Below are 52,174 nucleotides of genomic sequence, written 5' to 3'. Positions count from 1 at the left end.
TCACTATGTAACAATTTGGCTTCGATCTAACACATTGTACGTGATAGGCCAAGGGGCGGGAGGGTGAAAAGAGCTGCTGCAGCACAACTTTTTGAACATTAAAGCAGGGAAACATGTCTCAGCAGAAGCACAAAATACGAATATGAACCTGAAAATAAGCAAAATAGGGCCCTTTAATTCCATTTATAATCCCAGACCTACATTTTCAGTTTCAAAACAAGCCATCACAACACCTTTGTTTATTTAAATGTTTTTAGAAATCGAGAAGAGAGGCAGAGAGCAGTATGACATGCAAAGGTCCCAAGACAAGAATGAAAAACCCAGAGCGTTGAAGAAAATATGGCATGCAATGTAACCAATGGCTGTAATCCCTCGTTTCCTGTTGGAGGTTTTGGAAACATGTAATATGGTGCAGTTTGTTCCCATTAACTCATGATACGTCCCTGAGTTACCCATTCTGTCCAATGCATTTATGTATTGTTTAAATGAGTATTACAGCTTATGTAGCTAACATTTGCAAATGAAAAGCTTTGGTTTTGCATGTGAAAAGAGTCACATGCATTCTAGAGGCTGTACAGAAATCGTTGGATGTTACTGCTTTGTTTTTCAAGGCTAAATTCAACCTGTTGATTCAAGAAGAGAGATTTTATAGGGAAGAGGTCCTGCTTGTTTTGCAGGAAATCTTTAAACAGTGAACCTCATTTATATTACGTACTGCAGCAGCAGATGTTTTCCGAAATGATGGAGAGAGATAGGCAGGCTCAGGCTCCGGACCAAGATTACTTGGTGTGTATAATAATCTGAGAACAGTCCAAGAACGGCCTGTTCCGTCATCTACAGAGCAATTGGATGATTGAACTGTTGGTTTAAAGGAGACGCACGAATGAACTTCAGCCAGAAATGTTCTTTACTCTATGTTCAACTTTACAGACAGCTTTTCTAACAGTATATGTTGCACTTCTGCAACAACATGAAACAGTGTCCTGTACACAAACTCACTTCTGTGGGCCTCACACACTTTCAGAGCATTCAAACAATCTTGGCACATTGATGGCGTTCCTTCACTCTTTCATCTAGCACAGAAGTGCTCAGAGTTGATTATCTTTTGGTTATTGGCTACACCACCCTGAACCTGCCTAACTGTGCATACCACCGGTCATCAGAGGAGACAGGTAGCTGGAAGGCCCTTTCTTTGTGTGTCATTATAACATTGGCAAAACGAAATTCTGTCTTTCTGTGAACTACACTTTATATCTATTCAAACCATGTATCTGAAAATGCTCCAAAACACACTGAACACCACCAGTGACTGCGGATCCCAAAGGCAGCTGATAAACTGAGCAGTATGACATCATGCTTGAAATCCAAAAAACTGAGAAGTACTTTGTTAAGTAAGCATATTGTTAAACGTGACACCCGAAGAAAACCACCTGGGTAGTGGACATTTCCTAATCAAAGCAAGAAACCCAAACATTATCCAGTTGAGAGAGGCTACTCTCACATGCTGTTTACAAACTCCAGCTCTTTAGTTACAATCATCTGGGGGGGAACAGGGAGGCGTGTGGCACAGTGGACAGAGCCTTGGTGTTGGGATCAGGTAGTCACAGGTTCAAACCCCACTGCAGTCAGCATGTCGTTGTGTCCCTGGCAAGACACTTCACCCCAAATTGCTCCTGTGGGGATTGTCCACAGTATTGAGTATGTAAGTCGCTTTGAATAAAAGCATCTAACAAGTAACATGTAATGTAATCTGTGTGTTCGGGATAACACTGGGAGAAATCACTCCGTTCCAGACTTATTATTATTTTCCAAGATAGATTTATACATTAATACATAATGTACATAAAACATTATGATAAAAAGTAATTGTGGCCATATATATGTCAAACTAGTTTAGTAGATTATTTGCGCAGCGATAAACGTAATAATGCCCAATGAGAATTTTGAATCTCAACAAAAGGCGCTGGTGTCTGAAAACTATATTAACAGGAAATAAACGTATCAGGGCTGCTGTGTTTCCAACGCATATCATTCTTTTGAGGGGCCTAAGGCCAGAATGAAGGCTACAGTATATGGAACATAAGTCCATAGGTCATTGTTTTTCACTGCATATTACTTAAATAAAAAGAGAAAACTGAAGACGTTTACCCAGATGGAGTCTCTTAGATGAAAATAGAAGCATAGGTTTACCATGCCCATATGCTTCATGGTATGATGGATGGTAGTGGTGAGGTACAGCTGTGTGTGTGTGTGTGTGTGTGTGTGTGTGGTGTGTGTGTGTGTGTGTGTGTGTGTGTGTGTGTGTGTGTGTGTGTGTGTGTGTGTGTGTGTGTGTGTGTGTGTGTGTGTGTGTGTGTGTGTGTGTGTGTGTGTCATGTGTCCATATTGTTTTGGGTCTGCTGCATGTGTATCACATATGAGGCTCTGTGTTGGTCCTCAGTTAATGTATGATAGACACTCCACAAGCATACAAACTCTCCTCTCACACGCAACACACATTGTTCAAACACACAACATTCGGTGTGGACCCGAAACTCAACATCTCTCACCTATATAAATCTGACGAAACCACCAACACTTCGAACCCTCATTGTTTGGACAGCAAGCTACTAAAAGTCTTATCTGGGTTAAGAAAAAAGACACTACTCTGAGTTAAGTCGCATTATCAGCTGAGAAAATCTCCCAGTTGTTCACAGTGCAGAGACTGTGGGAAAACCCCCGGGAAATGGTGTTGCAAACTTTTCAGCAAATGATAAATGCTGCAGGAATGATAAAAAACAAACCAAATCCTCTGTATCTCTTTAATGTTAGGTTCCAGCATATTGTAAAAACAAACAAAAAACTGGAAGAGAGAGTAAAGGCTAGATTTGGCATTTGTACCAAAAACGTGTTTATTGTTAATTTCCATGGCTAAAGCTAATAGTCTCAAGAACATAAGATTTAGTGAAGATGATGTGTTTCCTGCTGTTTTTCTGAGGCTTAGCTATATGTGAGTCTGTGGTTCTCCTTCTTTATTGAACTGTCTTCAACAATGGATGCTGTCATGAGTCAAAGAACGCGAGCCTTCTGTCTTTTGCAACACAGCATTTTTACCACATTGTATAGAGGTAGAGGAAATACTAGACAGCAGAATCAGCATCTGTGTGTGTGTGTGTGTGTGTGTGTGTGTGTGTGTGTGTGTGTGTGTGTGTGTGTGTGTGTGTGTGTGTGTTTAATGAGAGAGCTGGAGGACTTGCTTGTAAACAGGCCTTTAAATGAAACTAACAGCTTCCTCAATCATCTAGCCAAAACCACATGTACCATACAAGTCTGGCATTGGGGTTGATTTCTCCGCCAAACAACAAACAGCTGGGAGGTCCCATAACTGTACGTTATTCCCCCAGTTAGTCAATAAGCCTGTGTAAAAGTGTATGTTATGGGTAATTTGTTGAACACATTTAAAGATGCTGATTTTATAAAACATTCAGGGCATTGAGGCATCATGTATTTGAATTCTCAAAACTAAAAAACAGAACACTATTTAAATAACTTAGTGACAAACCAGGCAATATATATTTATATTTTTCTTGCATTTCAGTATATGTATGTCTCAATGTGGCGACATATTAGCTCTTCTGGCTAACATTTGCCATCTTTAGCACAACATGCTAGATTTTTTATAACATTAGTGGGCCGATTGGGGCAGACCGACAAGCAGTGAATACAACATTGTTGTATTATCCCACACATTTCATTAAACAATCTGAAAACTGTTACCTATTTACAGATTTAGCAGACACTGGAAAACATTCATTAGCAGTCCGGTTTCTGTCCGCCTGATGAGAAAACTCGATATTCTTTTAGCTCTGTTTTCCTCTCCACCAACTCATGAGGTAAAGAGGGGAACTGCAGCGTCAGTTCATATCTGTCTGCGGGTTCATCACAACAACATAATTATCTCGTCAATTGTGAATATAACAAAAGTATTGGTTAGTAGAGTTTTACTGACAAAGTAAACATACATGTCAGCAATCCTCCCCTAACCAAGGCCTCCTTGGTTTTTCTTCTGGGAAAAAAACAAGTTGAGAAGCAACTTTAGAATTATGACCAATGCTAAAAACACATCATACACAGCTGTGGATACAATTACAGTGAGAGAGAGTTTGTGCTGATTGGACCAGAGGCCTGAGGCCTGTACTACGAAGCCGGATTTTCGCTTAGCCGGCTGACTTCAGGGAAAACTCGGGCTTTCCGGTCCTACGACGCGCTGGTTCTCTTTTTAGCGGGCTAGATCTCCATGGTAACTTATGCTGAGCGGCTAACCTCCTCGGGAGGAGGTTTGGTTGCAGGCTAAGAGATCAACTCAGTGAAAGCACCGCCTGCTGACCAATCAGAGCTCCGTGTGCGGAGTTTAAAGCTATCAAGTCATATTACAGGATAGAGGAAATACAGAAAAACTGCCGTTGCAGGAAAGACGGCCGGCAAAAATCAACTGACTGTGTGAACGTGAAAATTAATAGAATATCCCCTCCCATCTTCACAGCAATCTGACTATTATAACATTAGCGTTAAGAAAGCTTACTTAAATATCTGCCACGACATAAGTAACCGGATCAGAGTAACATTAAGTACAGTCCGCGGCACTGTGAGTGCAGACGTCGATGTGTCCCATTATCATTCATATCATATCACATCATAATGTATCATATATTTCCTTATCTGAGTCAGCTTCTTGAGCCGTATCTGGCCGTGCAACACTCACAGTGTCACATACTGTATGCAGAAGTATTATTTTAAGCAACACATTAAGTTGATGAAACACTCGAGTCAAATGTAATTAAAGTCAGATCCACTCGTGTCTTGGACGGGGCAGCAGTGATATCATAAACCTGTTGATGTACGCATTCAAACGCTTTTTCTTTTACCAGCTGTATTCACCTTGCAGGTGCAGCTATGTGGCTTTTATCCTGGATAAAGTGTTTAAGTCATGGATGTTTAAAGTTTAACTTCTTCATATTTGACTCATATTAAAGTTCACTTTTCATTCAGGAAGTATGACGCTGCGCTGTCAGTATGCTTGTCCATGTTTGTGATTGGTCGAATGCTCCAAATACCACCCCTTTCATGTGAACGCGCACCTAACTAGATAGGACACGGCTGGCTTGAGCGATCCACTTGATAACCAGCGTCGTAGTAGTTTAGCGAGAGCGCGTATGTTTTGGATTGGGCCAACCGGCTAACTCAAACATATCCGGGTTAGGTTGAACCAGCTTCGTAGTACAGGCCTCTGTTCATATCTTACCTGTGTGTTGTGCTACTGAAGAGTCAGAGGGATGGGATATGTGAGCGGTCCTGAGCTTCTCTATGTTGCTGTTATGGCACCACAGGGAGCTTCATTGCAGATTGTTTTGACTTATGGTTTCCAAAGCAGACTTTAGTTCAGAGGAGAGGAATGGCAGTAGCTTTAATGATTTCACCAGTCAGGGTTTTGTTCTGTTTTTTAATGCAATGACAAGTCCCTTGACTATGACGCTTTTTTAGGAATATCTTCAAAAAATAACATAAATTATTGTCTCTTTTACTGTCCAAGTTTTATGAAATAGTAATCATATCATCTGAAGTTTGAAACCACATTACAAGGATTCCACCACAAAAACAAATTAGAGATGAGAATTTGTTGGGAGACACTAATGGAGGTTAACTGATACAGCATGCATACTGCCACATATTTCAAATGTTGTGTGGTTTGGTTTCAAATAGAGGTTTTGTTCATGCTGATTATTATTCGGTAAATATCGGATCTCCTGGCTCTATGGATATGAAAAGTAGGAAAGCAGTCTATCTCTGGTTTAAGTGTGCAAGTACAACTGATTTCAGGCAGTGTGTATTCACACCAAATCAGCTTTTAGGGCAATTAACACATGGTTGTATGGTGGTGTGGGAATGGTAGTTAAATGTGAGTGAACTGCAATAAACTGCATGACAATTTAGCTATTTATGAGGTAGAAGTTGTACCCCTGGGTGCTCTCTGAAAAAGGCCAAAAATTGGCAGAATTTGAGAAAACAGCCCCCCGACCAAAGAGCATGGCATATGCAATACAGTAACAATTATTACTAACTAGTCATTTTTATACTTGGGTAGCGTGATCAGTCATGTTTTGCAGGCCTTTGACACCCTGTGAAAATATGACATATTTTGATTTGGGGCTCACTTCAGTATCGGCGAAGAAATTCAGAGCTGTGGGGAAAATGTTTTCTTGTTAAGTTTGCTGCAAAATGCTACGTTTTCGAGACTGTCCTGCAGCGGGGGATAGCTATAGCCAAGCAAGCAGTTTACTAAGCTAAATTCCAGCTTCATATTTGAAGATATCAAAGTCGTCACTCTACTTATGTAGGCCTTACACTTTTCAAATGAGCAAATAAGCATATTTCTCAAAATGTCAAACTATTGTGGTGTTATGAAGTTTATGGGCTACTTGTATTGCCTCTCAGCAGCAACACGGAACAAGTGATCTTTTCATCATGACTTCATGTACCCAACAGACTGCCGGCTGGTCGTCATTGGAACAAGCTTACAGAGACTTTTATGGTTAATACTCATCCCTCAAAAAGAACCATGTGGTATTAACTCTGTGGGTCCAGACATAGCAGAAGTCTTAGACCATCAAACGCACTTACAGGCTTTACAAGACATGGTGTCACCTGGAAAATATGGGAGTCATTGCACACTGCGCACACACACACACTGCGCATGCACACACACACACACACACACACACACGCACACACACACACACACACACTCACACACACACACACACTCACACACACACACACACACACACACACACACACACACACACACACACACGTATTAATACGTATTTTCCTAGTTATTAGTAAGCTGAGTGAGCACTGCAAGTATTGTGTCCTTTTTTGTGTCTTTATAGTCAGTTTTAGAACGTTTCAAATGATTTCACTCTCGTAAGCTGATACACACTTGTATTATGTTTGATTATTTTATCTAAGACTAAGATTAGTATGTTAAACAAAGTTGTCATTTAATAAATGGTCGATGGACCAAAGATGTCACAAGATGTACAGGATAAGTATAAATAAAAAACCACTTCAAAATGAGTGCAGAGAATCACACATGACTCTTTTTCAATGGCACACAAGATACAAATATTTTTTAACTAAGACACATTGACGATTAGCTTCAGGCATACATTATACAAGTTAACCCAAAAGTGATGGCAACCATCTAAACTGAATTAAAACCAAAATATTTTAAATTGAATAAAAACAAGTATGATGTGAATCATTGCATCAATGTAAAGTTAATTATTGCTGCAGCAAACACACGAAAATGTACATTATGTTTGTTGTGCAAACCAATTTTACATTTTTGGATAGTGGAAATAAGCTTTAAAATCAAAGTTGAATTTAACCATATTTGCAAGAGGTTTTGAAAGATTTTGTAAAGTATGGGTGTGGCTGTTTAACACTCTCTAGCTAACTGAGTCAGATTGTCCTGTGGGACAGCTACTGCATATTGACATTCATACATGTTTCCCTTTCTCCTCACACAGTAACACAGCTCAGTTTAACCACAGCATATTATTCCGCACAGTCAGAAACGAGAGAGTTTGTCACAGTTCCTATTTGGTAATAACACACAGATGTTCGAGCCTGCAGTGCTGAAACAAAACTTTGAAAATATATAATGGGAGAGAGAGAGAAACCCATGGGAATGTTCTTATGGCATTGGTAATGTTTTGCTCATGACATTTGGCAGTATGATAAAATAATGTAACACTGGTTTAGTATACAAGTCCAGGCTTTGGCATCGTTGGAAGGTTTTCCCTTCAGTGCCTGGGTGTGTATCTACATCTTGAAGACACAATTCTTCTCTGGTTTAGCTGTAAGCCTTAGTTGATAAAAAAAGTCACATTTCTTTATAGATGAATCAGGCCAATTTCATACAGTAACTCATTCGGTTGCATGTTGAGAAGGTGGATCAAATGTAAATACTTTCAAGCACTCGCAGGCAGAAAACCCAGTCGGATGGCAGCTGATGGTGGGACATTTTGTTTCCATCCAATCGTAGGATCTTTATCCTGGAGTAGGAAAGAGGTCCCACCTCTCTGCAGAAACTGGTCACGTTGAACTCTGTTGTGAACAGAAAAAAAGACAGGAATTTTCCAACATATACAGAACATATGGTATTATTAGAGACTCATTATTCACCAAAGTGACAACTAAATGTATGCACATAGTAAATCAGTCAAGCGAGCTATGATTTGACATCATATACATGTGTTCATCGTGAATTATACAGATAAAGCACTTCCTGTGAAGATTGCCTTATCATATAAGGTTTATCAGTCTGCTTTTCGTAGAGTCTTCATTTCCTGAGAGTCTAGCAGGTGCCACAGTGAAAACGGAGGATGAGGAAACCACAACGCCTTCTTCTGCTTTCTCGCTTAATTTCAGTTGTAGGGCCTCCCTCGGGGCTCAGGCTGTAAGCTTTGGCAGACAAGGAACTCGGTAGCTGTCTCGCTGCTAGCTAGACGGTGAGGTGAGTTTTTGTGAAAGTGTTTTGCCGTCTGAATGTCCCATTATTACACGGCCCTGGCTGTCTGAAGCTTGACAGGTCCAGAACACTTTCACTTCACGCACGCCAGGTCATTGCTTCAGGATAGGATTGTAGGCCAATGTGGCTAAAAGACTGCCCCAATGTTATTAGAGTCCTATGGCCAAAAAAAAGCCATTGATGGGGAGCAGACAGAGAGAGAGAGAGAGAGAGAGAGAGAGGTGGGGGAGGAAAGAGGAGACGATCAAGAGGGGAACAGCATGTGCTTCTGGCTCGTCTGGCACTCTTCCCTCTGAATCCATCGCAGATGTTTTCATACCACTCTGCTCTCTTCTTCGCTAGCCTACTTTCCCCCCATATAACCAACCAATATTCCCTCTACCCTCCTCCACCCTCTTCTTGCTTTTTGTCTTACAATGTCTCATAGTTCCCTCCCTTGTTTTTATTCTCTCCCTTCTTCCATCTCCGACTCTCCTCAGCCCAACACCAGCCCCTCTTGTTCGAATGCTGTGATGAGGCCCGGCTGTGTTGAGGTGGCTGCGACTGTGCGGGTCACGTTTTCCACATTTTTCCCTCTCCCTCACAGCATGGTTTGGGTGTTTCACCTCAACAGGTGGTCAGCCACATACCTCAGTTATACTTTACTTCACTGTCCCAAGATGTGAGTGCTTTTTCGAATTGTTAAAGGTAGGAATGTGTTTACACCTGTGGGAAATTAGAGTTTCACAGACGTGAAGTCAGTGCCTCTGTTGCAATAACAGTTTGAAAGGTGATTGCATTTTTGAGTGTATTTGCATGTTTTCTTGTGTATGTGTGCACCTCACCTTGTATTTCATTGGCCTCCAGGTAGAGGTACCTCAGGGTGGTGGGGACTGTGGGAACTGTTTTTAGTTTGTTGTAAGAGAGGTCCAGTTCCACCAAGCTGGAGAAATTGAAGACCTTCTGGTGGATGACGCCGCTACGCAGACTACAGTTACTCAGACGAAGGTACTTAAGGTTGAATAATCCCACAAAACTGTCTTCATTCAGCGCAGAGAGCGTGTTATTTGATAGATAGAGCTGCTCGACAGAAGGAGATAGATGTCTGGGGACAGCGGAGAATAAATTACTACTGAGGTCCAGCAGGTTCAGACTGACCAGACCTGTATGAAGAGGGGGAAAACACACAAGCACACAAAGATGACTAATGACTCATTTGAATGAAAGAGAGAAGAAATGTAAGCAAATTATAATTGCCAATATTATTAAGTGTTACATTTCATGGTTTGATTCCATTTAATGTTTGTCTCCGGTGTTCCTTGCAAAACCTCTCTTCTTTTCTGCATGCATAAAGGAAGGAAGCTACCTTACCTTTAAAGTCTCCCTCTGTGATGGTTCGCAGTTTGTTTCCCTGCAGCAGCAGCAGTGTCAGGTTGTGCAGGTTCTTTAAAGCTCCAGGACTGATGCTGCTGATTCGGTTGTGGGCCAGTCGCAGCTGCTTGAGTCCAGCTGGTAGAGCGCTGGGCACTGATCTCAGGTGGTTGTGGTTGGCAAAAAGGTAACACAGCTGGGTCTGGTTCTGCAGCCCGATCTGGTCCAGCGTGTCGCTCTGCAGCTGGTTGTGATCCAGGATGAGCCAGCGTAGATCAGTAACGTTGGCCAGAAAAGAGGAGGACAGGGACGAGATGTTGTTACCCTGAAAAGAACAAAAAATACTTTGATGTAACGCAGTTGAAATAAAATGTTTACAGTAATGTGCAGTGTTGGTCAGCCGCTGTGGGAAGTGTACAATGTGAACAGGAAATGAAACACAATTTCCACTATGTTAGTGGTAGTAGGGACAACACAAGCCCAGTGTTTGTTTTACCTGTAGAAACAAGTATTGAGTCCTGTCCGGCAGGTGGTCAGGGGTGTCTGCCAGGCCTCTGTGGTCGCAGTAGAGTGCAGTGGGCCACTGGAGGGGGCAGTCACACTGCTGAGGGCAGGACTGGGGGTTGTTGGCTCTCAGCCAGGCTGAGTCCAGCCGTCCCTGCAGGCTTATCACACTTGGCTCCCCTAGCAGGCGATTAATCCAGAGAGGAACACCTCCGTAGTCCATGTGAACTTCAATAGTGGCTGAGGCAATGTTAAAAACACACAGTAGCACCAACATGGCACAGCACAGGAGAGCCATGGAAACGTCAGATATTAAAACCTGCAAATAAACATACACAGAAAGTTGCTTTAAAACATAAACACATTTTACACAAGACAACAATGAGCAAAGTATAATGTTGTTTAAAGTTGTATAATTTATTTGTTGTGCCTCTGTAAGAGCTTGGTCAAGTCTTAAAAATGTACCAAAATTATATCGGGTTTTGGCATTTGCACAGGAACAGAAAGCCTGCCGGTCATTGAGTTTGGGGTGGGCTCCAAGTCAAGGAAAGTCTATTAACCCTGGGGTTTTGGAGCTTGACCCATACTCGCTTCTTTTGTTTTTGCCGGTTGCTTGCTGGGTGAAATGACCCGGAAGTATTTAAGTGCCAGCCATGAGAAGAGCTGTTGAATGCTCCCCTTTAATCTCCTTTAATATGCAGGACCCTTTGCTAAAATAGGAGAACATACTGTCCTACAATTGGACTGTCAATACCATTCTTATGAATTTTCATTTACACCCCATTCATTTTACATCTAAATTGGAACAGAGATATCACAGAGGATAAATCCAAATAATAACCAAATAATTTCCTTGTCCTTTAATCTGTCTTTTGCAAGTGCCCCAACTCAGGTTGAAGTACTACATTGGTTAGTTGTGCCTTTAAGAAATTATGCAAACTGTAAGCTTTTGTAGTTAAGATGAACACATATTTCAGTGTGAGCCCATAAAACATATTTTCACAGAAGCCCCTCTTCACGATGTTTTATAGAATTAGATTGAAATGAAAAAGAATTGCATTGTACTGTTCGATGTGAAGCACAAATGGAGATGACTGCTTTTGCACACAGAATTCAAACTGCTGCATATGAGAGGGAAGAAGAATACAATTTTTTCCACTGCATGCACAGCTGTAGATGATTACAGTAATAGCCACAAAGTTGACAGCCACAGAAGCACACACTCACACACACAGACTCTCAGTTACTGTATGACATAGCAGCTAGTGAAACCTGTTTGCATCATCAAAACGTTTGACTTTATCAGCATGTTTGCAATGTTCCACTTTACCTTTCTTACCTTCAGGCAGCAGTCTTTACAGTACATGCTAAAACGGTTTCCCAGAGATAAACACGGTTATGCAATCATGCCAGCGTTAAGTAAACAGACACACAATGTGGATTAGATCATTTCCAGTTCTGCCTGCCTTACAGTAGAGAGGAAATGAAGTGACATGAGAAACCAATAACAGACTAACACTTACCTGTTTGACCAGGAGCTACTGAATGGAGACAAGTTGTCTTGAATTCCCAATGAAGCCCACGGGAGCTGCAGGAAAATATGTGTGTGTGGTAATGCGTCGGCATGTGTGTGTGTGAAGTTACAGTGTTTACCCACTGTCTGATACATTCCTCTTCTTCAAACGCTGCCCATATCCCAGACCCTAACCCTCCTCCATGATATCCCCCTGCCTTCTACCAGCCCTTTGTAATAGCTAAACCTGCAACATTTGGTGGCAATGTGTTTGCTTGTACCCTGAAAATAAATTACATACAAAGAAGAAGGAAAAGAAGGAAAAATATGACCTGATAATTGCAAGGATTGTATTCTGATGGTAAATATGAGAACATTTTGATCAGCATACAAGTATATCTCCCTAAGTGTGTGTGTGTGTGTGTGTGTGTGTGTGTGTGTGTGTGTGTGTGTGTGTGTGTGTGTGTGTGTGTGTGTGTGTGTGTGTGTGTGTGTGTGTGTGTGTGTGTGTGTGTGTGTGTGTGTGAGAGAGATTGGGTCTACAGTATGTGTTCTGCTTGGAGGAATTCAAACCTCAAAGTACCTGGGGAGCCAAGGAGACCATTTTGTGTGTGTAAGTGTGTATCTTTGTATTTCCATCTGTGTGTGTGTGTGTGTGTGTGTGTGTGTGTGTGTGTGTGTGTGTGTGTGTGTGGGTGTGTGTGTGTGAGGAAGAAGAAACTCCTTCCAAGCAGAGGAGAGGAAAACGATTCCAGATTCCTTCCCCCAAAATACGAAGGGAGCACTCGCACTGTGAGAAAAGAAGAACGGTGGATATTTCTCCATTGGAGCATGGAAAGGGCGCCCTCCGGGAAGAACACAGGGAACGACACCCACAATGGAGCTTAATTTATGACACGTATAATGATGCCTGTTTCTTGGGGGGTAAAAAAGAGGTTATGGAGCATTTTCTTTGAACCATAAACAGTGAACATAGCACATGGGTGACTGTAAATGCAGCTTCCACCCTCTCAGTTCGTGCCCTGTGGTATACACTTTATGAATGTGTTGGCCATCAAGAGAAATATGTGTGTGTGTTTGGTTAAAGCGGTACTTTGAGCTTTCTATTCAGATGTGATTTTAGACTTAGGTTTATTATTATCCTCAAACTTGTTTACATTTTGCAGCATTGATTAATATTATCGTTACTGCTAGGCGCATTTATGTGTGAACGACATGAAGATTTGCAGAGTGGTGAGTGGTGTGAATCTGTCGTGTAAAGTAGGCACTTGTAGTTCATGTCCCTCAAAATGATATTTAGTGTAAGCGTCTTTTTATACTTGTGTATTGTACAATACCAGGTTATTTTTGTGGATTTCAGTTTGAACCATAGTGGTGGAGTGATAGACAATCCAATATTGCCATGCCACTTCCATGCTCCAAAACTAAGAGAAAATAAATAAAATAATTTTCCATTCAACTACATGACATGTTACTTGTTAGACGCTTTTATCCAAAGCGACTTACATACTCAATACTGTGGGCAATCCCCACAGGAGCAATTTGGGGTGAAGTGTCTTGCTCAGGGACACAACGACATGCTGACTGCAGTGGGGTTTGAACCTGTGCTCCCCCTGATCCCAACACCAAGGCTCTATCCACTGCGCCACACGCCTCCCAATCTTCAATCTCATACATTGTGTTACCACCCCTTGTTCTGCTGTTCATTGTTGAAGATTTCTTGTCAAGCTGTCTCAGGTTTTTTTTTATTTCTAACTGGTTGGGTGAAGGTTTCTGGAAATGATGTGCACAGTGTGCCAGCAGCAGCTTTTGGCAGATCCTCACCAAGCTACACACCCTGCTCACTTTCTGTCTGGTTTTTACATCAACAGGAGAGGGAAATGGAAAAGGCCTCCTTCCATCCCCTGCTGGCTCACATCCCTCTGCTCCAGAATAACACCGTTCACTGAAACATTACAAGCCCTGCTCACAAATATTCAGCTTACTCACACATTGAGTCAGTGTTAACTTAGATGCATGCTTTTGCTTTATGAATATTGAAATGTTCCTCATAAAAACATCTTGTTATTTTGAGACATTTAGGTAAAAAAAGCTTGAAAAACTTAAAGGTCAGTTTAATTCTGGGTCTGCATAGAACCATGGAAACAACCAAAACAATGGAGTACACATACCCGTGAGAGAGGTTCAAAGAAATATTTAGATATGTCATAAAATATAAAGATAAGACAAATAAGACAATAATTAGCTAGCTAGCACTGACACTGACACTAGATTTGCTTCATGCTCTAACTGAAGCTTCAAAGTTGTCTCCTAACAGCACCAACTGATGCGCACGGATCACTGGATCTGTTATCTAGCTGATTTTTGTCTAGTTTCTGATGAAAAGTAAATTAATCAAAATCAGTGCCTGAACATGGTCACAGCTATGTGCACAGCTCCCATCCAGTGATGTGCCAACATCAACATCAACATCAGACTGTGCATAACTGCACTGTTTGTACAATGACTTTGACCTGCACTCGCATCTGCACACTTACAAGTACATATATCCAACAACCAGAACCCAAAATATGCGTAAATCCTAACAGTTACTGTATAATTGTATTTTTTAATCATTTTTTTGTATTATTTTGTTTACCTTGTGTTAATCTGTAATGTCCTGTTTTTCACTCTCACTCTCTTGCTGCTTTAACTCCTGAATCTCCCCACGGGATCAATAAAGGGCCATATTATCTTATCTTATCTTAAAACATTTTGTTAATTCATTATTCAAGTCAAAATAACAACATTTCTTCCTATGTTTTAAATCAATACAGATGTTATGTAAAAAGAAGATGTTATATTAACTGTCTGTGCTCTAATGCGTTAAAAAATTAATAACAGGAAATGTAATGAGTCAGTGTCTTTTCACAACAGTTACATTTCCCATCGCAGAAATTGCCCTCAGGCGGTTTCCTGTTTGAGAGCTGGCAGAAGCAACTTGTAAGATATTGTAAGGACACGCCTAAAACTGATCCCTGAAAACCACAAATACTATATGGTGAAAATGTTTCATGTAATTGCAAGTCTTACCTTGTTTGGCTATGTGTCTGTAAGCATGTTGAGAAGAACATATTTTTGGGATATTACAGAGTTCAAGAAGACTACTTTCTAGTAAACATGGATTTAAACAATATTAGATTGTAATATGTTTCAATGGTAAATCCCCATTGCAAATGTTTTATGATAAAATAAATGCATTCAACATGTGTACATTCAGGGTAACACTGAACATAAGCATACATTACGTTTATTTCAAAGAAAACTGACATGGTAGCATCAGTTACATGTTTAAAAATCCAGTCAAAAACCGCTGAGAAGCGGGCTGCAAAACACGCTGTTCTAATATAAATCGCTCTGTTTCTTTATACGTTATACAAAAACATAATGCATTTGATTATGTTATGTTGTTATATCGTATTAAATGGTAGGCTTAAAAACTTGATTCTAATTGCTCAATTTGGACATTCAGATGTTTGCTGTTACTTGATAGCAAATTGCTGCTATTGAACCGTTGCTAAAGGAAGGGCAATTCAAACGTGTGAACTTGACGTTGAGCTCTTATATGAAGTTGTTGCCATTGCACAGTTCAGCTGTTCGTACACAGTCGAATTTACAATTTTTTCTCAAAGGAAGCAATATGATAATTTTCTTTTCATTAAAGGTGGGGTAGGTAATTTTGGAGAAACCAGCTCGAGATCGCTAGAATTTGAAAATACACAGCCGGAAGAAATCTGCTACTTCCTTACAGAGCCCCTCCTCTAACACACACGAACGCGCACACGACCAATGAGGGCACGAGATAAATGTGTGCACAGATGGAAGGCTGACAGGCAGGTAAGCCATCCAGTTATTTTAGCCGGGCCGGCTAAAATGATTGGTCGTGCTTTTTACAGTATTACGGCTTCCACAGATGAAATGTTAAGCACTTAAGATATTCATTGCTATCGGGATGTTAAGAGCATTCCATGGAATATAACAAAAAGTGTATCTCGAGCCGGTTTCTCAAACTTACCTACCCCACCTTTAATGATGGATCGTTGCACATTATCCCTTACTTGTAAGGATTTCTCATGGGCATAAAGGTTGCCATGTTTGTTTGTTGTGTTTTAAGTAAAAATAAGATAATACCATAAATAGTTGCCTGGCTGTTACTGACTAATATTAAAGAAATATAGATGCTTACACTGGGTTTTTTCCCCTCCATCTGATGCCTTAATTTGTCCCTGTATTACAGTTCCTGTATTGGACACTAGATGGCACTGTTTTCTCTATAATCAATTTCTCTTTGTTGATCAATTACAACTTCACATTGACACCAGTATGTATATTCTTTTTAGGCATGGGATGTATAAATTCAATTGAATAACTTTTAACAGAATAAAGAAGAAATCTCAGGCTAAACTCTACGCTACATATTTTCCTTTATCTTTATGAATGATAAAGTGAAAGCAGTTTCACTTTATGATAAAATGTGTAAGAACTGCTTTAAGTTGAATGTGTTTTCATGGTAATGTTCACACTGAGTTTCACTTCTACAGCAGATGGTCCCTGGCAGGAATTTGAAGTGGAGACAGTGCAGTTAACATCTCAGACCACCTGCTCACCAGGACACCTCCAAATCAGGCTCAGGATTACAATTTACCAACATACTCTACAACAATCCGCTTCTTTCATCTGCATGAACAAAAGACGAGAAGTTTGACACGGTGTAATCATTGACACGTGTGTGTGTGTGTGTTTGTGTGTGTGTACATCTGCTTTTTATTGCATGGTTTATGCTGCCCCCTGTGCCCTGGGGTGCCTTGGTTTAAGTTGCCTCAACTAAACACATTGTCCAGGGCTTCTAAAGCTGCATCTCTATCATTGCTAGAATCGTATTCTTTAATTTGTCTAGATTTTAAGTGAGAGCATCTTCTCTAAGAATATGTGTTTTCTATGTAACGTTTTTAAATTCAACAGTCTATGTATGCCTTGTATGTAAATGGTAGCTTATACATACCTACCTTTTGGCTTAAAGCAAGGCTTAATAAAGGATGTTGCATTGGTGTGTGGGTGTGTGTGTGTGTGTGTGTGTGTGTGTGTGTGTGTGTGTGTGTGTGTGTGTGTGTGTGTGTGTGTGTGTGTGCGTGTGTGTGTGTGTGTGTGTGTGTGTGTGTGTGTGCGTGTGTGTGTGTGTGTGTGTGTGTGTGCGTATGTGTGTGGGTGACACAATCTATAGTAAATATGAACTGCCACAGATTGCACCATGAGCTGGTAATAATTTACAAGAAAGTACTTTTTATTACTTTTGATTCTAAAACAGATAATTGTAGTCCTAATTTGAATCCCCGAGTCGCATTTAAAACCCTTTGGTAAAGGCAAGGCAAGGCAAGTTTATTTATATAGCACCTTTCAACACAAGGCAATTCAAAGTGCTTTACAAAAATGGAAGACATTAAGAAAATGGCATTTAAAATCAGTCATTAAAAATAAAAGATAATAAAATAAACATTAAAAGAAAAAATACATGGATAAAAGTTACAGTGCAGTTTAAGATGTGAATAGTTCAATTAAAAGCAGCGGCAAAAAGAAAAGTCTTCAGCCTGGATTTAAAAGTAGTAAGAGTTGCAGCGGACCTGCAGGTAAAGACTCTACGTACACTCTCCGCACCACCTGTTGTGAGATAGTAGTAGGTATAGGTTTGCACCTATAATACTTTTTTGGTTTTTCTTCTTCTGTCGCAACACAAAACAGATTTTCAACATTTTCCCACATATTACTTAGAAAAAGCAACACTACATTGTTTTTATTTATCCAAATCTATTCAGCCATCATGCGTCTGTATGGCATCAAGACCAAAGGACATCTGACTGCCATACGTGGCCTACATAATAATAGGATCTTTGGTCCATTTTATGCAAAACAGTAGACCTAAAATAAAAATGAATTTCCTTTCACTAACCTGCTTTCACTCCGTAAATAAACATGCCTTTGATTTGCTGAACAATGCTAGGCAAATAAGAAGTTTAATATAGTTGAATGTTTTTGTTACTATAGCTCTTTTTCTGCAGGTGAGTTATAAGAGCCGTCAGAATGATAATAACTGTGAAAAGGTCACGACCTGAGTTGAAAAGCAAAGCCTCAGTCCTCTGATCGTCTGATCCCTGCTCATGACCCCATCAGACAGAGGATGGACACGGGGGGGGGTCCATCTGGGCTTTTGCTTTGAAGTCCTGGTAAGCAGAGAATCAATTTCTCTCACTCTAAATTATAAATGCTGCTGTTTGTTTTTCACTCTTTCACATGTTTGCATCTGTAGACATGTATCTTTCTGTCACACACACACACACACACACACACACACACACACACACACACACACACACACACACACACACACACACACACACACACACACACACACACACACACACTAACTCAGACTGTCTAACCCTCTCTTATAAACATGCCTTTGACCTTATTTTGCAAGAGGTGGTAACCTCACAAGACACCGGGTTCATCCTGGATCAATTCACTGGTGCTGCTCTAAACAGCTTCTCCGTAAAGAAAAACAATAATGAAGTCACTTACAACTATATAATCACATTTAAAATAAAAAATAACAAACAAAGATTAACTGAACTGAGTAAATGAAGAACAGTTAAATATATTGCTTTATGTATCTGTTTGTCCCTCCTGTTTTGAAATCAAGTGTTCAATCTTCCTTAATCTGATCCTCCACAATCACAATCAAGGCCTTGTGAATTCCTCACACCAGAACTTCTATTAAGCTTTAATGTAATGTTGCCATCTGGTTATTCCTTTCTTCCCTTCTTGATCTATAAAAACTTAAACCATAAAGATGTCGGACACAACGGCTGCAACAACCACCTTAGAAACATGTGTTAGACATTTGCATAGCACACTTTCCTTTTCTGTTTCTTAATTTAGCGGTGACAGGACTGCTCTTCTATCACTCACAGGGATATGTTAAAAGACGTAGGCTTAAAGGAATATTTCAAAATGTTGAGAGGTAGGCTTACTTGGTTTGTTACCAAGAGTAACAGTATTAAAAAAAACAGATGCCATTTCTTCTGTGAAATATAAACAGGCAGAATAAATTGAGTTTATCATTTTTTGTATGGATTAAATAAATGGAATATAACATCAGACCTAGAAATGCTTTATGTGTCCCACAGTGGGGACATTTACAAATATAAATATGTAGGCTAACATGTGTGTGATAATAGAGTAAAACACATGTGATAAAATTATACATGGTAAAAGCAAGAAGCAGCAAATTAAAAGTGAACATATTATTAAGTCTTATTAAGTAACATTACTATAATATATAATCTATTTAACACATAACATTAACAAATAAAGTGTATACTAACACAACATGCCAGTTAGTCAGTTTAATACGTAGCAGTTGGACGTTTTTTTATGTTCAGGCATTGCAAGCCAGCTGTTTTCACAAGTTTTGTTCTCAACTAAGAGGCTGTCCAAAAATGAATTGAAAGGGTAAGTCAAGTCAAGTAAAACTCGTTTTTTGTTTATTAAATCTATTTATATCAAATTACAATTACAAACATACTGTTGTTTAAAAAAAAGAAAATCATGCTTTTCCCCAGATTTAGCTCCTAGCTCATTTCCATCTGTAGTCCCTTGAGGTTCTTCCCACCTCTTTAATTTATGTACAGTCCCTAACTGTCTCCAGGCTCTTGCTCCATATTTAGTGGATGGACATAAGAGTGTTATTGATCCTTTCCTCCAGCTCTTGGAGAGAAATAAAATATTCCAGGTCAGTGTCAACGGCCCGCAGCTCAATTATGCATCAGTCCACCATGACATCACTGAGAAATTACACATTTGGTGCGCTGACTTCACATATTCACAGACCTTTCCTTGTTTATTGCTCTGCAGTGGAAGACACATGCAGAAGATGCAGTAATGGTGGGAAATGGACTACATGTTGATCTCTACAAAAGCCAGAGGGTTTGAACTCAACATAACGAAATACACCCAAAGAAATCACTTGAAACCATCTGTTACAAACATTACAAAAAAACATACCAACTGAACTTTATTTAAAATGTATAAGACCCACAAACATGATCCTCCTGTGTAAACATGCCTGGCAGTCAAACTCTGCTCTTGTGACATGATAAAAAGGAGTTCAATGATAACAAGAAACAGAGAAGGAGATGTAGAGAAGAGAAAAGGGATAACAGTTATTCAAATGGCCACAGAAAAAAATAGAAAGGCAGGAAGAGGCCCGCGTTCAGACCAGACAGACTGTCACACATGTTTTCATTTAACCCTTTACAAGATGTGAGGATATTGCAGAGGAAAGGAGAGAATAACATCCATCCCTGCTAGAAAACTCGCTTGTTTTGGTTGTTGCAATCACCTTTACAAATGAGATTATGACAAAAAAGCACACACCTAATAAGGTGCTGTCACAACCATATTGATAAGATAAGATAAGAAGATTTTTTTGTCTTAAAGAAACATGAAAAGGATATTTTTTATTTGAGAGGAAAACAGACAATAAGAATACATAAAATATAAGGAGTAGTGGGGTTCGGCTGAAAGGGGACTGAATGTGCTAAACACAGATGGGAACGATCCCTCACATCTCTTACATTAGTGGAAAAAGAGGCTCTATAGTCTATACAGTGAGAAGTGGGTGTGCACGGCCATGCCTGAACACACAAAATGGGGTGCAGGGGGAGAAAGACCCAACAGTGGAGAGAAAGAGAGAGGGGTGGAGAGGGGGGATGGCAGAACGTTAAGGAGGGAGAGCAGGGAGGGGAGGAAAGTTTTACAAAGTGCTTGTCAGAGTCCCCCTCAGTCCTGAGCACTTTGAGAAACAGATAGGGGACAAGGAGGGCGAGCCTGGTTTCAGGTATGTGTGTGTGTTTGTGTGTGTTTATATGTGTTTGTATGTGTTTGTACAGTATGTTCATGCATTTATGTGAACGTTTGTCAATCTGTCTATGTGGTATTTATCTATGAGAAAACACTTGATGATGATTGAGTTATTTTTTTGTGTAAGCTTTGTTTTTCTCCTGCCAGTCAAAGGGTCATTATTGATATGTTCCCATCATTTTGGGGCCGTATAGGAACCGTTAACAAAGCTGGCATTCATTGCAAGTTTTTTTCCACTTCTTTTTGAATGCTCGCTCTCTGGATTCCCTGTGGTTTAAGACCCCTAAGAATGTACCACATTTCCAAAACAAAGTCAGTAAGCTGCTTGTACCTCTGTCTGTTCGTTTGCCAGATGTTCTCTTAAGATGTGCGAGCAGTTGGATTTTCGCTAACATTTTGTTGGTACATCCTGTACCTAAACATTATATAAGAGAGGACTTTTCATTTATTAGATACAGAGAGTCAGCAGTCAGTTTGCTGTATTTGTTTAATACAAAAAAAGAAAACAGTCAATATAGTCCCATTACAAGAGAACAAGAATAGAAAATTGTTGATTTGTGTATAAAATCGTATTTTGATTGTATTTACTTTGTCTCTTTCTTTGTCTCTGTTAGATTACTGTGAAGATTTGTCCATTTTTGACCATGTGTGCGGTGATAGTCTTCCTCTTGTCTGCCCTCATTCCCCTCTCTCACTGCCAATCACATGACCCCTTCGCCTGGCTGTACGGCCCGCATAGCCACAGATTTGGCTCCCTCCTGGGAAACACCAATGGAGGGCAGTGCCCAGATGAGTGTGACTGCCCCCCCACCTTCCCAGTCGCCATGTACTGTGACGGGCGGGGCCTGACAGCCATGCCCACAATCCCCTCCCGTGTGAAGTACTTGTACCTGCAGAACAATGCCATCACAGCTGTGCCAGACTCTGCTCTCGTAAACGCAACCAATCTGGTGTGGCTCATGATGCACGGCAACCAGCTGACATCTGGCTCCATTGGCGAGAAGGTAAACCTCCATCTGGTCCCAGTCAGATCCAGACACACACGTGAGCTCAAGGCATGAAAGGGGAATGCTGCTCTAAACGGTTGTCAGGTGGCAGGCAGGTGGCTAACAGAACGTAATTAAGTCAAAAGTAATGCTTTTATTACTGCAAATGTGATTTAATAAAGGGGGAATTTTTAAATAAATGTAGACATGAGGTTACTTGTCTGAAATTAATTAAAATTATACTGCAGTTTTCTTTCTGCTACAGCATACACATGTGTTCAGTTTATGTCCTGTATTCTGCTTTGAGATAAAAGGGAGACATTTATAGGTTTTGGTTTATGATAGCTTTATTAATCCATCATAATAAAGATCGATCTGTTCCTACTCAATGTATAAGGAGAACCTTTTTCTCATACAGCCAATTACATTACACAAAAACGTTGTATCATAGGCAGACAGTTCCACTGTTCCACAACCACTCCCTTTTAGTGATTGACATTTACATTTTCTAAATCGTTCTACTACACAGTGCTATACATAAAAGTTCCACAGTACTTGTTGAGTTTCACAACTGCAATTCTTGTATCTAAAATATGCAGTTCATTGAGTTCACTTTCCTCTTCACATCTCCTTCTCTGAGACAATGTGTATTGTTTAACATCCAAACAGTAGCTACCAGCATTAGCTTCTGACCTAACTAACATGAACCTGAATGCAAATACATTTACAAGATACTGCTTACAATTAAAAACATAAAAAAATGCCACTGAAACTTTTCCTGACTGCAAAAAAAGGGATTAACCCATTGAGATTCTTTCACTTAATTGTCTTCGTCATTTTGCAGGCCTTTATGCAGATGGAGGGACTGGAGCGTTTGTATCTACAGTACAACAATCTGACAGCCTTTCCCTCCAACCTCCCTCGCACCTTGCGAGACCTCAGAATTGACCACAACAAGATTGAAAAGGTATTGTTTAGCATTATTTTTGCTATTGTGCAGAGCCCTTTCTGTTCTTGTTCACTCTTTTGGCCGTTCATCACAGACATTAGGCCTTACAAATTATTTCTACTGTTGCCTAGGTAACAACTGCAGACTTGGAGGGAATGGATAACCTCACCATCCTGTATCTCCATGACAACTCTGTCACAGACTTGGGCTCATCACTGAAGTCACTCAAATCCCTCATGCTGCTGGACATCAGCGACAACAAGTTGACAAAGGTGATTTTGTGTCCTCCTCCGTGTATCTCTTGATTTTCTATGCGATCATAGCTGGAAAAGTTTCAGCACCTTTTCTTTTAAGGTGACCTCCCGAAAAAGTTTATTTTCTGATTGACTTGGGAGAAAAGTAGGGTCAAGGTAGGGTAGTTTTAATTGGTGGTTGGAGATATTCAGATGGGGTGCGGTACACTCTAATGATCCTGCATGTGTCATTGTAAGGGAAGCCAAATTTAAGTTTTCTGTTCTTTTTCCTTTTCTTATACCAACAGTGGATCCCTAAAATCTTATAATATAGTTAGAAATTGTATTTTTAACTTGTTAAATCCCTTTTTTCCTGTCTGAGACAGCCCACAAAGTTGTCGTGTTTCACAGTTGTGGGCACTCCAGGTACCCAGGTGTATGTGCAAGAGCTTTAGAAAAGTGAGTTGTTTAATAACATGCCCTCTTTAACTGATCATCCCAGGTCCCAGATGCACTCCCCGAGCATCTGCACCAGCTCTACATGCAGTCCAACTCCATTGATTCTCTGCCAGATGGCTTCCTGGGCAGTTTCTCTCAGCTACAGTACATCAGGATAGCTCACAATCAGCTGACAGACAAGGGCATCCCTGCCAACGCGTTCAATGTGACCGGGCTGGTGGAACTGGACCTGAGCTACAACAAACTGGAGAGAATCCCCCCTGTGAGCACCACCCTGCAGCATCTGTACCTGCAGGCCAACCAGATCAAAGGTAAAGCACAAACAGGATTCATTATTCATTAGCGCCTTTCGATGAGCACCTGGTCACCGGGTTGTGGAGCTGTTTGCTGATGTTTGCAGGTCACTATCAATCAAACCACTGACACACAGTCCTGATAAAGCAGATTATCTTTACAAAAAAGTAATGATCCTGATTTTCATTCAAATAAATGTCTGTTATGTCACTATGTATAGCTAGATTAAGTTAAACAAAGAATGAGTTTTGGGGCCACAGAAAAAGTTTTCAATATTTAATTATTTGCAATATTCAGGGATGCAAACTTGTCACCTTTCGGCGAAATTCGCCGTTTTGATTCCAAAATAGGTCGTTTGTGTGATTCATGTAGATCTGCAATAAAAATATTTTTGGGGTATGGGGGGGGTCTGGGAGCCGGAGTAATCTGCGGCCGCGAGCTGTTATGTGCCATCATGACACGCATGGTGTTCTTTTTTTATATATTATAATGAAGCGCGAGCACAAGTCTTCCTGCCTGTCAGCTCTGCTCATGGATGTATAATAAGGCTCTGCTGCTCCGGGATGAGGGTCTAGCTTCAGCAGCTACATTACCTACGGTGCGTTCGTTAATATTAACTGTGCGGTCCAGAGTCACTGTGGCACAGACTGGACCGCTGGTTAGAACGGGGTGTTCAGAGCAGAGCTCCCTGTCGGAGCGGCAGAGCGTGATGTGCACTGAAAAGTGTTTCTGTCGCAATATTATTTAATGAATCGTTGAGATAGCTAACTAGCATACATTGTCACTATCTGCTAACGTTAGCTTTAGCCTTCGTTTTCAAATAGTTTCTTTCATAGCCTATAAACGGAGGTGGTATAAGTATCTTGTACTTGAGTAAAAGTAGAAGCACTCAGATCTTGTACTTGAGTAAAAGTTGAAGTACTCAGGTCTTGTACTTGAGTACAAGTAGAAGTACTCAGATCTTGTTCTTGAGTAAAAGTTGAAGTACTCAGGTCTTGTACTTGAGTACAAGTAGAAGTACTCAGATCTTGTTCTTGAGTAAAAGTAGAAGTACCAGAGTGTAGGAATACTCTGTTACAGTAAAAGTCCTGCATTCAAAATGTTCCTCAAGTAAAAGTAGAAAAGTATTATCATCAAAATATAGTTAAAGTAGCGACAGCAAAAGTAGTCATTGTGCAGATTGGTCCATTTCAGAATAATATATATGATATGTTTTATAATGATTGATCATGAAAGTGTTCTCAAAGCTGGTAAAGGTGCAGCTAGTTTGAATGACTTTGTATACTGCAGGGTAGCTTGTGAATTTACTCCAGGTGGAACTAAAGTCTGATTTAACACTTGATTATATTTCACATCATTCATCCACATCTGTAAAGTAACTAAAGGTATTAAATACATGTAGTGGAGGAAAAGTACACCATTTACCTCTGAACTGTAGTGGAGAAGAAGAACAAAGTAGCAAAACATTGAAATACTTAAATAAAGTACAAGTATCTCAAAATTGTACCCAAGTATAGTACTTGTTGAGTTTATGAACTTAGTTACTTTACACCACTGGCTATAAAGATAGAAAGACAGCCTTGCACAGGCATGAAAATACATTTTCAAAATGCTCAACAGTCCTGCCAAAATTATAAACTGACTGCTACACAATTAAAATAAATGCTTAAATATATTTCTATTAGATGTGACTCTTTGGCGTTTCTGTTATTATTAACTGCTGCTTTAGTTGTTCTGACTGCTAAAATCCTCTGTTATTCCTCATTTTAAAGCCGATATTCCGTGGGGTCGGGGGGCTCGGATCCTTGTCACCTTTTTCATACCTGATGAGTTTGCATCCCTGAATATTACAAACTGAAAATGTTCTTCTGCTGCTTTCCCTGGTCGCACACCTTTGTCGTTTGCAGCATTAAATCAGATCACAGCCAGATAACAGAATAATGGAAAAAGCCAGATGACCGATGTTGCATCTAAGATAATTGGGTGCCTTGTCTTGTAGCCCTGACTTATTTATTTTAAGGACAATAGTTTATGATGCTGCCCACATTTGTTGTTACACTAGCAAATACAGTGTGTCCAAGTCTCCAAATTTGCATAGACACAAATACATTCCTCACCATCTCCTCATCTCCCCTTTAGAGTTCACTCTGGGCAGTTTCTGCAGCATTGTGGATGTGACCAACTTCTCCAAACTACGGACGTTGCGACTGGATGGAAACGAGATCAGTCGCGAGGACATCCCGGCAGACTCAGCCCTCTGCTTGCGTCTGGCCAACAACATCGAGGTCTAACTGTGCCTATGAAATAATGTGTGGCCCTTTTCAGCATGCACCAACAGTGAGACACATTATACGTGTGACTTGCCAAAACCAAAAAACAGCGGGGGCGATTGCATAATTGAATAATAACAGCAGGTGCCAGCAGATATTAATCCACTTTTCACAACAGATATTTTACAATTTTTTAAATGTTATCAGTGTCAAGTCTGGTTTTATTTGAATAACATTTAAGTTGATCTTAAATAAAGGGAGATGAGCCCTCTGCATTATGATACAGTGTATAATCCTAGTAACTGAGATATTTTAGGAGCCATATTAGGTTTCTTTTTGCGTATTAAAAATGATCTGACCCTGATCCTCCATTTATGTTGCTGTGAGGATCAATGATCTTTGTAATCTCTTCCTACAAAGCATGCCTTCCGTTGTCTGTCGGATAAGTTGTGTTATGTTTCATGTGTGTATTGTATATTTTTAAATCATTATTGTAGCTGTCGCTAAGAATGACCTACCTGTATCACTTCTCACTCAACTCCCACAGTGATGTCTTATCGCAGATGGGCGCATATTTTGTATCTTTGTTATAAATATTGTAACTGTTTCTGTAAAGAAATCCTCCTGTTTCAGAATAAAGTCACCTTTTTTCTTAGAGACAGTCATCTATGTATGTGAAATATTTCTGTACTGTAATGTAGTGAATCACACATAAAAAGGCCTTATCGATTACCACTATTGTGTTACTGTATGCATTACATTGCTTTTTCAATTAAGTGACACATCTTTAAAAGCCTATTACAGAATTAATAAACATTGAAAACCTTAAAAAGACCACTTTACTTTTTCAACATAGTATTTTAAGTGCACTGTGCTTTACTGTCTTTGTGCGTATGAGTGTGATGTTGGTTTGATTTAGTGATTTTATGGACTAATGATCGATTGAAGAAGAGGAAACAGAGGAGCACTGTCCTACAGTTTGCTCAGGATAGAGACCGCTTTTGTTCATATTGACCTGATGCATCTATCTGTTGAATTAAGGCTTATCTAGTCACTTTCTGGTAGTTAAAAAGACAGGCACTTGCTATCTTAAGGTTTATATCAAGGAAATGAGAACTTTTACGAGACCTTTATAATACATGTATACACAAACAGTATTTTCAAAAGACTAGAGATCTTCATCCGCTCACTGATGGTGTCTTCCTGCTCTACATCCAAGTTGTTTGTGAGTGTGAACAACAATAGTTGAAATGCTATAACTAATGGCATGTTTGTCGAACTAATTACAACCAACAGATATGACAGAGGAATGCTCTTAAGAGGATGTTGGCACAAATATTGTAAGTTAATATGCAATGAACTGCAAGACAACATGAGAAGCTTTTCAAAGACTGATTTGGTTTTTATTGTGAGGTGACTGGAGGACAATAAAGGTTATCAGTTCAACCTGCAGCTGGAGAGGCAGAGCTGTCGCAGCAGGGCTGAACCCTCTGTGTGTCAGCGGTGTGATAGTCAGAGGTCACAGGAAGTCTATATTTATATTTTTCTCCATTATTATGTTTGTAATCTGTGGCCATACAGGTATACGTCATACCAGGGAGTGGTTATTATAGGTTTGGTTTGTGGCCACATGTAACTGACCTGAAATTGCTCACCCTGTCTGTGTAAGTGCCAAAAGGTCAGGGAGAACTGATGATACTGTTTTATACTTTTTCTTGTGGACCAGTGGAGTATTTAGCTGGTAAACATACTGATATTTCCCTCAGGAGTTCAAAAAAAGACAATCGATGTTGACCTACATTTGGTAGTTGACCAGAAACATAATAAATGCTGCACTGTGACTTTTGGATGTGTAAATACACAACTGTTTTGCCTGTTCGACATATCAACCTAAAAGGTATGTTGCTGTTACGTTTACAAGGTGTTCATAGCCAAAAAGCAGTTAACGGAGATGAATCATTCACCTTTGCATATGAGGGAGAAAAAAACACTTGTTAATAAACACTGGAGCAGAACACATTGACATTAATGTGGAAGAAACTTCTGTGTAGTAATGCATGGAGTCACCGACTCAGGAAGGAGACACGGTGAGAGTTGGAGCTTTGATGTCAAACACTGATGGGTTTATTCAGAGTATTCGGCCGGAGGATTCACATCACAAATCAAAGAGTCAGAGGTTCTGACCACACGGTAGAGTTGCCACGTCAATTCTGCAGAACCTCTCTCTATGCTAGACCTTTTAACAGGTTCACAGAGAGAAATCAACATCTCTGAAGGAGTAGACTAAACACTGAATCATCTATGTCCGACGCTCATGGCCTCAAGGATTTCACATCCTAGAGCCCACAAACACCGATAAAGAAGTGCTTCAGTGTTCTCACAACAATTACCCTACGTGCCAGTCAAGTTGACCGGTCACACACTGGTTACAACAACACATATGGCATCAAGGCCTTTCCTTAAAGGAGATAACACGTGTCAGAGTAAAAGGTTAGATATCTAGAAGAATTATTCCTTAACAGTTCCTCTCTTTTTATCATTTTTGATAACCTTAAAACATTAGTCTAATAATTCTGGTCAATACTTAAATCAATAGGCGTCTTCAGATTTGAGTGTGGTCTCACCTTACATTCAATTACATCACAAAGTAGAGTAAGATTGAAACATTCAATCACAATGATTGATACAGGCAATCATAATAGGAAAAATTATCTCTCATCAGTGTTTGGAGCATCTTTTGTCAAAAGCATAATAATGAACACACATAAAACACAGATACATAATAGCAAAATATTTGTTTTAAACTAATATCTTTTATCATTTTAAACCATTAGTTAATGTCATTTATCAAACTATAAAATCAAAACCAGCTTGCAGCTTAAAGATTTGCTTTAAGGCAATCACTAGTCAAAAGCATTTAAAACTTAGGATCATAAGAGATCCAGCTAAGGCATAAAAGTCACAGTGGTGATTTGATCAATCTGTAATCCACAAAGTTGCAGTGTCCTCAATTTTAGGATTACTTTACGTTTACTTCATTACGCTTTAGTCAAGAGTAAGGCACTTAGTCTTAGAAAAATCAATACATTCATTTTAATCAAATACATTGTTCAAAATCTGAAAAGGAAAAATCAGATATTTGTCGTGTAGTGTAACAACCTGAAAGGGAAAACCCACGGGTCTGGAAGCTCGGCGTCGTACATCATCACGGTGTCATCAACGGTGGTGTACCCCACTAGTCTCTGTGGGGCCTGGAGGGCGACTTTGGTAATCTTTCGCAGGACTAGTTTAACTACAGTGACTAGGCATATTATCAGGATTAGCACACCTATGATAAACACTGAAATGGTAACAATGAATTTTACAATCCCCCCTCCCCATGACCCAAATGTTCCAGTTAAATCCCCAAATGCAAACCCATGAGTTTCGTGCAATTCTTTTATTCCCCTAGCAGTATCATGAGCCATATCCATGACCTCAGGTGTGGCATCAGAGATGAAAGAACAACACTCAGACCCAATCACCTTGCATGTACCCCCCTGTGCTGCTAGTAGAAGATCCAGTGCCATGCGATTCTGTAATGCCACTGTTCTAACTTCCTGCAGTTCTTTGTGTTCAGCTAACATGGCTGTGTTGGACACATTAAGGTGCTTCTCCACAACCTTGGAGAGAGCTATAATTTCCTGCTGGGAAACATAAATACCGTACCAGGGCAGCAATGCGCTAGCCAGCTGCTGACCTGTTGTGATGGCTCTACGAGTTCTGTGTAGGGCAGGGAATATTGCTGCAATCTCTTCAGTCTCTACTTTACGGATCAAAGGGATTAGATAGGCTAGATAACAGGTGCCATCAAAAGTATCATAAGGCATGCAACCGTAGGCTTTGTTCCCACAAACCAAGTAAACCCTCTCTGGAAGGGGAGTTCTGGTTAACTTGATCTTTACTACGGTGTTACAGTCGCTGTGGCCCACATCGTCAGAGGGTGAAAACCCTCCTCCGTTCTGGAAGCAGATGGACACATTCTTCCACTCATGCACCACAACTGGGGGAACATAAACGGAACAGTCACGTGTAGGGGATTTACCTAAGGGTAATGGCAGTGAACAGTCATGTATTTTAACTTTCACTGAGTCCACTGTACGGACGCCAAACCAGGGTACAACTGCTACCAAGGCTTCAACCAACAAAGATGGTGTGTGCGGTTGAGGTGAACATGTTGGACTTGTGGAAGTGGCTGAGCAATTAGTCTGGACTAGAGCTAATTGGAATCTGTATTCAAAAGCTAGTTCAACGTATTTCTTCACATATATAAGTTTTAGAACCCTCAACCGTTTGAAACCGTCTGGCAGGTAGTCTTTATTTACTGTGTCAACAATGAGCGAGATTAAGCCATTGTACTTTAAAGGTTGCTCAAAGTCTATGGGGTAGGAAGGGGTGTAACAATCATCTGCATCCTTGCTAATTCGGGATGCTATATCACTCCAGGTGACTAAACTGTAGTCAGCTTTTGTGAAAGGAATTGGGCTGAACATGGGAGAGTACATGGATTCTGGCATGTTCTGGCACAGCCAACAGTTGCTAACATTGCGTTCATGTGCATAGTCTAACATTAAACTCATTGTAGAATTGGTTTGAGTTTGTTTAGGTGGAGTAATTAAGGCATTTTTTGAAGAGTCTACATCACTCTCTGGTGACTTAATTACATCTGAACCTGGTTCACTAAATGAACATCTAGTGACCCCTGAACTGGGATCTTTGTAATTTGGTGTCCATGTGGTACACATGGGATCATCCTTTAATTGTTCCTTAGTGAAACACCACATTTCTGGGGGCACATTTGCAACAGTGTTGAGTGTTATTCTTACCATCCGCTGTGAGACCTGGAACCGCTGGTACCCCGTCTCTGGATAGACGTTCCACGCCCACAAGCCTTTGCTTAAAAACACAGGAAACACAACAACACAGTCATTTGAGTTACATTTTGTAGTCGGACATTCAAAGGAAATATTCTGTGACCCTCTCTTGGGGATGAAAAGGGAGTTGGCACTGAAAAGAGCAGGAAGAGAGAGAAGCCTTATCTCGGGGCCCACTTTCCTCCTTCTTCTCACTCTTTTTCTCTCTCGCACCCTACTGAATGTTTGTGTGGTGCTCGAAAACAACCTGTCTGTGCCCTTAGATAAGAGCACCTTATACTCTCCCTCTGAGTGGCGAGAGCCCTCGCCACCTGTCGTTGGGATTGCCTCAGCGTCGTCCAGCAGGGCTTCCTTGGCCAGGTATAGCAGTACAAGGAGTATGAGGACCGCCTTCACACGCCTACACCCTGACCCTCCCCACTGACCGGTGGAGGAGACAGACGGCATCGTGAAGCGTGGATCCACTCTGTCCTACCTTGGACTTTTAAGGCTGTTCTGGTCACTATTAACACCTGGAAAGGACCTTTCCACCTGGGAGACAAAACATCTTTTTCAAGAGACTTGATTAGCACATTATCTCCGATCTGAAAAGGGTGTGTGGGCTCCTCTCCAGGCTGAGGGAGCCTGTCAGCCACCTGCCTGTGAAACCTTCTCAACATGTTGGTTAGATATTTCACATAGTTAGTCATGTAATCATCTGTCCACAAAAAGTTTATGGGGTGTTACTGGGGGACTGGACCCTGTGTGCATTGGCCTCCCCATTAATACTTCGTGGGGGCTAAGCCCTGTCGTAGCATTTGGTGTGCTTCTGATGGAGCACAGGACTAGTGGTAGTGCATCTACCCATTTCAATCCTGTGGTCAACATTGTCTTGGTGAGTTTCTCCTTTATGGTCAAGTTCATTCTCTCAACCTGTCCTGAGCTTTGTGGGTGATAGGGAACGTGCAACTGCCATCTGAACCCTAACACTATAGCTAGACTCTGGGTTATCTTAGAAATGAATGCTGGACCTCTGTCACTGTTAATTCCTGTGGGCACACCAAATCTAGGAATAACATCTTTGAGAAGACACTTTACAACTGTTCTAGCGTCTTCTTTTCTGGTTGGGTAGGCTTCTACCCATTTAGAGAACTGGCACACTATTACCAAGAGATACTTGCAACCTTGGCATGGTGGCATGTGTGAGAAGTCGATTTGCATATTTACAAAGGGCCCCGACGGGGGTACCAAGTGTTCGTGTTGGACTGGGCCACTTTTCTTTCTGGTCTGCTGGCATATCATGCATCTATCTACTAGAGCCTGTGTCGCTAGTGTGATGCCTGGGGCAAACCATTGTGATCTTATAATCCCATTCATCCCTCCTTTTCCTACATGTGTAGAGCCATGTGCAACATGTGCCATAACATGTAGGAACGAACGGGGGCAGACCATTCGGCCATCTTGGTGGAGCCACAAGCGGGACTCAGCGTCAAGTGTACAACTTCTGCGCAGCCATAAGTCTTTCTCCCTATCATCAGCGCGGGCTTGCATGTCCGCGACATCATTAAAGGAAGGTAAAGAAATGGGTTCAGCGGGTTGTGTGGAGGAACATTGGAGCACCATGGAGGAGGAGGAAATGGCCGCTTGTTTAGCCGCTGTGTCGGCTAATGCATTTCCGCGTGAAATAGGATCATCAGAATTTTTGTGAGCAGCACATTTAACTACTGCTAGCTGTGCAGGGAGCAGGATAGCTTCTAACAGTTCAGCCACTAACGCATGATGTTGAATAGGCTTACCAGTTGATGTTAAGAAACCGCGCATTTTCCACAAGACGCCAAAATCGTGGCATACACCGAAAGCATACCTGGAGTCTGTGAAAATGGTCGCAACTTTATCTTTAGCCAGAATGCATGCTCTGAGTAGAGCATATAACTCTGCCGCCTGAGCCGACGTGCCATTGGGCAACGCTCGGCTTTCTAAGACTTCCCAGTCGTTCACAACAGCATAGCCAGCTAAATGTAATGTGTCAGACGGTCTACAGGCAGACCCGTCTGCGTACAGAATCATATCTGAATTTGGTATTGGTGTTTGCAACATATCAGTTCTGGGGGAAGAAGACAGATCAATGGTTGTGATACAGTCATGTGTTAGGTCAAAGTCTGGTATTGGGACCAGTGTGGCTGGATTCAGAGGAGGGGAGCGCTTAATAGTGATGTGCGGGCTTGATAGAATGACCGCCTCATAACCAGAACGCCTTGCTGCTGTCATATGCTGAGTAGCAGAGGTGTTCAGAATGTGCAAAACTGCATGTGGGACATGAACCACACAGTCACTGGCCAGTACAATGGGAGAGGATTGTTTGATAACTATTGCAACTGCGGCCACAGCTCGCAGGCATGAAGGCATACCAAGTACCACAGGGGAAAGTCGAGACGAATAGTACGCCACAGGCCGGAAGTTAGAGCCATGCTTTTGTACCAAAATGCCTGTTGCAAAGCCCCCCTTTTCATGGACGTGAAGATGAAATGGTTGATGGTAATCAGGGAGACCCAGGGCTGGAGCCGATGTGAGGGCCTGCTTTAAATCCTGAAAGGCTGTGTGCATGTCCTCAGACCATTGAACAATGTTGGGGGCGGCCTGCAGAGTGGCAGCACGCAGGACGGAGTCCATAGCAGCGTACTCGTATATCCAATGTCTGCAGTAGTTTGCCATGCCCAAGAAGGAAAGCATTTCCTTCTTTGTGTGTGGTGGTGGCACTTTGTTCAAAAGGCAGACTCTCGCAGGTGAGAGGAGGCGGTGTCCATCTCTCAGAATGTGACCCAAATACGTGACCTCTGTCTGGCAGTATTGTAACTTGGCCAGGGATGCTCTGTGTCCGCATTCAGAAAGTCTTTTCATGAGCAGAATGGAGTCAATGCGACAGGCGTCTTTGTTAGGGGATGCAATCAAGAGGTCATCAGCATACTGAAGGAGGGTGCTACCCCCTGTAAGGACCAAGGGGTCCAGGTCTCTTTTAACAGCTGCAGCGTACACAGTAGGTGATTCGACAAAGCCCTGTGGGAGGCGCGTGTATGTGATTTGTTTACCTCTGAATGTACATGCAAACAGATACTGGCTTTCTGGATGCAAGGGAATAGAGAAAAATGCTGAACAAAGATCAATGACTGTGTAATGTGTCGAGTCTGGAGGCAAAGAAGCAAGGATCGAATTGGTGTCAGGCACAATGGGTGCTGTTGGAATGACAATGGCATTAATAGCTTGCAAATCTTGGACAAAGCGCCACTCATCAGGGCGATTGTGCTTCGGGATTGGCAAAATGGGTGTATTGCAGGGGCTTGAGGTGTAAACCAAGACCCCTTGATTGAGCAATGACTGTATTACCCCCTCAATGCCCAAAATGGCTTTCTGGGGTAAATTGTACTGTCTGATCGCTGGCAATCTGGCATTGGCCTTAAGTGTCACTCTGTGAGGGGGAGCAGAACTTACAAACCCCACATGATTCTTGTGCTTGGCCCATAATGTGGCTGGAACCTCGGAAAAGTCTGAAGGAGGGCCATACTTTGTTGGAGGAGGTGGTTGTAAATGAAGAAATGTGCTCTGGGGAAGAGAAATGGGCTCAGGGAGACGCAGCATGTAATGTTCCTCCCCAAGGTTGATCAGATTGGGTGTGTGTGTGTGAGGGAAAGAAGCTGTTACAGCTTCCAACCGAGCATGGCAGTGGGCTGCCATAGCCCCCACCTCCTCAGGACTACTGCCTGGAGTGACAGCTACGGTGACGTGAGGGACAGTTTCAACAACATGAAGGCCCTGCTGTGGGGGTGTGAGCCTAACAGGCAACGCACACCCCTGAGGTCCTAAAAATAGAAACTGCTCGCATTCCAACTGATCTGAGCTGTTGCAAAAACTCCTAGCTGATAGTGCATACTCATTTGAGGGGTTAAATGCAGCTGTGCAGTGACAATGTAACACTGGCCTCATAGATGACATCATAGAGGCACATACTGGGGAAATGCTAGCAATGTTTTGAATCCCCTTTGTGGAAAAAATGGAAATCATTTGGAAATCTGGAAATGACCAACAATAAAGATTGTTTTGGGATGAGTGTATGAATTGAACAGCCTGATATACCCTGTTGTTTGGAATTGTCAAATACAATCCGTCTGGTGTGCAATGTATGGTTGCTTGTAGCTTACACAGTAGGTCTCTGCCCATTAGGTTAATTGGGCTGCCATCTGAAATAATGAAAGTGTGTTGCACATGTGATCCTTCAACTGAAATGTTAGTTCTCTCTGACATAGGCTCTGCCATTGGAACGCCGGAAACGCCTACAGTGGTAATGAAAGAGTTTGTTGCTTTACACACTTGCTCCTTTGTTCTTACTGCTGATAGTGTGGCACCACTGTCAACCAAAATGTCAACAGTTGTGCCATTTACCTCAACTGGCATCATTGGATCCTCACGGGGGTTAGTGGACAACGCCAATTTGTGGAGGAAACTTCTGTGTAGTAATGCATGGAGTCACCGACTCAGGAAGGAGACACGGTGAGAGTTGGAGCTTTGATGTCAAACACTGATGGGTTTATTCAGAGTATTCGGCCGGAGGATTCACATCACAAATCAAAGAGTCAGAGGTTCTGACCACACGGTAGAGTTGCCACGTCAATTCTGCAGAACCTCTCTCTATGCTAGAACTTTTAACAGGTTCACAGAGAGAAATCAACATCTCTGAAGGAGTAGACTAAACACTGAATCATCTATGTCCGACGCTCATGGCCTCAAGGATTTCACATCCTAGAGCCCACACACCGATAAAGAAGTGCCTCAGTGTTCCCACAACAATTACCCTACGTGCCAGTCAAGTTGACCGGTCACACACTGATTACAACAACACATATGGCATCAAGGCCTTTCCTTAAAGGAGATAACACGTGTCAGAGTAAAAGGTTAGATATCTAGAAGAATTATTCCTTAACAATTAACAGATTTACCATATACATATATTTGAGCAAATTGTCAGTTTTTGGATGTTAGTGTGTCTCTTTATTAATGACTTTTACCATACAGTAAGTATAATAGGTGTTTGTAATGAATGGGTTTAGCAGGGAGTTTTCATTAACCTCTCTGTGTCATTAGTGCTGTCAACTGACATGGTTGTGGTCACATCCTCAGGTTGTGATTATGGGTGACACAGATGCACCCATGCTAACAGCACAGTGATTACATGTTGTCACTGACCAACATGAGATCTCTCCATCATCAGTGAGAGGACTGGCTTTAGTTGTGAAGACGTGGTTACTCACCTGAGTCACACACACCCCACAGAGGAGTAAACACTTACCAGCAGTCAGGGCAGTCTCCTTATCAATACTAATAATATAATGTTAGCATCACTCCTACACAATCTGAGGTTATAGTAAGGGTAGGTGAGTCACTAATTTTATCATGAAGGAAACTACTAATGTGCATACAATCTTGTTTCAAGCTTAATAAGAATTATTGCACAAACCAGCTCAGCGATGTTGTGAGAGGATGGAGGGTAGGCAGGTGATTGGTTGGAAAACATCACTCCTTTGTCTGTCCAATGGGGGAGGGGTGACTTTAAAACAGACCTACCTGAGGGATTTTAATTTTGTATACAGACCTTTAAGGTGAAAGGAGGACATGAGGGAATACAGCTGGAACAGTTTCAAGAATTTAATATTCAGAAATCCTGCTGTTGTCAACCAGGTAAGGTCAGACTCTTACATTTACCACAAAATAGGTCTTGGGTACAGGTTACTTTCCTGTATTTCGTAAATCTAAAGATTTATTTTTTAGATTTTTTGTTTCATTTGGTATTTGAATTTAAAAAAATACATACCGGTTTTTACATGTAGATTTTGTATGAACTGTTGCAACAGAAGGTTAAACAAGATATCAGTAAATATATAATGGGTTTATTTAATTGACTACTAAAGTGGAATTGTCTTAAACTGATCATTTAACCAATTTCTGCATGAAAGACTTAATTGAAATAAATAATTGATTGAAAAAATAATGTATTTCATTGTTTATACATTAATAAATTATTTACTACATAAGTAAATCTGATCAAAGTGAAATCTGCTGCAGTGATGAACTATGCCTCTGTGTCCTATTTTTTGTTGTTAAATATAATCATGAAGCGTTGCAGAACTGTGTATTTCATCACCCTTAAATGAACATTCACTGACTGCAGTTGTATTTTATATATGTTACTTCTTACAAATTCTACCACTGGAAACATTTCAATGATCAGGATCCACATGTGGATAATGGGGATGAAAATACTGAGCGTGGGAACTGGGCCAGCAAGAGGGAGTACATGCTCTCTACGATCGGCTATGCTGTTGGACTCGGAAATATCTGGAGATTTCCGTATTTGGTCTACAAGAATGGAGGGGGTAAGTACTTGCTGTGTGATGACTTACTAGTGCTGGAAATGCTGTCAATCACTACTATTGATATTGTTTCCAATCCCTCACTTTGGGCAGGTGCCTTTCTTATCCCCTACTTTGTGATGTTGGTGGTGACTGGGATCCCTCTGTTCTTCCTGGAAAGTGCCTTGGGGCAGTTTTGCAGCCAAGGTCCAATCAACATATGGAGATCAGTACCTATCCTGCAGGGTAAGACGACCATTAGAGTTAAAGATTAATCAGGTGAATCTGAATGTAAAGATGTCAAGCATGAGAAGTTTTATGAGGCTAATGGTTAACTGTGGACAATCATTTGTCTTTTTAATGACTCTTGATCTCAGAGGAGCTTTTGTTTGGTTTTAAGCCGTAAACCCTTTAAGGTCAATTAATTCAATTTGTTCAGACCAAAAGGGTACGAGCTGCATTAAAGTCTAACAAGAAAACGTACTGGTCAAGTGCATGTATAATTGTTGAAACAGGTGAAGGCATTTGATTTCTCCTCATTAAAAACAATATAAAAAGACGCTGGCGTTCAGGAAAAGATGCTAAGTATGTGGACACAAGGCCTTACTGAGCATAAAACAAAACTGTATTTCCCCACAAAATTGGAAAAATACAAAAGCGTTCAGGAATGTATTGAAGAACCAAAGCTTTTCTACAGCTCTCAAGAAAAGATCATTTACTTTGGAATAGAGCTGATACCTTGGGGCTATCAGATCTATGGTGCTGCCTGATAATGAGTGAGCATGAAAAGTCGTGATCTTTGTTTGCTGTTGGAATTGTTCCCCCCAACTTTTGACTTGTATGCCTTCATTTATTTATGTTTAATTAATTGATAATCATGCAATGTATTTATTGTTAACTTTTCACAATTTAAAATAGTCATTGGCAATATGTCAAAATGTGAAATAATGCCATTAAGCCATTTGATATATCCTCTCTCTCTTTTGCGCTCCAGGTGTTGGCGTTGGCATGGTTATGGTGACTCTAATAGTATCAATTTACTACAACGTCATCATCGCCTATAGTCTGTACTACATGTTCGCCTCCTTCCAGTTTCCTCTGCCGTGGTCCAGCTGCCTCAGTCTGCCTGACAGTAACTGCAGCACCACGCCTCAAGGTACTTAAAAAAAATGGATGAGTCAAGGAACCGAAAAAATAATAATGACAGTATGATAGACGTAAGATTGAAATTATACCAAAAACACAAACTATATTAAAGTTTTTTTTTTTCTTGAGCAATCTACATTTCAGATCAAAGCTTAAATAATGCTTGTAAATTCTCACTTATTTGGTCTTTTACTTTTCTAGTGTACTGCAATGTAAGTGGTGTTTTAGTGACCAACTGGACTCAGGAAAACAGCACTTGTCCTTCATCTGACACAGTTCCCATGCAGAGCCCAAGTGAGCAGTACTGGGAGTAAGGATTACACATTTTTGCAACAAACACAAATTCACACATCATAAATGCTGTGGCTGAACAGTCTCTCCTCCTCAGCCGTGTGGCCCTGCAGAGATCCAGCGGCCTGGATGAAACAGGACCAGTAGTTTGGCATTTGGCTCTCTGTCTGCTGCTGAGCTCCTTGATTGTTGCTGCAGCGCTCATCAGAGGCATCAAGTCATCTGGCAAAGTAAGACAACATCCACCTAATACCAATACCTTATCCACAGACCAACATCAGGGCCAGTGCATATATCAAACTGTCTAATGTCCTTTCAGGGTTTTACTGCAATGCAAGCAAACGTTGTTGTTAATTAGTGAATTTAAAGGTGTTAAAGGTGGGGTAGGTAAGTTTGAGAAACCGGCTCGAGATACACTTGTTATATTCCATGGAATGCTCTTAACATCCCGATAGCAATGAATATCTTAAGTGCTTTGACAAAAAATCCATAAAAAAATGTCATCTGTGGAAGCCGTAGTACTGTAAAAAGCACGACCAATCATTTTAGCTGGCCCGGCTAAAATAACTGGATGGCCTACCTGCCTGTCAGCCTTCCATCTGTGCACAAACTTATCTCATGCCCTCATTGGTCATGTGCACGTTCGTGTGTGTTGGAGGAGGGGCTCTATAAGGTAGTGGCAGATTTTCTCCGGCTGTGTATTTTCAAATTCTAGCGATCTCGAGCTGGTGTCTCCAAAATTACCTACCCCACCTTTAATAGCTGGATTTCTCGAATTTAGGAAAGAGCCAGACTAGCTATATCCCTATTTTCCCGTCTTTAAATGCTAAGCTAAGCTAAGCAGCTGCTGGCTAAAGCTACACATTTCAAACGCAGATGGTTTCACTCTTCTCTTCTTAACTCTACATAAAAAGCTAAATATATATTATTATCCAAAATGCCAAACTATTCATAAAAAAATGTACATATTTGCATGCACCCTTTAGATCACATGTGTCAAACTCAAGGCCCGGGGGCCAAATCAGGCCCTTGGTGGATTTAATTTCGGCCCGCTGGATCATTTCTAATTACTATTAGATCTGGCCCGCCGGTATATTGCACGCACACCTTCACTCAATCCTGATGATTTCCTCAGCTCAGAGCTAGCATCACAGAGCAGCAAACTGAGTTTCAATGGATGTTTCCTTCTGCACTTTATTTCTTGCGACAGCAGGGCATGTTTGGTTTTTTCTTTGAGGGAAATAGTTTTTTTGAAGCTGTTGTTGGCCTGTGGAAAAATGTAATCATAAGAAATGACTCCGGAAAAGCTGCAGATAGAGCCATAAGAAATGAATGCAACTGATTATTTAATGTTTAATGTTGTTTTTATAGGCAATAATTGAAGCTTTGTTAGTTCCAGGTTTAATATGTGCAATAAGTTAATTTCAATAAGTCTTGCAATAAACATTGAACCAGTCCGGCCCTCGACTAGTACCCATTTTCTTATTTTGGCCCACTGTGTATTTGAGTTTGACACCCCTGCTTTTGATAAACTTATTTTGAGATTCCAAGTGTGAGTGCATGCTAGCGACAGAGACGAAAAGGTTATGCTAATTGCAACATGACAAACACAATAGGTGTTAACAAGTTATGCCTGAAACCCCTAGTGGCATTGCAAGAACATTTTACGTAATAAATGACTTATTCACAATGTGTACTGTATGCTTCTCTCCAGGTGGTTTATTTCACAGCCACGTTTCCTTACGTGGTGATTCTGATCCTGCTGATCAGAGGTTTGACACTAGAGGGGGCCAGAGATGGGATAGAGTTCTACATTGGTTCCCAATCCAATTTGACTAAATTGACAGAAGCACAGGTAAGAACCCAACTTTGACCATTTTCACTGCTTTTAACTACAGATATCTAAATCTTTTGATTAAAGTATGTCTTTGTGTTTTTTTAGGTCTGGAAAGATGCAGCAACTCAGACCTTCTACTCTCTCTCGATTGGCTGGGGTGGAGTCATGACTCTTGCCTCCTATAACAACTTCCACAACAATATGTTCAAAGATGCATTTGTTGTGACACTTACTAATGCTGGTGGGGGCTCTGCTATAGTAGTGTTTATCTAGAAAAAGGTTAGAAAATATTGTATTTATTGATCTATTTAGCTATTTTCATCTTTTCCTAGGTACCAGTGTGCTTGCAGGCTTTGCCATATTTTCAATCTTGGGTCACATGGCTCACTTCCAACAAGTGCCTATTGAAAAAGTGGTCAAGGCAGGTCAGACAAGCACAATGCTTCAACAACAATTAATACAAAAATAATGGAAAACATTTAAGTGGCCCCTGATGTTTTGTTTCTTTGTGTCTGTGCAGAATTTGGACTGGCATTTATTGCATATCCAGATGCTTTGTCGAAGCTTCCCATTTCCCCTCTGTGGTCAATTTTGTTCTTCTTCATGCTTTTGACTGTTGGTCTGGACTCTCAGTTTGCAGGAATAGGTGAGTTATTTAGTTGTCATTTAAACTTGCTTAACATTAGACGACTGCTGACTCACTGATGTATTCTCAACAACATGTTCTTTATTTTAGAGGTGATCACAACCTGCCTGCTTGATGCCTTTCCTCAAATCTTCAAATCCAAACGAGCATTATTGACCATAGCGATATCTTCTGTTCTCTACCTGCTGGGCCTGCCATGTGTCACAAGGGTAAGTCTGAGTGTCATTTTATTTTACAACTGTCTGACGACGTCTAGATGACCCACTCACCTGTGTGTGTGTGTGTGTGTGTGTGTGTGTGTGTGTGTGTGTGTGTGTGTGTGTGTGTGTGTGTGTGTGTGTGTGTGTGTGTGTGTGTGTGTGTGTGTGTGTGTGTGTGTGTGTGTGTGTGTGTGTGTGTGTGTGTGTGTGTCTGAGATAGGCAGGAATATACTGGGTGACCCTAATCGATGGGTTTGTTGCTGGCTGGGTGCTGCTAGTTTTGGCTCTCTTGGAGATCATTGGTGTCTGCTACATCTATGGTAAATGTGACAATTGGAGGTATGTGCACATAAAGGTGACAGAGATTCCAGCTGTGTACATGTTTGTCTTCTTCTCATTCTTTACAGGGGGAAATCGTTTCATTAAAGACATTGAAATGATGATTGGAAAGAAGAGTTTCCTTTTCTGGCTGTGGTGGAGAGCATGTTGGTTCTTCATTACCCCCTGCCTTATAGTGGTGAGTACAACATGCAGCTGATGCAAAATATTTGATTAACCATATTTCTGGAAGCATCTGCTTGACTCAGGCCTTAAAAGCTATATCGAGAAATGGGAAAAGGTCTCACATTACTCTCTGTTTGTTTGTAAATAATTAAATAAATAAAACTTCCTCATGTCTGAATAGAAAAAACTTTGATTTGACCTTCTCACAAACAAACAGTAAATCAATTACATTCTGATCTGGTGTAATGTTTGAAACCAGCTGCCTTTGTTGTCTATAGGTGATCCTGATCTGGTCCTTGGTGTCACTCGAGTCACCCTCCTATAGTGGAGTCCAGTTCCCAGAGTGGGGTTTGGCTGTGGGCTGGTGCATGACTGTATTTATCCTCCTCTTGGTTCCTATCGTCGCTGTGTATAAACTGATGAAAGCAGAGGGAAGCCCTTGGAAGGTGTGTATGTGTGCTAACCGGAAAAGAATGCAGAGAAATCGGACAAAGATACCAATGATGCCTTCTGCAAAATGTCCAAAGCATGGCATTTTGCACAGCATGAGATGTTTTTTACATGAAAGGTTGAAATTATGCTAACGTGTTTCCACAGCGTCTGAAGTCATTGTGCTCTCCAGCTGAAGAGTGGCATCCCTACCTGGACATCCATCGAGGAGAGCGCTACTCCGAGCAACGCATCCGCCTCAGGATGAGCCATAAAACCGAACCAGAAGCAAATGTGAATGTAATCTCGAGCTCATGGCTCTGATGTGTGGTTTGTGTGTCAGTGTCTTTCTTTTTGTGCATACGTGTAATCTGTGAACACTTTATTATGTAAGTTAGAGTTAATTATGATAATTTATGAACTCAAGGAGGCAGAGAGTGACAAATGATTCACAGATTTGATTTCTGGAGCAGGTAGCATGCATCACGCTTACTGTATGTGAGGTCATGTGTTCACTGTAAATGGAGCAGAGCCATTAGAAAGTGACGAGAAGGAGCAATGACCAAAGGCACCAAGTGTAAAACAGCTGAAAGCTAACTAAAAAAAGCTTTAAAAAAGAAAAAAACATGCTTTCATGTTAAAAGAAATAATATGATTCAATGTATAAAACCATATTATTGCTCAATGGGGCATTCAATCAAGATGTTTAATGTTTTGTTCGTAAAGACTGTCGTGCCTCTCTTGCCATGTCAGGTAACTAAAAAAAAATGTTCACCTCCAATATTCTTAAATAAAAAAGTTTTTCTTCATCTATGAGGTCAAGCTGCTTTAACGTCTATGTATGTTTATGTCTACAATAACAAATAGCTTAGTAGGCTACAGAAAATCAAGATTTAACAATGCTGGGCTAAAATGCTACCGTTACATAATTAAAATGTAGGTTACTCCAATTTTCTTAGAGTTTACCGATATTACAAAGAATAATGTGCATTTATTACGTACAAATAAGTGCAAACACAAAGTTTATGACATAAGGCGCGAACAAACAACCACAATCTAAATCATACTTACCTCATAAAAAATCTGTGGATTTACTAACCATAACCTTTAAAGAACTACTGCTACCATGCAAACCATAGACTCTACTCTACAAAAACCTGGCCTGGACCCCCGACGACCTCCAGAACCACCGACCGATCTCCAACCACCCTTCCTAAGCAAAACTCTGGAAAGAGTGGTCGTCGGCCAACTCCATCTGTACATGTCCAACCATGAGCTCTATGAGCCCTTCCAATCCGGCTTCAGACAGCAACACAGCACTGAGACCGCCCTCATCAAGATCACCAACGATCTCCTCATTGCTGCTGACTCTGGCCGCCTCAGCATCCTCATCCTCCTGGACCTCTCTGCAGCGTTTGACACCATCTCTCACAACATCCTCCTCACCCGCCTCTCAGACCTCCTAGGTGTCACTGGCACAGCGCTGTCCTGGTTCACATCCTACCTCCATAACAGGAAACAGTTTGTCTCCATCAGTGGCTCAAACTCACCCCCGACCCCAGTCCACCACGGTGTACCCCAGGGCTCTGTGCTTGGCCCCCTCCTGTTCACCATTTACATGCTCCCCCTCGGCCAGATCATCCGACATCATGGGCTCAATTTCCACTGTTACGCTGATGATACCCAACTGTATCTCAGCACCACTCCATCCTCCCAGCTCCCCCCTCAGTCTCTCATCAACTGCCTGCATGACATCAAAACATGGATGTCTTCCAACTACCTTAAGCTAAACAGCAATAAAACAGAGCTCATGGTTGTGGCACCCAAGGCCCTGCTCCAGAAGGTTGGTGACTTCATCCTTGAGGTCGACGGCTGCTCCATCTCCCCATCTCCTGAAGCCCGCAACCTGGGTGTCATCCTCGACTCCACCCTTTCCTTCCATTCCCACGTCAAATCTGTGACCAAATCGGCCTTTTTCCACCTAAGGAACATTGCCAGACTCCGACCGTCACTCTCGGAGTCGGTTGCAGAAACCCTAGTGCATGCGTTTGTCACCTCCCGCTTGGACTACTGCAATGGTGTCCTGTTCGGGGTTCCCAACAAAACCCTGGACAGGCTCCAGTATGTCCAAAACTGTGCTGCTAGGGTACTCACACACACAAAGCCGTGGCAGCACATCACTCCCACCCTCATCCACCTCCACTGGTTGCCGGTCAAGTCCGGCATAGCATACAAAATCCTCCTCCTTACCTACAAGTCCCTCCATGCCCTTGCCCCCGAGTACCTATCGGACATCCTTCAGCCACATGCCCCACCCCGGAACCTGCAGTCCTCAGACTCTGGCCTGCTTACCACCCCCCGCATCAAACTGCGAACCTTCGGGGACAGAGCCTTCAGTGTGGCAGCCCCCACCCTCTGGAACGCTCTCCCTGCGGAGATTCGCAACATCCCCACACTTGACGCCTTCAAAAGGGCCCTCAAGTCCCATCTGTTTGCCAAGGCTTTCGGCCCCTAATCGATCTGTTGTTTTGTCTGTCTGACTTTTGTTTTGTTATGTTTGTTTTTGCCCTATTACTTGTAAAGCGACCTTGGGTCCCTTGAAAGGCGCTATATAAATCCAAGCTATTATTATTATTATTACATATATTGTAAATGTGAAAAAATGCATACATCCTGCTTATACATCCAGCCGGCTGAAGCCTGAGGCACACAGCACGAGACAGAGCTTCAGAAGCAGCATATGTTGAGCTACAGACTCTAATTCGCAATAAGGATGCAACTTGTCAGACAAGTTGTTGTTAAACCAGCACTTTAGTTGTAAGTAACATTAGCTACGTGCCGTGCACATTAACTCCTGCCACAGTTTCTACCAGCCTCTCATTCTGACAGAATTCAAAACATAGTTAGTGCTTTGATAGTGCTACCTTCTTATGAGCTTTCTGATCAGTAAATGTATTTGTTGTGTATGAAATCATTGCCTTTTCTACAGGAGTTGATGGACAATATTTATTGTAGCAGTAGCCTGCATGTGAGACATTTAAGGACCATCGGTGTTAGTAGTTTAAGGGACTGATTATTTAGGGAAGGTTTAGCCTCCAATTGAATGGAGACACGGCTTGGGGTGTTATGGAAGTGCTTACTCTGGACAGCGAGAGTAGACTGGAATTTGGCCTTCTACTATAGGCCAATGCATTAACAAATGGAGCATAAACATTATTATTTTCTGCTCAGGAGCAGTTTCAATTAATCTGTAAAACCAGATGATCCCTTGATATCTAATGTGTGTGTGAGAGGGAAACTGAAAGAGAGAGAGAGAGAGAGAGAAAGAGAGAGAGAGAGAGAGAGAGAGAGAGAGAGAGAGAGAGAGAGAGAGAGAGAGAGAGAGAGAGAGAGAGAGAGAGAGAGAGATACATCCAGTATTTAATAAAACAGCTAATATTAACAACTTCACTTCTCAGCATGTGTCAACAGTAAAATAGTATTTGATTAAGCCTAGGGTTCTTAATGAAGCAATTAGAACACCGTGGGGTGTAGAGATCATACATGGAGCTCAGTCTGGTGACGAAATGACTACGCCTATGTGTGTGTGTGTGTGTGTGTGTGTGTGTGTGTGTGTGTGTGTGTGTGTGTGTGTGTGTGTGCGTGCGTGCGTGCGTGCGTGCGTGCGTGCGTGCGTGCGTGCGTGCGTGCGTGCGTGCGTGCGTGCGTGCGTGCGTACGTGTGTGTGTGTGTGTGTGTGTGTGTGTGTGTGTGTGTGTGTGTGTGTGTGTGTGTGTGTGTGTTTGGATAGGCAGGAATATACTGGGTGACTCTGATTGACCAGTTTGCTTCCGGTTGGGTTCTGATCATTTCGACTTTAACAGAAATCATTGGCTTCTGTTACATTTATGGTAAATATAAATATGTCATGAACGTCATACAATTGTTGTAGTATAGCTACTGTAGTATAATATGTCTAATGGTAGAAATAAGGTTAGGGATCTTCAATAAAGAGCATAAATGTCTGAACAGCACTTATTGTCCATCCAGTAGTTGTTGAGTTATTTCATTCTGGATATTTTCCTGTCATGCTTTACAGACGGGAACACTTTTTTTGCTTCTGGCTTTGGTGGAGAGCATGTTGGTTCTTCATCAGTCCATGCATCATTTTATTTTTTACATGTTATACTGCAGTAATTCCACCTTTCTGATTTAATAGTTGCTATTTCTGTCAGTTGACATTAAATCTGAAATGTGGGCATTTACTCATCGATTTCGGGCTATAGGCTCAGGATGCCTTTAATGAAAAGGATTGGATGTTGTATTTACCAATACCTTTATGTTTAGGTAATCTTGGTCTGGTCTTTCATAGCCTATGTGCCCCCATCATATGGAAATGTCCAGTTTCCAGACTGGGGTTTGGATCCTGGATGGTGCATGAATGCGTTCATCCTTCTCTGGGTCCCTGCTGTCGCTGTGTATAAGCTGCTGAGAGCACAAGGAAACCCCTGCAAGGTGTGCATGTTGTCTATACAGGAAGCATTTAAAGCAGGGATTTTAATGAGATGTACTTTTTTTCTTCTTTTCTCCTTATTGTGCCATTCTTCCCACAGCGTCTGAAGTCTTTGTGTGCTCCCTCTGAGGAATGGCATCCTTATCTTGACATTCATAGGAGAACGCTACTCAGAAAATAATAAACAATAAGCAAATGTGAATGTGAATGTTAGACCCAGAATGTTCCTGCCTCTGTCATCACATTGGCATGGGAATTATGTAAGTTCACTAATAAATAATTGACCTTTGCCACCAAATGTTGCTGAATTGTTGTAATGAACTGAAGGAAGCTGCTGGTGCTGTCACTGTTATTTTACAGTCATGTTCGTCTTGACTTATTATACACACACTCCATGTTCTTGCTGTTCTGCTCTGTGCAATGTTGCAGTTAATAGATTGTTGCATCATGTTGGAAAAAACATTTCTGTTGCTCATGCTTGATGATCACAGTTATTCTGCATCAATACAGTCATTTTCATTCAGTGATTTTTGATCACAGATGTAATGAATTGACTGACTAAAAACGACACACACAAGATATCTAAAGTTGCTTTAAATGTGATTTTTATTTTTGGTTACATCATTGACAGGTATTACAGAGCTCTTCTTGAATTGGCCTCATGTGGGTGGTTTTATGTCACATGATAGTTGACCCAGCTACTAAAACAACCAGTTTGAAGTTCAACCATGGGTAGTTTAAGCCCAGTTGCAGCACTTGCAGCTGGTGTCGAAGACCAGGGTTGTAGCACAGTGCTGGTCGTAGGTTTTTCCCTGGCTGCACTCATAGAAGTGGTTCTTGTTGGTTGGGTTAGGGTAGAGTCCGTTAGACTTTCCAGCGCAAAAGCTAGTGCTGCTGCCCCCGCTGCTGCTGCCACCACTGCTGCTGCCGCCACTGCTGCCGCCGCCACCGCCAGGCACAATAATGGTGGGATGGACTGGAACTCCGGTGGGATGGGCTGGATAGACTGGACTCAGGGGCTCAGCACGAGATGTGCAGGCTGGGGAGAGAAATACAATAATTAAAAGTATGTAAACAACCCAAAAAGGCTTATTATCAAGGTGTGTTTTGTATGCATACAAGCTCCAGTTCCCAGTCCGCTCTTGATGGTGTTGATCAGGGGGTATTTTCCCTCGCCGCAGAAAGTGCCACTGAAGTCATCCAGATCCAAACTCCACACCATGGCTCCACCAAAACCGCTCTTCTTCAACCACTCAATCTATAAAGCGGATGACAGGTATAACCAAGTGTTAAATAACCTTAACATAAAGGCTTGTGACAGGAATTTAAATCGTGAAAAATGCAACCTCATACCTTAGCCTGGAAGCTCTTAATATTGTCATATCCAACCCAAGTTCCCTGTTTGAAGGCATATGGCACCTCCTGGACGCTGTCCCAAGCCAGAGTGGCTCCTTGCTTCAGGAAAGTGCAGATCTGATGGGAGAGGGTGGTTTAAAGTTAGGCATCTAGAAAACACAATATTGTTTGTTTGTTTTTAGCCTGTATTTATCCAGGTAAAAATCCCATTGAGATCAACGATCTCTTTTACAAGGGAGACCTGCCGCACATTGGTTACACATGTAACAGAAATACAACAGAAAACAAAAGGACACATACAACATAATGACAGGGGTACAATTTACAAACCTATACACAATGACAGGTACCAGGAGTATCAAATATCATTTCATCCAGCTGTGCTTTAAAATGATGCAGGGGAACCAAAATGCTCAGTTTCAAAATGTTTTGCAGAGTGTTCCAAGCTATAGGAGCTGCACACATAAAAGCTTTAGTGCCTAAAACAGTCCTAGCACTTGGCACATGTAATAAAAACACATCCTGGGATCTTAGGCAATAGCTACTTGCGACTCTCTGTGATATCAGTGAGCAGATGTACAGTATGTGTTCCTGTCTTGAAATCAAGCATAGAAAAATAAGTTCAAACCTCATAGTAGGCCCAGAAGCCAGCCTGACGGGTGAAAGGTCCAGCAGGTCCGGGTCCACTAGCGGGAGCTCCCACAGCGGTGTCGGAGCCAGCCAGGCGGAAGGTGTGGCCGTAGGTGGGGAAACCAACCAGCAGCTTCTCAGCTGGGGCACCATTGCTCTTCCAGTAGTTCATGGCATAGTCCTACACATGAGAGACAGGCCAGTGTGATAATCTGTTCTGCTATTTCATTTGGATTGACTTACAGCAGGAGCCCTCACTCACCATATTGAAGTAGATCATGGATCCCTGATCAGAGGGGCCCTTGAACAGAGGGCTGTTCTCTCCAACATTGTGCTCCCAAGAACCGTGGAAGTCGTAGGTCATGACATGGAAGTAGTCCAGCACACTGGCAAACCAGACATGAGGTTTAAATGTTCAGTTATTGCTGTCTTCAATAGAATAATTGTAATATTTGCATGTGAATGCTTGTGTACTTACGATCCAATCTCGGCAATCTGGTATCCAGATTCGATGGTTGCCTTTCCAGCGGACACAGCAGCAGTCACCATCAGACGGGGACGGTTGGTCTTCTTGCCCTCAGCCTCAAAGGCGCTCAGCAGCTCCTGAAGATGGGCAACGAGCAGTGAAGGAGAAACAGTTACAGTTGCTGAATAATTGCATTTTTAAGGAAGGATATGTATTTGTAGATTATAACCTCAATTGTAATGGCATTTGATGATTATATTTCCACATATTACCCAATTAGAAAAATAAAATAAAATATCTTGGACAGATTTCTTGGCCAAAGCCTTTTATAATTGCAATCCGTTTATACACTATAACAGCGGTAATGGTGGCTACCTACAAGCTGAATTTGTCTAAAGACAGGAATTTATAGCAATAGGACTGACCTGGGCCAGTACGGTGTAGCGCTCCTTGTCCACAGCCGGGGATCCACGAGAGCCAGGGTACTCCCAGTCAATATCCAGACCATCAAACTCGTACTGACGCAGGAACGTGATCACGCTGGTGATGAAGGTCTGACGATTGGCAGCAGAGGAAACCATAGCTGTGAACCTGTAGACAGGAAGAAAGTCAGAGTGGTTATACATGCGCTACACGTTTCTATTGGCAAGAATAATAATGAATAAAATAATTAATTTCCACTTACTTCGCAGTGCCAAAGTTCCACCCTCCGATGGCCAGCAGAGTCTTCAGGTTGCTGTTCCTGCAAGCAGCAAAAACATTTAGTCTCTACATACATGCCTATGTCTATTAATGTGTGTCCATTCGGCCTGGAGTCACACAGTATTTAGGATATGTGTGTGTACTAACTGGTTCTTCAGGGCCTGGAACTGTCCGTAGAGTTTCACATCGTCCCACTCGTAGGTCTTGATCGCGTTGCCGTCCATTCCAGCGAAAGCATAGACGAGGTGGTCACAGAGACATGGGTCGATGTTGGCGGGGAAATACTTACCCGCTCCGGGACGATACTGTCCCCAGTTAGTGAAATAACAGGAAAGGATGTAGGATGATCCTGAAACATAGGAAAAATGTGCTCTTACATTATGAAACCTTTTTACAGTGAATGCATCTAGACATATCACACCAACACTGAGTGGATAAAGTATATAATTACCTAGCTGCACGTGCAGCAGGAGAGCCAGTCCTGAAACAGAGGAAACATAATTATAGAAGGGTAAGGAGCAGGTTCAGGTACAAATGCAAATTAATCACAATGCACAAGTAGCAAAGTATGAAAAGTTGCTATGAGCTTACCAACGCAGATGAGTAGCTTGCCCATGTTGCTTTTGTGTAACAAACTAAGGATCTCCGGACTCTTTTATACTCCTGGTTTCCTCCCCATATCTACAGTATTTGCAATCTATGTTTGATATGTTTTGTCAAGTCAGGAAAACTCAAAAGTCAAACTCATTTATTTGTTTGATCAAGACCAGTGTTGCACTGATAACCTTCAGGTTTCTTGAGATAATGATATAATCCGATTAAATAAGATTTCCAAGGTTATTGTAATCGACCAAAAAGTGCAGAAGACTCCAATGGCAGATTACATTTAAGTGTTTTAGTTTACTATTCATGTTCATGTGCTACTGTATGTCTACAAAAGTTTTCAGTATAGTGAGAACATTACTGGTTTATGAATATTTATAATAATTAAAAATTAATTTAATAGTTATTTGACAGCAAAATGTGGGTTGCACCATTTTCTATCTACATGAACTGTTTGATACTGATATTTACTTAGTTGTCCTTAAGTTCTCTGCTACATGCCTTATCACTCTCAAACATTATTTAGTATCAGCTATTACTATGTCCAGCAATGTCTGTCACCTGCGCTGTCCGTCATACTGCAGTGCAAAGAGACCTTTTGACCTTTCCCGTCCTTGAAAGTATCATAGCAGTTTGGTGATTGTATTGTAGTTGTGACCTAAGGCATGGCATTTGGCAGAGCCATCTCTTTAAATCTTTATTAAAAGACACTGACTTATATTGTTTTACATTCAAAGCTGTCATTCAAGCACAAACGATAACATAATTAAACAACATTCCGTATGTGGAAGTCCTTTGATAGTTAGATTATTAAATGTGAAACATTTGGAAAAACGTTTGATACATTTAAAACAGCCTGTCCTCCTCCAAAAAGGGTCGTATATTCACAAATAACCCTCTCTGGAAAATCCTAAATTGTAGAATAGTTTGGCCATTAAAATGCTTTTTGATTTGAAGTATATTGTACTTTTAGAATCGACGTCCAGTGGATGTGTAGGATCTATAGTTCATAATAAAACCGGAAGTATTCCCCTCACTGTCAAATTATTTTACAGTGATATCTGCAGTACACATCAACTAAAAAACATCAGTTTATCCTTGTTAATTACACAACATTGATTGGTTTAAATTGTGTACAATGCTTTTGTGTTTTTCCCCTTCGATTCGGAGAAACAAATAGTTTTTCGGAGTTTAGGATGGCCGAAGACACTACACTACCCATAATCCTCAGCTATCATTTGGGACTACACCATCCGCTTTGCTTGACAACCCCCCCCCATAATTAGAAGTTGCCAGTATTAAACTGTGTACATCCCTGGAGGTTTAGGGAATGGGAAACACATTGGTGTTATCACATTTAAAACATATAATTAATAAATGGGTGAAAATTGCTTGTGTCCATAATGGGCAGCATTGATATACCCACATGACAGCTAAGGTCAGAAGAGCTTTATTTAATAGCTGGTGTTATGTCTGCACTCTAAAAACAAATGC

At 41.4% G+C, this 52,174-nt stretch overlaps 5 protein-coding genes across 5 annotated transcripts; 2 read left to right on the top strand and 3 right to left on the bottom strand.

Annotated features, from left to right (window-relative positions):
- Positions 1-6,906: 6,906 nt before the first annotated feature.
- Positions 6,907-12,146, bottom strand: zgc:113307 (uncharacterized protein LOC553753 homolog). The gene is made up of 5 exons (XM_034134896.1): positions 11,953-12,146; positions 10,422-10,748; positions 9,926-10,250; positions 9,400-9,717; positions 6,907-8,151 (listed from the first exon to the last, which is right to left on the bottom strand). The coding sequence occupies exons 2-5, from the start codon at positions 10,725-10,727 to the stop codon at positions 8,000-8,002; spliced, it is 1,101 nt and encodes a 366-aa protein (XP_033990787.1). The 5' UTR covers positions 10,728-10,748; positions 11,953-12,146; the 3' UTR covers positions 6,907-7,999.
- Positions 12,147-20,820: 8,674 nt separating this feature from the next.
- Positions 20,821-26,753, top strand: fmoda (fibromodulin a). The gene is made up of 6 exons (XM_034135052.1): positions 20,821-20,874; positions 21,512-21,901; positions 22,728-22,850; positions 22,964-23,104; positions 23,568-23,835; positions 25,958-26,753. The coding sequence occupies exons 2-6, from the start codon at positions 21,542-21,544 to the stop codon at positions 26,107-26,109; spliced, it is 1,044 nt and encodes a 347-aa protein (XP_033990943.1). The 5' UTR covers positions 20,821-20,874; positions 21,512-21,541; the 3' UTR covers positions 26,110-26,753.
- Positions 26,754-29,198: 2,445 nt separating this feature from the next.
- LOC117486479 lies at positions 29,199-35,443 on the bottom strand. The gene is made up of 6 exons (XM_034134931.1): positions 32,845-35,443; positions 31,427-31,532; positions 30,954-31,023; positions 30,044-30,130; positions 29,266-29,389; positions 29,199-29,205 (listed from the first exon to the last, which is right to left on the bottom strand). Exons 1-6 carry the CDS (start codon positions 35,427-35,429, stop codon positions 29,199-29,201), a joined length of 2,979 nt encoding a protein of 992 aa, XP_033990822.1. The 5' UTR covers positions 35,430-35,443.
- Positions 35,444-36,641: 1,198 nt separating this feature from the next.
- Positions 36,642-42,755, top strand: slc6a14 (solute carrier family 6 member 14). Its single transcript, XM_034135096.1, has 15 exons — positions 36,642-36,707; positions 37,258-37,402; positions 37,493-37,624; positions 38,373-38,534; positions 38,726-38,834; positions 38,913-39,045; positions 40,530-40,670; positions 40,758-40,893; positions 40,985-41,077; positions 41,173-41,298; positions 41,389-41,507; positions 41,719-41,818; positions 41,906-42,015; positions 42,281-42,448; positions 42,600-42,755. Exons 1-15 carry the CDS (start codon positions 36,642-36,644, stop codon positions 42,753-42,755), a joined length of 1,896 nt encoding a protein of 631 aa, XP_033990987.1.
- Positions 42,756-47,587: 4,832 nt separating this feature from the next.
- LOC117486583 (acidic mammalian chitinase-like) lies at positions 47,588-50,328 on the bottom strand. The gene is made up of 9 exons (XM_034135095.1): positions 50,225-50,328; positions 50,061-50,117; positions 49,801-49,966; positions 49,388-49,512; positions 49,172-49,295; positions 48,908-49,090; positions 48,277-48,396; positions 48,043-48,181; positions 47,588-47,962 (listed from the first exon to the last, which is right to left on the bottom strand). Exons 1-9 carry the CDS (start codon positions 50,299-50,301, stop codon positions 47,661-47,663), a joined length of 1,293 nt encoding a protein of 430 aa, XP_033990986.1. The 5' UTR covers positions 50,302-50,328; the 3' UTR covers positions 47,588-47,660.
- Between the last annotated feature and the right edge of the window lie 1,846 nt (positions 50,329-52,174).

This window comes from Trematomus bernacchii, unplaced genomic scaffold, assembly GCF_902827165.1.
Source record: "Trematomus bernacchii unplaced genomic scaffold, fTreBer1.1, whole genome shotgun sequence".
NCBI lineage: Eukaryota > Metazoa > Chordata > Actinopteri > Perciformes > Nototheniidae > Trematomus > Trematomus bernacchii.
The sequence above is the reverse complement of the archived record's forward strand: the minus strand, read 5'-3'. Positions and strand labels throughout refer to the sequence as shown.

What these genes read in the sequence shown, in the direction of transcription:
- zgc:113307 (XM_034134896.1), bottom strand. Translation starts at nt 10,727, where the DNA reads ATGGCTCTCCTGTGCTGTGCCATGTTGGTGCTACTGTGTGTTTTTAAC. An exon ending in CTCAATACTTGTTTCTACAG is followed by an intron (nt 10,251 to 10,421) that starts GTAAAACAAACA and finishes TGTTCTTTTCAG; the next exon opens with GGTAACAACATCTCGTCCCT. An exon ending in CACAGAGGGAGACTTTAAAG is followed by an intron (nt 9,718 to 9,925) that starts GTAAGGTAGCTT and finishes CTCTTCATACAG; the next exon opens with GTCTGGTCAGTCTGAACCTG.
- fmoda (XM_034135052.1), top strand. Translation starts at nt 21,542, where the DNA reads ATGTGTGCGGTGATAGTCTTCCTCTTGTCTGCCCTCATTCCCCTCTCT. An exon ending in CTGGCTCCATTGGCGAGAAG is followed by an intron (nt 21,902 to 22,727) that starts GTAAACCTCCAT and finishes GTCATTTTGCAG; the next exon opens with GCCTTTATGCAGATGGAGGG. An exon ending in ACCACAACAAGATTGAAAAG is followed by an intron (nt 22,851 to 22,963) that starts GTATTGTTTAGC and finishes ACTGTTGCCTAG; the next exon opens with GTAACAACTGCAGACTTGGA.
- LOC117486479 (XM_034134931.1), bottom strand. Translation starts at nt 35,429, where the DNA reads ATGATGCCAGTTGAGGTAAATGGCACAACTGTTGACATTTTGGTTGAC. An exon ending in TCCAGGTCTCACAGCGGATG is followed by an intron (nt 30,131 to 30,953) that starts GTAAGAATAACA and finishes ATGTTCCCCCAG; the next exon opens with TTGTGGTGCATGAGTGGAAG. An exon ending in CGATGTGGGCCACAGCGACT is followed by an intron (nt 29,390 to 30,043) that starts GTAACACCGTAG and finishes TAATATGCCTAG; the next exon opens with TCACTGTAGTTAAACTAGTC.
- slc6a14 (XM_034135096.1), top strand. Translation starts at nt 36,642, where the DNA reads ATGAGGGAATACAGCTGGAACAGTTTCAAGAATTTAATATTCAGAAAT. An exon ending in GGTCTACAAGAATGGAGGGG is followed by an intron (nt 37,403 to 37,492) that starts GTAAGTACTTGC and finishes CACTTTGGGCAG; the next exon opens with GTGCCTTTCTTATCCCCTAC. An exon ending in CAGAGGGAAGCCCTTGGAAG is followed by an intron (nt 42,449 to 42,599) that starts GTGTGTATGTGT and finishes GTGTTTCCACAG; the next exon opens with CGTCTGAAGTCATTGTGCTC.
- LOC117486583 (XM_034135095.1), bottom strand. Translation starts at nt 50,301, where the DNA reads ATGGACGGCAACGCGATCAAGACCTACGAGTGGGACGATGTGAAACTC. An exon ending in CAGATTGCCGAGATTGGATC is followed by an intron (nt 49,296 to 49,387) that starts GTAAGTACACAA and finishes CTGGTTTGCCAG; the next exon opens with TGTGCTGGACTACTTCCATG. An exon ending in CCATGATCTACTTCAATATG is followed by an intron (nt 49,091 to 49,171) that starts GTGAGTGAGGGC and finishes TCTCATGTGTAG; the next exon opens with GACTATGCCATGAACTACTG.